Source organism: Triturus cristatus, unplaced genomic scaffold (genome assembly GCF_964204655.1).
Source record: "Triturus cristatus unplaced genomic scaffold, aTriCri1.1 SCAFFOLD_141, whole genome shotgun sequence".
NCBI lineage: Eukaryota > Metazoa > Chordata > Amphibia > Caudata > Salamandridae > Triturus > Triturus cristatus.
In genome coordinates this window covers 766,049-838,137 of record NW_028188323.1, presented here as the reverse complement: position 1 = coordinate 838,137, position 72,089 = coordinate 766,049, and positions in this window count along the sequence as shown.

Below are 72,089 nucleotides of genomic sequence, written 5' to 3'. Positions count from 1 at the left end.
TGACAGACTCACTGACACTCACTGACTGATTGACAGACTCACTGACTGACTGACAGACTCACTCACTGACTGACTGACTGACTGACTCACTCACTGACTGACTCACTCACTGACTGACTCACTGACTGACTCACTGACTGACTCACTGAGAGACTCACTGACTGACTCACTGACTCACTCACTGACTCACTCACTGACTCACTCACTGACTCACTCACTGACTCACTCACTGACTCACTCACTGACTGACAGACTCACTCACTGACTGACAGACTCACTCACTGACTGACAGACTCACTCACTGACTGACTGACAGACTCACTGACTGACTGACAGACTCACTGACTGACTGACAGACTCACTGACAGACTCACTGACTCACTCACTGACTCACTCACTGACTGACTGACTCACTCACTGACTGACTCACTGACTGACAGACTCACTGACTGACAGACTCACTCACTCACTGATTGACTGAAAGACTCACTCACTCACTGACAGACTCACTCACTGAGACTCACTGACTGACTGACAGACTCACTGACTGACTGACAGACTCACTGACTGACTGACAGACTCACTGACTGACTGAGTCACTGACTGACTGACTCACTCACTGACTGACTCAGTCACTGACTGACTCACTGACTCACTGACTGACAGACTCACTGACTGACTGACAGACTCACTGATTGACTGACAGACTCACTGACTGACTGACTCCCTGACTGACAGACAGACTCACTCACTGACTCACTGATTGACAGACTCACTCACTGACTGACTGACTCACAGACTAACTCACTGACTGTCTCACTGACTGACTCACTGACTGACTGACTGACTGACTCACTGACTGACTGACTCACTGACTGACTGACAGACCAACTCACTGACTGTCTCACTGACTGACTCACTGACTGACTCACTGACTGACTCACTGACAGACTGACAGACTCACTGACTGACTGACTGACTCACTCACTGACTGACTCACTCACTGACTGACTGACTCACTGACTGACTCACTCTCACTGACTGACTCACTCTCACTGACTGACTCACTCTCACTGACAGACTCACTCTCACTTACTGACTCACTCTCACTGACTGACTGACTCACTCTCACTGACTGACAGACTCACTCAATGACTGACAGACTCACTCACTGACTTACAGACTCACTGACTGACTCACTGACTCACTGACACACTGACTCACTGACTGAATGACTCACTGACTGAATGACTCACTGACTGACTGACTCACTGACAGACTCACTGACTGACTCACTGACTCACTGACTCACTGACTGACTCACTGACTCACTGACTGACTGACTCACTGACTGACTCACTGAATGACTGACTGACTCACTGACTGACTCACTGACTGACAGACACACTGACTGACTGACTCACTGACTGACTGACTGACTGACTGACTGACAGACTCACTGACTGACTGACAGACTCACTCACTGACTGACTGACTCACTGACTGACTGACAGACTCACTCACTGACTGACTGACCAACTCACTAACTGACTGACAGACGCACTGACTGACTGACAGACTCACTGACAGACTCACTGACTGACTGACTGACAGACTCACTGACTGACTCACTGACTGACTGACTGACTCACTGACTGACTCACTGACTGACAGACTCACTGACTGACTGACTCACTCTCATTGACTGACTCACTCACTGACACTCACTGACTCACTCACTGACTGACTCACTCACTGACTGACTCACTCACTGACTGACTGACTGACTGACTCACTCACTGACTGACTCACTGACTCACTGACTCACTGACTCACTCACTGACTCACTCACTCACTGACTCACTCACTCACTCACTCACTCACTCACTCACTCACTGACTCACTCACTGACACTCACTCACTGACACTCACTCACTGACACTCACTCACTGACACTCACTCACTGACTCACTCACTGACTGACAGACTCACTGACTGACTGACTGACAGACTCACTGACTGACTGACTCACTGACTGACTCACTGACTGACTGACTGACAGACTCACTCACTGACTGACTGACAGACTCACTGACTGACTGACTCACTGACTGACTGACTGACAGACTCACTCACTGACTGACTGACAGACTCACTCACTCACTCACTGACTCATTCACTCACTGACTCACTCACTGACACTCACTCACTGACACTCACTCACTGACACTCACTCACTGACACTCACTGACTGACACTCACTCACTGACTCACTCACTGACTGACAGACTCACTGACTGACTGACTGACAGACTCACTGACTGACTGACTCACTGACTGACTCACTGACTGACTGACTGACTGACAGACTCACTGACTGACTGACTGACAGACTCACTGACTGACTGACTGACAGACTCACTCACTGACTGACTGACAGACTCACTGACTGACTGACTGACTGACAGACTCACTCACTGACTGACTGACAGACTCACTCACTGACTGACTGACAGACTCACTGACTGACTGACAGAATCCCTGACTGACTGACTCACTCACTGATTGACTGACAGACTCACTCACTGACTGACTGACAGACTCACTCACTGACAGACTGACTGACTCACTTACAGACTGACTGACTCACTGACTGACTGACAGACTCACTCACTGACTGACTCACTCACTGACTGTCTGACAGACTCACTCACTGACTGTCTGACAGACTCACTGACTGACTGACAGACTCACTGACTGACTCACTGACTGACTCAGTGACTGACTCAGTGACTGACTGACAGACTCACTCACTGCCTGACAGAATCACTCACTGCCTCACTCACTGACTGACTGACAGACTCACTCACTGACAGACTCACTCACTGACTGACTCACTCACTGACTGTCTGACAGACTCACTGACTGACTCACTCACTCACTGACTGACAGACTCACTGACTGACTGACAGACTCACTCACTGACTGACTGACTGACTCACTGACTGACAGACTCACTCACTGACTGACTGACAGACTCACTCACTGACTGACTCACTCACTGACTGTCTGTCAGACTCACTCACTGACTGTCTGACAGACTCACTGACTGACTGAAAGACTCACTGACTGACTCACTCACTGACTCACTGACTGACTCACTGAATGACTAACAGACAGACTCACTCACTGACTGACTCACTGACTGACTGACTGACTCACTGACTCACTGACTGACTGACAGACTCACTCACTCACTGACTGACAGACTCACTCACTGACTCACTCACTGACTCACTGACTGACTCACTGACTGACTCACTGACTGACTCACTGACTCACTCACTGACTCACTGACTGACTGACTGACTCACTGACTGACTGACTCACTCACTCACTCACTGACTCACTGACTGACTGACTCACTCACTCACTGACAGACTCACTCACTCACTGACTCACTCACTGACTCACTCACTGACACTCACTCACTCACACTCACTCACTGACACTCACTCACTGACACTCACTCACTGACACTCACTCACTGACTCACTCACTGACTGACAGACTCACTGACTGACTGACTGACAGACTCACTGACTGACTGACTCACTGACTGACTCACTGACTGACTAACTGACAGACTCACTCACTGAATGACTGACAGACTGACTGACTGACTGACTGACTGACAGACTCACTGACTGACTGACTGACAGACTCACTGACTGACTGACTGACTGACTCACTGACTGACTGACTGACAGACTCACTGACTGACTGACAGACTCACTTACTGACTGACAGAATCACTGACTGACTGACAGACTCACTCACTGATTGACTGACAGACTCACTCACTGACTGACTGACAGACTCACTCACTGACAGACTTACTGACTCACTGACAGACTGACTGACTCACTGACTGACTCACTGACTGACTCACTGACTCACTGACTCACACACTGACTGACTGACTGACTGACAGACTGACTGACAGACTCACTCACTGACTGACTGACTTACTCACTCACTCACTGACAGACTCACTGACTGACTGACTGACAGACTCACTCACTGACTGACTCACTGACTGACAGACTCACTCACTGACTGACTAACTCACTGACTGACTGACAGACTCACTCACTGACAGACTCACTGACTGACTGACTGACAGACTCACTGACACTCACTGACTGATTGACAGACTCACTGACTGACTGACAGACTCACTCACTGACTGACTGACTGACTCACTCACTCACTCACTGACTCACTCACTGACTGACTCACTGACTGACTCACTGACTGACTCACTGAGAGACTCACTGACTGACTCACTGACTGACTCACTGACTCACTCACTGACTCACTCACTGACTCACTCACTGACTCACTCACTGACTCACTCACTGACTGACAGACTCACTCACTGACTGACAGACTCACTCACTGACTGACAGACTCACTCACTGACTGACTGACAGACTCACTGACTGACTGACAGACTCACTGACTGACTGACAGACTCACTGACAGACTCACTGACTCACTCACTGACTCACTCACTGACTGACTGACTCACTCACTGACTGACTCACTGACTGACAGACTCACTGACTGACAGACTCACTCACTCACTGATTGACTGAAAGACTCACTCACTCACTGACAGACTCACTCACTGAGACTCACTCACTCACTGACAGACTCACTGACTGACTGACAGACTCACTGACTGACTGACAGACTCACTGACTGACTGAGTCACTGACTGACTGACTCACTCACTGACTGACTCAGTCACTGACTGACTCACTGACTCACTGACTGACAGACTCACTGACTGACTGACAGACTCACTGATTGACTGACAGACTCACTGACTGACTGACTCCCTGACTGACAGACAGACTCACTCACTGACTGACAGACTCACTCACTCACTCACTGACTGACAGACTCACTCACTCACTGACTGACAGACTCACTCACTCACTGACTGACAGACTCACTGACTGAGAGACAGACTCACTCACTGACTGACTGACAGACTCACTGACTGACTCACTGACTGACAGACTCACTGACTGACAGACTCACTGACTGACTGACAGACTCACTGACTGACTTCCTGACTGACTCACTGACTGACAGACAGACTCACTCACTGACTGACTGACTCACTCACTGACTGACAGGCTCACTGACTGACTCATTCACTGACTGACAGACTCACTGACTGACAGACTCACTGACTGACTGACTGACTGACTGACTGACAGACTCACTCACTGACTGACTGACTGAATGACTGACTGACTGACAGACTCACTGACTGACTGACTGACTGACAGACTCACTCACTGACTGACTGACAGACTCACTGACTGACTGACAGAATCACTGACTGACTGACAGACTCACTCACTGACAGACTCACTCACTGACTGACTGACAGGCTCACTCACTGACAGACTGACTGACCCACTGACAGACTGACTGACTGACTGACAGACTCACACACTGACTGACTGACAGACTCACTCACTGACTGACTCACTGACTGACAGACTCACTCACTGACTGACTAACTCACTGACTGACTGACAGACTCACTCACTGACAGACTCACTGACTGACTGACTGACAGACTCACTGACACTCACTGACTGATTGACAGACTCACTGACTGACTGACAGACTCACTCACTGACTGACTGACTGACTGACTCACTCACTCACTGACTCACTCACTGACTGACTCACTGACTGACTCACTGACTCACTCACTGAGAGACTCACTGAATGACTCACTGACTGACTCACTGACTCACTCACTGACTCACTCACTGACTCACTCACTGACTCACTCACTGACTGACAGACTCACTCACTGACTGACAGACTCACTCACTGACTGACAGACTCACTCACTGACTGACTGACAGACTCACTGACTGACTGACAGACTCACTGACTGACTGACAGACTCACTGACAGACTGACTGACTCACTCACTGACTCACTCACTGACTGACTGACTCACTCACTGACTGACTCACTGACTGACAGACTCACTGACTGACAGACTCACTCACTCACTGATTGACTGAAAGACTCACTCACTCACTGACAGACTCACTCACTGAGACTCACTCACTGACTGACAGACTCACTGACTGACTGACAGACTCACTGACTGACTGACAGACTCACTGACTGACTGACTGAGTCACTGACTGACTGACTCACTCACTGACTGACTCAGTCACTGACTGACTCACTGACTCACTGACTGACAGACTCACTGACTGACTGACAGACTCACTGATTGACTGACAGACTCACTGACTGACTGACTCCCTGACTGACAGACAGACTCACTCACTGACTGACAGACTCACTCACTCACTCACTGACTGACAGACTCACTCACTCACTGACTGACAGACTCACTCACTCACTGACTGACAGACTCACTGACTGAGAGACAGACTCACTCACTGACTGACTGACAGACTCACTGACTGACTCACTGACTGACAGACTCACTGACTGACAGACTCACTGATTGACTGACAGACTCACTGACTGACTGACTCCCTGACTGACAGACAGACTCACTCACTGACTGACAGACTCACTCACTCACTCACTGACTGACAGACTCACTCACTCACTGACTGACAGACTCACTCACTCACTGACTGACAGACTCACTGACTGAGAGACAGACTCACTCACTGACTGACTGACAGACTCACTGACTGACTCACTGACTGACAGACTCACTGACTGACAGACTCACTGACTGACTGACAGACTCACTGACTGACTTCCTGACTGACTCACTGACTGACAGACAGACTCAATGACTGACTTCCTGACTGACTCACTGACTGACAGACAGACTCACTCACTGACTGACTGACTCACTCACTGACTGACAGGCTCACTGACTGACTCATTCACTGACTGACAGACTCACTGACTGACTGACTGACAGACTCACTGACTGACAGACTCACTGACTGACTGACTGACAGACTCACTCACTGACTGACTGACTGACAGACTGACTGACTGACAGACTCACTCACTGACTGACTGACAGACTCACTCACTGACTGACTGACAGACTCACTGACTGACTGACAGAATCACTGACTGACTGACAGACTCACTCACTGACTGACTGACAGACTCACTCACTGACTGACTGACAGGCTCACTCACTGACAGACTGACTGACCCACTGACAGACTGACTGACTCACTGACTGACTGACAGACTCACACACTGCCTGACAGAATCACTCACTGCCTCACTCACTGACTGACTGACTGACAGACTGACTGACTGACTGACTGACAGACTCACTCACAGACTGACTGACAGACTCACTCACTGACTGACTGACAGACTCACTCACTCACTGACTGACTGACAGACTCACTCACTGACTGACTGACAGACTCACTCACTCACTCACTGACAGACTCACTCACTGACTGACTGACAGACTCTCTCACTGACTGATTGACAGACTCACTCACTCACTGACTGACTGACAGACTCACTCACTGACTGACTGACAGACTTACTCACTGACTGACTGACAGACTCACTCACTGACTGACTGACAGACTTACTCACTGACTGACTGACAGACTCACTCACTCACTCACTGACAGACTCACTGACTGACTGACAGACTCACTCACTGACTCACTGACTCACTGACTGACTGACAGACTCACTCACTGACTGACATTCTCACTGACTGACAGACTCACTGGCTGACAGACTCACTGACTGACTGACTGACTGACTCACTGACTGACTGACTGACAGACTGACTCACTGACTGACTGACTCACTGACTGACTCACTCACTGACTGACTCACTGACTGACTGACTCACTGACCGACTCACTGACTGACTGACAGACTCACTCACTGACTGACTAACTCACTGACTGACTGACTGACTGACTCACTCACTCACTGACTGACTGACTCACTGACTGACTGACTCACTGACTGACTCACTGACTCACTGACTGACTCACTGACTGACAGACTCATTGACTGACTGACTCACTCTCACTGACTGACTCACTCACTGACACTCACTCACTCACTGACTCACTGACTGACTGACTGACTGACGGACTGACTCACTCACTCACTGACTGACTCACTGACTGACTGACTGACTCACTGACTGACTGACAGACCGACTGACAGACTCACTGAGTGACTGACGGACTCACTGACTGACTGACGGACTCACTCACTGACTGACTGACTGACTCACTGACTGACTCACTGACTAACTGATTGACAGACTCACTCACTGACTGACAGACTCACTCACTGACTGACAGATTCACTGACTGACTGACTCACTGACTGACTCACTGACTGACTCACTTACTGACTCACTGACTGACTCACTGACTGACTGACTCACTGACTGACTGACTGACTGACTGACTGACTCACTGACTGACTCACTGACTGACTCACTGACTGACTCACTGACTGACTCCACTGACAGACTCACTGACTGACAGACTCACTGACAGACTCACTGACAGACTCACTGACAGACTCACAGACTCACTGACTGACTGACAGACTCACTGACTGACTGACTCACTGACTGACTCACTGACTGACTGACTCACTCACTGACTGACTGACAGACTCACTGACTGGCTGACAGACTCACTGACTGACTGCCTGACTCACTCACTGCCTGACTCACTCACTGCCTGACTCACTCACTGCCTGTCTCACTGACTGACAGACTCACTGACTGACAGACTCACTGACTCACTCAATGACTGACTGACAGACTGACTCACTGACTGACTCACTGATTGACAGACTCACTCACTGACTGACTCACTCACTGACTGACTCACTGACTGACTGACTGACAGACTAACTCACTGACTGTCTCACTGACTGACTGACTCAGTGACTGACTCACTGACAGATTAATTGACTGACTGACAGACTAACTCACTGACTGTCTCACTGACTGACTCACTGACTGACTCACTGACAGACTCACTGACTGACTGACAAACTCACTGACTGACTGACTGACTCACTCACTGACTGGCTCACTCACTGACTGACTCACTCACTGACTGACTCACTCTCACTGACTGACTCACTCTCACTGACTGACTCACTCTCACTGACTGACTCACTCTCACTGACAGACTCACTCTCACTGACAGACTCACTCTCACTTACTGACTCACTCTCACTGACTGACTCACTCTCACTGACTGACAGACTCACTCACTGACTGACAGACTCACTGACTGACTGACTGACAGACTCACTAACTGACTCACTGACTGACTGACTCACTGACTGACTCACTGACTCACGGACAGACTGACTCACTGACTGAATGACTCAATGACTGAATGACTCACTGACTGACTGACTCACTGACAGACTCACTGACTGACTCACTGACTCACTGACTCACTGACTGACTCACTGACTCACTGACTGACTGACTCACTGACTGACTCACTGAATGACTGACTGACTCACTGACTGACTCACTGACTGACAGACACACTGACTGACGGACTGACAGACTGACTGACTCACTGACTGACTGACAGACTCACACACTGCCTGACAGAATCACTCACTGCCTCACTCACTGACTGACTGACTGACAGACTGACTGACTGACTGACTGACAGACTCACTCACAGACTGACTGACTGACAGACTCACTCACTGACTGACTGACAGACTCACTCACTCACTGACTGACTGACAGACTCACTCACTGACTGACTGACAGACTCACTCACTCACTCACTGACAGACTCACTCACTGACTGACTGACAGACTCTCTCACTGACTGATTGACAGACTCACTCACTCACTGACTGACTGACAGACTCACTCACTGACTGACTGACAGACTTACTCACTGACTGACTGACAGACTCACTCACTGACTGACTGACAGACTTACTCACTGACTGACTGACAGACTCACTCACTCACTCACTGACAGACTCACTGACTGACTGACAGACTCACTCACTGACTCACTGACTGACTGACAGACTCACTCACTGACTGACATTCTCACTGACTGACAGACTCACTGGCTGACAGACTCACTGACTGACTGACTGACTGACTCACTGACTGACTGACTGACAGACTGACTCACTGACTGAGTGACTCACTGACTGACTCACTCACTGACTGACTCACTGACTGACTGACTCACTGACCAACTCACTGACTGACTGACAGACTCACTCACTGACTGACTAACTCACTGACTGACTGACAGACTCACTGACTGACTGACTGACTCACTCACTCACTGACTGACTGACTCACTGACTGACTGACTCACTGACTGACTCACTGACTCACTGACTGACTCACTGACTGACAGACTCATTGACTGACTGACTCACTCTCACTGACTGACTCACTCACTGACACTCACTGACTCACTGACTCACTGACTGACTGACTGACTGACGGACTGACTCACTCACTCACTGACTGACTCACTGACTGACTGACTGACTCACTGACTGACTGACAGACCGACTGACAGACTCACTGAGTGACTGACGGACTCACTGACTGACTGACGGACTGACTGACTGACTGACTGACTGACTCACTGACTGACTGACTCACTGACTGACTCACTGACTAACTGATTGACAGACTCACTCACTGACTGACAGACTCACTCACTGACTGACAGATTCACTGACTGACTGACTCACTGACTGACTCACTGACTGACTCACTTACTGACTCACTGACTGACTCACTGACTGACTGACTCACTGACTGACTGACTGACTGACTGACTGACTCACTGACTGACTCACTGACTGACTCACTGACTGACTCACTGACTGACTCCACTGACAGACTCACTGACTGACAGACTCACTGACAGACTCACTGACAGACTCACTGACAGACTCACAGACTCACTGACTGACTGACAGACTCACTGACTGACTGACTCACTGACTGACTCACTGACTGACTGACTCACTCACTGACTGACTGACAGACTCACTGACTGGCTGACTGACAGACTGACTCACTGACTGACTCACTGATTGACAGACTCACTCACTGACTGACTCACTCACTGACTGACTCACTGACTGACTGACTGACAGACTAACTCACTGACTGTCTCACTGACTGACTGACTCAGTGACTGACTCACTGACAGACTCATTGACTGACTGACTGACTGACAGACCGACTGACAGACTCACTGAGTGACTGACGGACTCACTGACTGACTGACGGACTGACTGACTGACTGACTGACTGACTCACTGACTGACTGACTCACTGACTGACTCACTGACTAACTGATTGACAGACTCACTCACTGACTGACAGACTCACTCACTGACTGACAGATTCACTGACTGACTGACTCACTGACTGACTCACTGACTGACTCACTTACTGACTCACTGACTGACTCACTGACTGACTGACTCACTGACTGACTGACTGACTGACTGACTGACTGACTGACTGACTCACTGACTGACTCACTGACTCACTGACTGACTCACTGACTGACTGACTCACTCACTGACTGACTGACAGACTCACTGACTGGCTGACTGACAGACTGACTCACTGACTGACTCACTGATTGACAGACTCACTCACTGACTGACTCACTCACTGACTGACTCACTGACTGACTGACTGACAGACTAACTCACTGACTGTCTCACTGACTCACTCACTCACTGACTGACTCACTGACTGACTGACTGACTCACTGACTGACTGACAGACCGACTGACAGACTCACTGAGTGACTGACGGACTCACTGACTGACTGACGGACTGACTGACTGACTGACTGACTGACTCACTGACTGACTGACTCACTGACTGACTCACTGACTAACTGATTGACAGACTCACTCACTGACTGACAGACTCACTCACTGACTGACAGATTCACTGACTGACTGACTCACTGACTGACTCACTGACTGACTCACTTACTGACTCACTGACTGACTCACTGACTGACTGACTCACTGACTGACTGACTGACTGACTGACTGACTCACTGACTGACTCACTGACTGACTCACTGACTGACTCACTGACTGACTCCACTGACAGACTCACTGACTGACAGACTCACTGACAGACTCACTGACAGACTCACTGACAGACTCACAGACTCACTGACTGACTGACAGACTCACTGACTGACTGACTCACTGCCTGTCTCACTGACTGACAGACTCACTGACTGACAGACTCACTGACTCACTCAATGACTGACTGACAGACTGACTCACTGACTGACTCACTGATTGACAGACTCACTCACTGACTGACTCACTCACTGACTGACTCACTGACTGACTGACTGACAGACTAACTCACTGACTGTCTCACTGACTGACTGACTCAGTGACTGACTCACTGACAGACTCATTGACTGACTGACAGACTAACTCACTGACTGTCTCACTGACTGACTCACTGACTGACTCACTGACAGACTCACTGACTGACTGACAGACTCACTGACTGACTGACTCACTCACTCACTGACTGACTCACTCACTGACTGACTCACTGACTGACTGACTCACTCTCACTGACTGACTCACTCTCACTGACTGACTCACTCTCACTGACAGACTCACTCTCACTGACAGACTCACTCTCACTTACTGACTCACTCTCACTGACTGACTCACTCTCACTGACTGACAGACTCACTCACTGACTGACAGACTCACTGACTGACTGACTGACAGACTCACTAACTGACTCACTGACTGACTGACTCACTGACTGACTCACTGACTCACGGACAGACTGACTCACTGACTGAATGACTCAATGACTGAATGACTCACTGACTGACTGACTCACTGACAGACTCACTGACTGACTCACTGACTCACTGACTCACTGACTCACTGACTGACTCACTGACTCACTGACTGACTGACTCACTGACTGACTCACTGAATGACTGACTGACTCACTGACTGACTCACTGACTGACAGACACACTGACTGACGGACTGACTGACTGACTGACAGACTCACTGACTGACTGACAGACTCACTCACTGACTGACAGACTCACTCACTGACTGACTGACTCACTGACTGACTGACAGACTCACTGACTGACTGACTGACTGACTGACTGACTGACTGACCGACTCACTAACTGACTGACAGACTCACTGACTGACTGACAGACTCACTGACAGACTCACTCACTGACTGACTGACAGACTCACTGACTGACTCACTGACTGACTGACTCACTGACTGGCTCACTGACAGACTCACTGACTGACTGACTGACTCACACTGACTGACTGACTCACTCTCACTGACTGACTCACTGACTGACACTCACTCACTCACTCACTCACTCACTGACTCACTCACTCACTGACTGACTCACTCACTGACTGACTGACTTACTCACTCACTGACTCACTGACTGACTGACTCACTCACTCACTGACTGACTGACTCACTCACTGACTAACTCACTCACTGACTCACTCACTCACTGACTCACTCACTGACACTCACTCACTAACACTCACTCACTCACTGACACTCACTCACTGACACTCACTCACTGACTCACTCACTGACTCACTCACTGACTGACAGACTCACTGACTGACTGACTGACAGACTCACTGACTGACTGACTCACTGACTGACTCACTGACTGACTGACTGACAGACTCACTCACTGACTGACTGACAGACTCACTGACTGACTGACTGACAGACTCACTCACTGACTGACTGACAGACTCACTGACTGACTGACTGACAGACTCACTCACTGACTGACTGACAGACTCACTGACTGACTGACAGAATCACTGAATGACTGACAGACTCCCTCACTGATTGACTGACAGATTTACTCACTGACAGACTGACTGACTCACTGACAGACTGACTGACTCACTGACTGACTGACAGACTCACTCACTGCCTGACAGAATCACTCACTGCCTCACTCACTGACTGACTGACTGACTGACTGACAGACTCACTCACTGACAGACTCACTCACTGACTGACTCACTCACTGACTGTCTGACAGACTCACTGACTGACTCACTCACGGACTGACAGACTCACTGACTGACTGACAGACTGACTCACTGACTGACTCACTGACTGACTCACCGACTGACTCACTGACTGACAGACTCACTCACTGACTGACAGACTCACTCACTGACTGACAGACTCACTCACTGACTGACTGACAGACTCACTGACTGACTGACTGACAGACTCACTCACTGACTGACTGAGAGACTCACTCACTCACTGACTCACTCACTGACTGTCTGACAGACTCACTCACTGACTTTCTGACAGACTCACTGACTGACTGACAGACTCACTGACTGATTCACTGACTGACTCACTGACTGACTCACTGACTGACTCACTGACTGACTGACAGACTCACTCACTGCCTGACAGAATCACTCACTGCCTCATTCACTGACTGTCTGACAGACTCACTGACTGACTCACTCACTCACTGACTGACAGACTCACTGACTGACTGACAGACTCACTCACTGATTGACTGACAGACTCACTCACTGACTGACTGACAGACTCACTCACTGACAGACTGACTGACTCACTGACAGACTGACTCACTGACTGACTCACTGAATGACTGACTGACTCACTGACTGACTCACTGACTGACAGACACACTGACTGACGGACTGACTGACTGACTGACAGACTCACTGACTGACTGACAGACTCACTCACTGACTGACAGACTCACTCACTGACTGACTGACTCACTGACTGACTGACAGACTCACTCACTGACTGACTGACTGACTGACTGACTGACTGACCGACTCACTAACTGACTGACAGACTCACTGACTGACTGACAGACTCACTGACAGACTCACTCACTGACTGACTGACAGACTCACTGACTGACTCACTGACTGACTGACTCACTGACTGGCTCACTGACAGACTCACTGACTGACTGACTGACTCACACTGACTGACTGACTCACTCTCACTGACTGACTCACTGACTGACACTCACTCACTCACTCACTCACTCACTGACTCACTCACTCACTGACTGACTCACTGACTGACTGACTGACTTACTCACTCACTGACTCACTGACTGACTCACTCACTCACTGACTGACTGACTCACTCACTGACTAACTCACTCACTGACTCACTCACTCACTGACTCACTCACTGACACTCACTCACTAACACTCACTCACTCACTGACACTCACTCACTGACACTCACTCACTGACTCACTCACTGACTCACTCACTGACTGACAGACTCACTGACTGACTGACTGACAGACTCACTGACTGACTGACTCACTGACTGACTCACTGACTGACTGACTGACAGACTCACTCACTGACTGACTGACAGACTCACTGACTGACTGACTGACAGACTCACTCACTGACTGAGTGACAGACTCACTGACTGACTGACTGACAGACTCACTCACTGACTGACTGACAGACTCACTGACTGACTGACAGAATCACTGAATGACTGACAGACTCCCTCACTGATTGACTGACAGATTTACTCACTGACAGACTGACTGACTCACTGACAGACTGACTGACTCACTGACTGACTGACAGACTCACTCACTGCCTGACAGAATCACTCACTGCCTCACTGACTGACTGACTGACTGACTGACTGACAGACTCACTCACTGACAGACTCACTCACTGACTGACTCACTCACTGACTGTCTGACAGACTCACTGACTGACTCACTCACTGACTGACAGACTCACTGAATGACTGACAGACTGACTCACTGACTGACTCACTGACTGACTCACCGACTGACTCACTGACTGACAGACTCACTCACTGACTGACAGACTCACTCACTGACTGACAGACTCACTCACTGACTGACTGACAGACTCACTGACTGACTGACTGACAGACTCACTCACTGACTGACTGAGAGACTCACTCACTCACTGACTCACTCACTGACTGTCTGACAGACTCACTCACTGACTTTCTGACAGACTCACTGACTGACTGACAGACTCTCTGACTGATTCACTGACTGACTCACTGACTGACTCACTGACTGACTCACTGACTGACTGACAGACTCACTCACTGCCTGACAGAATCACTCACTGCCTCACTCACTGACTGTCTGACAGACTCACTGACTGACTCACTCACTCACTGACTGACAGACTCACTGACTGACTGACAGACTCACTCACTGATTGACTGACAGACTCACTCACTGACTGACTGACAGACTCACTCACTGACAGACTGACTGACTCACTGACAGACTGACTGACTCACTGACTGACTGACAGACTGACTCACTGCCTGACAGAATCACTCACTGCCTCACTGACTGACTGACTGACTGACTGACAGACTGACTCACTGACAGACTGACTCACTGACAGACCCACTGACTGACAGACTCACTGACTGACTGACTCACTCACTGCCTCACTCACTGACTGACTCACTGACTGACTCACTGACTGACAGACTCACTCACTGACTGACTAACTCACTGAGTGACTGACAGACTCACTCACTGACTGACTCACTGACTGACTGACTGACAGACTCACTGACACTCACTGACTGATTGACAGACTCACTGACTGACTGACAGACTCACTCACTGACTGACTGACTGACTGACCGACTCACTCACGCACTGACTCACTCACTGACTGACTCACTGACTGACTCACTGACTGACTCACTGACTAACTCACTGACTGACTCACTGACTGACCCACTGACTGACTGACAGACTCACTGACTGACTGACAGACTCACTGACTGACTGACTCACTGACTGACTCACTGACTGACTGACTCACTCACTGACTGACTGACAGACTCACTGACTGGCTGACAGACTCACTGACTGACTGCCTGACTCACTCACTGCCTGACTCACTCACTGCCTGACTCACTCACTGCCTGTCTCACTGACTGACAGACTCACTGACTGACAGACTCACTGACTCACTCAATGACTGACTGACAGACTGACTCACTGACTGACTCACTGATTGACAGACTCACTCACTGACTGACTCACTCACTGACTGACTCACTGACTGACTGACTGATAGACTAACTCACTGACTGTCTCACTGACTGACTGACTCAGTGACTGACTCACTGACAGACTCATTGACTGACTGACAGACTAACTCACTGACTGTCTCACTGACTGACTCACTGACTGACTCACTGACAGACTCACTGACTGACTGACAGACTCACTGACTGACTGACTGACTCACTCACTGACTGACTCACTCACTGACTGACTCACTCACTGACTGACTCACTCTCACTGACTGACTCACTCTCACTGACTGACTCACTCTCACTGACAGACTCACTCTCACTGACAGACTCACTCTCACTGACTGACTCACTCTCACTGACTGACAGACTCACTCACTGACTGACAGACTCACTGACTGACTGACTGACAGACTCACTAACTGACTCACTGACTGACTGACTCACTGACTGACTCACTGACTCACGGACAGACTGACTCACTGACTGAATGACTCAATGACTGAATGACTCACTGACTGACTGACTCACTGACAGACTCACTGACAGACTCACTGACTGACTCACTGACTCACTGACTCACTGACTCACTGACTGACTCACTGACTCACTGACTGACTGACTCACTGACTGACTCACTGAATGACTGACTGACTCACTGACTGACTCACTGACTGACAGACACACTGACTGACGGACTGACTGACTGACTGACTGACAGACTCACTGACTGACTGACAGACTCACTCACTGACTGACTGACTCACTCACTGACTGACAGACTCACTCACTGACTGACTGACTGACTGACTGACTGACCGACTCACTAACTGACTGACAGACTCACTGACTGACTGACTGACTGACTGACCGACTCACTAACTGACTGACAGACTCACTGACTGACTGACAGACTCACTGACAGACTCACTCACTGACTGACTGACAGACTCACTGACTGACTCACTGACTGACTGACTCACTGACTGGCTCACTGACAGACTCACTGACTGACTGACTGACTCACACTGACTGACTGACTCACTCTCACTGACTGACTCACTGACTGACACTCACTCACTCACTCACTCACTGACTCACTCACTCACTGACTGACTCACTGACTGACTGACTGACTTACTCACTCACTGACTCACTGACTGACTGACTCACTCACTCACTGACTGACTCACTCACTCACTGACTAACTCACTCACTGACTCACTCACTCACTGACTCACTCACTGACACTCACTCACTAACACTCACTCACTCACTGACACTCACTCACTGACACTCACTCACTGACTCACTCACTGACTCACTCACTGACTGACAGACTCACTGACTGACTGACTGACAGACTCACTGACTGACTGACTCACTGACTGACTCACTGACTGACTGACTGACAGACTCACTGACTGACTGACTGACAGACTCACTGACTGACTGACTGACAGACTCACTCACTGACTGACTGACAGACTCACTGACTGACTGACTGACAGACTCACTCACTGACTGACTGACAGACTCACTGACTGACTGACAGAATCACTGAATGACTGACAGACTCCCTCACTGATTGACTGACAGACTTACTCACTGACAGACTGACTGACTCACTGACAGACTGACTGACTCACTGACTGACTGACAGACTCACTCACTGCCTGACAGAATCACTCACTGCCTCACTCACTGACTGACTGACTGACTGACTGACAGACTCACTCACTGACAGACTCACTCACTGACTGACTCACTCACTGACTGTCTGACAGACTCACTGACTGACTCACTCACTGACTGACAGACTCACTGACTGACTGACAGACTGACTCACTGACTGACTCACTGACTGACTCACTGACTGACTCACTGACTGACAGACTCACTCACTGACTGACAGACTCACTCACTGACTGACAGACTCACTCACTGACTGACTGACAGACTCACTGACTGACTGACTGACAGCCTCACTCACTGACTGACTGAGAGACTCACTCACTCACTGACTCACTCACTGACTGTCTGACAGACTCACTCACTGACTTTCTGACAGACTCACTGACTGACTGACAGACTCACTGACTGATTCACTGACTGACTCACTGACTGACTCACTGACTGACTCACTGACTGACTGACAGACTCACTCACTGCCTGACAGAATCACTCACTGCCTCACTCACTGACTGTCTGACAGACTCACTGACTGACTCACTCACTCACTGACTGACAGACTCACTGACTGACTGACAGACTCACTCACTGACTGACTCACTGACTGACTCACTGACTGACAGACTCACTCACTGACTGACAGACTCACTCACTGATTGACTGACAGACTCACTCACTGACTGACTGACAGACTCACTCACTGACAGACTGACTGACTCACTGACAGACTGACTGACTCACTGACTGACTGACAGACTGACTCACTGCCTGACAGAATCACTCACTGCCTCACTGACTGACTGACTGACTGACTGACAGACTGACTCACTGACAGACTCACTCACTGACAGACCCACTCACTGACAGACTCACTGACTGACTGACTCACTCACTGCCTCACTCACTGACTGACTCACTGACTGACTGACTAACTCACTGAGTGACTGACAGACTCACTCACTGACTGACTAACTCACTGAGTGACTGACAGACTCACTCACTGACTGACTCACTGACTGACTGACTGACAGACTCACTGACACTCACTGACTGATTGACAGACTCACTGACTGACTGACAGACTCACTCACTGACTGACTGACTGACTGACCGACTCACTCACGCACTGACTCACTCACTGACTGACTCACTGACTGACTCACTGACTGACTCACTGACTGACTCACTGACTGACTCACTGACTGACTCACTGACTGACTCACTGACTGACTCACTGACTCACTCACTGACTCACTCACTGACTGACAGACTCACTCACTGACTGACTGACAGACTCACTCACTGACTCACTCACTGACTGACAGACTCACTGACTGACTCACTCACTGACTGACTGACTCACTGACTGACAGACTCACTCACTGACAGACCCACTGACTGACAGACCCACTGACTGACAGACTCACTGACTGACTGACTCACTCACTGCCTCACTCACTGACTGACTCACTGACTGACTCACTGACTGACTCACTGACTGACTCACTGACTGACTCACTGACTCACTGACTCACACACTGACTGACTGACTGACTGACTGACTCACTGACTGACAGACTCACTGACTGACTGACAGACTCACTGATTGACTGACAGACTCACTGACTGACTGACTCCCTGACTGACAGACAGACTCACTCACTGACTGACAGACTCACTCACTCACTCACTCACTGACAGACTCACTCACTCACTGACTGACAGACTCACTCACTCACTGACTGACAGACTCACTGACTGAGAGACAGACTCACTGACTGACTGACTGACAGACTCACTGACTGACAGACTCACTGACAGACTGACTCACTGACTGACTGACAGACTCACTGACTGACTTCCTGACTGACTCACTGACTGACAGACAGACTCACTCACTGACTGACTGACTCACTCACTGACTGACAGGCTCACTGACTGACTCATTCACTGACTGACAGACTCACTGACTGACTGACTGACAGATTTACTGACTGACTGACTGACAGACTCACTGACTGACTGACTGACTGACAGACTCACTCACTGACTGACTGACTGACAGACTGACTGACTGACAGACTCACTCACTGACTGACTGACAGACTCACTCACTGACTGACTGACAGACTCACTGACTGACTGACAGACTCACTCACTGACTGACTGACAGACTCACTCACTGACTGACTGACAGGCTCACTCACTGACAGACTGACTGACCCACTGACAGACTGACTGACTCACTGACTGACAGACTCACACACTGACTGACTGACAGACTCACTCACTGACTGACTCACTGACTGACAGACTCACTCACTGACTGACTAACTCACTGACTGACTGACAGACTCACTCACTGACAGACTCACTGACTGACTGACTGACAGACTCACTGACACTCACTGACTGATTGACAGACTCACTGACTGACTGACAGACTCACTCACTGACTGACTGACTGACTCACTCACTCACTGACTCACTCACTGACTGACTCACTGACTGACTCACTGACTGACTCACTGAGAGACTCACTGACTGACTCACTGACTGACTCACTGACTCACTCACTGACTCACTCACTGACTCACTCACTGACTCACTCACTGACTCACTCACTGACTGACAGACTCACTCACTGACTGACAGACTCACTCACTGACTGACAGACTCACTCACTGACTGACTGACAGACTCACTGACTGACTGACAGACTCACTGACTGACTGACAGACTCACTGACAGACTGACAGACCGACTGACAGACTCACTGAGTGACTGACGGACTCACTGACTGACTGACTGACTGACAGACTCACTGACTGACTGACTGACTGACTGACTCACTGACTGACTGACTCACTGACTGACTCACTGACTAACTGACTGACAGACTCACTCACTGACTGACAGATTCACTGACTGACTGACTCACTGACTGACTCACTGACTGACTCACTTACTGACTCACTGACTGACTCACTGACTGACTGACTGACTGACTGACTGACTCACTGACTGACTCACTGACTGACTCACTGACTGACTCACTGACTGACTCCACTGACAGACTCACTGACTGACAGACTCACTGACAGACACACTGACAGACTCACTGACAGACTCACTGACTGACTGACTGACAGACTCACTCACTGACTGACCCACTGACTGACTGACAGACTCACTGACTGACTGACAGACTCACTGACTGACTGACTCACTGACTGACTAACTGACTGATTGACTCACTCACTGACTGACTGACAGACTCACTGACTGACTGACTCACTGATTGACAGACTCACTCACTGACTGACTCACTCACTGACTGACTCACTGACTGACTGACTGAGAGACTAACTCACTGACTGTCTCACTGACTGACTCACTGACTGACTGACTCAGTGACTGACTCACTGACAGACTCATTGACTGACTGACAGACTAACTCACTGACTGTCTCACTGACTGACTCACTGACTGACTCACTGACAGACTCACTGACTGACTGACAGACTCACTGACTGACTGACTGACTCACTCACTGACTGACTCACTCACTGACTGACTGACTCACTCACTGACTGACTCACTCTCACTGACTGACTCACTCTCACTGACTGACTCACTCTCACTGACAGACTCACTCTCACTTACTGACTCACTCTCACTGACTGACTCACTCTCATTGACTGACAGACTCACTCACTGACTGACAGACTCACTGACTGACTGACTGACAGACTCACTAACTGACTCACTGACTGACTGACTCACTGACTGACTCACTGACTCACGGACAGACTGACTCACTGACTGAATGACTCAATGACTGAATGACTCACTGACTGACTGACTCACTGACAGACTCACTGACTGACTCACTGACTCACTGACTCACTGACTGACTCACTGACTCACTGACTGACTGACTCACTGACTGACTCACTGAATGACTGACTGACTCACTGACTGACTCACTGACTGACAGACACACTGACTGACGGACTGACTGACTGACTGACTGACAGACTCACTGACTGACTGACAGACTCACTCACTGACTGACAGACTCACTCACTGACTGACTGACTCACTCTCACTGACTGACTCACTGACTGACACTCACTCACTCACTCACTGACTCACTCACTCACTGACTGACTCACTGACTGACTGACTGACTTACTCACTCACTGACTGACTCACTGACTGACTGACTCACTCACTCACTGACTGACTCACTCACTCACTGACTAACTCACTCACTGACTCACTCACTCACTGACTCACTCACTGACACTCACTCACTAACACTCACTCACTCACTGACACTCACTCACTGACACTCACTCACTGACTCACTCACTGACTGACAGACTCACTGACTGACTGACTGACAGACTCACTGACTGACTGACTCACTGACTGACTCACTGACTGACTGACTGACTGACAGACTCACTCACTGACTGACTGACAGACTCACTGACTGACTGACAGACTCACTCACTGACTGACTGACAGACTCACTGACTGACTGACTGACAGACTCACTCACTGACTGACTGACAGACTCACTGACTGACTGACAGAATCACTGAATGACTGACAGACTCCCTCACTGATTGACTGACAGACTCACTCACTGACTGACTGACAGACTCACTCACTGACAGACTGACTGACTCACTGACAGACTGACTGACTCACTGACTGACTGACAGACTCACTCACTGCCTGACAGAATCACTCACTGCCTCACTCACTGACTGAATGACTGACTGACTGACAGACTCACTCACTGACAGACTCACTCACTGACTGACTCACTCACTGACTGTCTGACAGACTCACTGACTGACTCACTCACTGACTGACAGACTCACTGACTGACTGACAGACTGACTCACTGACTGACTCACTGACTCACCGACTGACTCACTGACTGACAGACTCACTCACTGACTGACAGACTCACTGACTGACTGACAGACTCACTGACTGACTGACAGACTCACTCACTGACTGACTGAGAGACTCACTCACTCACTGACTCACTCACTGACTGTCTGACAGACTCACTCACTGACTTTCTGACAGACTCACTGACTGACTGACAGACTCACTGACTGATTCACTGACTGACTCACTGACTGACTCATTGACTGACTGACAGACTCACTCACTGCCTGACAGAATCACTCACTGCCTCACTCACTGACTGTCTGACAGACTCACTGACTGACTCACTCACTCACTGACTGACTCACTGACTGACTCACTGACTGACTCACTGACTGACTCACTGACTGACTCACTGACTGACTCACTGACTGACTGACAGACTCACTCACTGACTGACTCACTGACTGACTCACTGACTGACTCACTGACTGACTCACTGACTGACAGACTCACTCACTGACTGACAGACTCACTCACTGATTGACTGACAGACTCACTCACTGACTGACTGACAGACTCACTCACTGACAGACTGACTGACTCACTGACAGACTGACTGACTCACTGACTGACTGACAGACTGACTCACTGCCTGACAGAATCACTCACTGCCTCACTGACTGACTGACTGACTGACTGACAGACTGACTCACTGACAGACTCACTCACTGACAGACCCACTGACTGACAGACCCACTGACTGACAGACTCACTGACTGACTCACTCACTCACTGCCTCACTCACTGACTGACTCACTGACTGACTCACTGACTGACAGACTCACTCACTGACTGACTAACTCACTGACTGACTGACAGACTGACTCACTGCCTGACAGAATCACTCACTGCCTCACTGACTGACTGACTGACTGACTGACAGACTGACTCACTGACAGACTCACTCACTGACAGACCCACTGACTGACAGACCCACTGACTGACAGACTCACTGACTGACTGACTCACTCACTGCCTCACTCACTGACTGACTCACTGACTGACTCACTGACTGACAGACTCACTCACTGACTGACTGACTGACTGACAGACTCACTCACTGACTGACTCACTGACTGACTGACTGACAGACTCACTGACACTCACTGACTGATTGACAGACTCACTGACTGACTGACAGACTCACTCACTGACTGACCGACTCACTCACGCACTGACTCACTCACTGACTGACTCACTGACTGACTCACTGACTGATTCACTGACTGACTCACTGACTGACTCACTGACTGACTCGCTGACTCACTCACTGACTCACTCACTGACTCACTCACTGACTGACAGACTCACTCACTGACTGACAGACTTACTCACTGACTGACAGACTCACTCACTGACTGACTGACAGACTCACTGACTGACTGACAGACTCACTGACTGACTGACAGACTCACTGACTGACTGACAGACTCACTGACAGACTGACTGACTCACTCACTGACTCACTCACTGACTGACTCACTGACTGGCTGACTCACTGACTGACAGACTCACTGACTGACAGACTCACTCACTCACTGACAGACTCACTGACTGAGACTCACTCACTGACTGACAGACTCACTGACTGACTGACAGACTCACTGACTGACTGACAGGCTCACTGACTGACTGACTGACTCACTGACTGACTGACTCACTCACTGACTGACTCAGTCACTGACTGACTCACTGACTGACTGACTCACTGACTGACAGACTCACTGACTGACAGACTCACTGACTGACTGACAGACTCACTGACTGACTGACAGACTCACTCACTGACTGACTGACAGACTCACTGACTGACTGACTGACAGACTCACTCACTGACTGACTGACAGACTCACTGACTGACTGACTGACTGACAGACTCACTCACTGACTGACTGACAGACTCACTGACTGACTGACAGAATCACTGACTGACTGACAGACTCACTCACTGATTGACTGACAGACTCACTGACTGACTGACTGACAGACTCACTCACTGACAGACTGACTGACTCACTGACAGACTGACTGACTGATAGACTCACTCACTGCCTGACAGAATCACTCACTGCCTCACTAACTGACTGACTGACTGACTGACTGACAGACTCACTCACTGACAGACTCACTCACTGACTGACTCACTCACTGACTGTCTGAAAGACTCAATGACTGACTCACTCACTGACTGACAGACTCACTGACTGACTGACAGACTGACTCACTGACTGACTCACTGACTCACCAACTGACTCACTGACTGACAGACTCACTCACTGACTGACAGACTCACTCACTGACTGACAGACTCACTGACTGACTGACTGACAGACTCACTCACTGACAGACTCACTCACTGACTGACTCACTCACTGACTGTCTGAAAGACTCACTGACTGACTCACTCACTGACTGACAGACTCACTGACTGACTGACAGACTGACTCACTGACTGACTCACTGACTCACCAACTGACTCACTGACTGACAGACTCACTCACTGACTGACAGACTCACTCACTGGTTGACAGACTCACTGACTGACTGACAGACTGACAGACTCACTGACTGACTCACTGACTGACTCACTGACTGACTGACAGACTCACTCACTGCCTGACAGAATCACTCACTGCCTCACTCACTGACTGACTGACAGACTCACTCACTGACAGACTCACTCACTGACTGACTCACTCACTGACTGTCTGACAGACTCACTGACTGACTCACTCACTGACTGACAGACTCACTGACTGACTGACAGACTCACTCACTGACTGACTCACTGACTGACTCACTGACTGACTCACTGACTGACTCACTGACTGACTCACTGACTGACTCACTGACTGACAGACTCACTCACTGACTGACAGACTTAGTCACTGATTGACTGACAGACTCACTCACTGACTGACAGACTCACTCACTGACAGACTGACTGACTCACTGACAGACTGACTGACTCACTGACTGACTGACAGACTCACTCACTGCCTGACAGAATCACTCACTGCCTCACTGACTGACTGACTCACTGACTCACTGACAGACTGACTCACTGACAGACTCACTCACTGACTGACTCACTCACTGACAGACTCACTGACTGACAGACTCACTGACTGACAGACTCACTCACTGACAGACCCACTGACTGACAGACACACTGACTGACAGACTCACTGACTGACTGACTGACTCACTCACTGCCTCACTCACTGACTGACTCACTGACTGACTCACTGACTGACTCACTGACTGACTCACTGACTGACTCACTGACTGACTCACTGACTCACACACTGACTGACTGACTGACAGACTGACTGACAGACTCACTCACTGACTGACTGACTCACTCACTCACTGACTAACTCACTGACTGACAGACTCACTCACTGACTGACTAACTCACTGACTGACTGACAGACTCACTCACTGACTGACTCACTCACTGACTGACTGACAGACTCACTGACACTCACTGACTGATTGATAGACTCACTGACTGACTGACAGACTCACTCACTGACTGACTGACTGACTGACTGACTCACTGACTGACTCACTCACTGACTGACTCACTGACTGACTCACTGACTGACTCACTGACAGACTCACTGACTGACTCACTGACTCACTCACTGACTCACTCACTGACTCACTCACTGACTCACTCACTGACTCACTCACTGACTGACAGACTCACTCACTGACTGACAGACTCACTCACTGACTGACAGACTCACTCACTGAATGACAGACTCACTCACTGACTGACTGACAGACTCACTGACTGACTGACAGACTCACTGACTGACTGACAGACTCACTGACTGACTGACAGACTCACTGACAGACTGACTGACTCACTCACTGACTCACTCACTGACTGACTGACTCACTGACTGACTGACTCACTGACTGACAGACTCACTGACTGGCAGACTCACTCACTCACTGATTGACTGAAAGACTCACTCACTCACTGACAGACTCACTCACTGAGACTCACTCACTGACTGACAGACTCACTGACTGACTGACAGACTCACTGACTGACTCACAGACTCACTGACTGACTGACAGACTCACTGACTGACTGACTCACTCACTGACTGACTCAGTCACTGACTGACTGACTGACTGACTGACTCACTGACTGACAGACTCACTGACTGACTGACAGACTCACTCACTGACTGACTCACTGATTGACTGACTGACTTACTCACTCACTGACTCACTGACTGACTGACTCACTCACTCACTGACTGACTCACTCACTCACTGACTAACTCACTCACTGACTCACTCACTCACTGACTCACTCACTGACACTCACTCACTAACACTCACTCACTCACTGACACTCACTCACTGACACTCACTCACTGACTCACTCACTGACTCACTCACTGACTGACAGACTCACTGACTGACTGACTGACAGGCTCACTGACTGACTGACTCACTGACTGACTCACTGACTGACTGACTGACAGACTCACTCACTGACTGACTGACTAACTCACTGACTGACTGACAGACTCACTCACTGACTGACTCACTCACTGACTGACTGACAGACTCACTGACACTCACTGACTGATTGATAGACTCACTGACTGACTGACAGACTCACTCACTGACTGACTGACAGACTCACTGACTGACTGACTGACAGACTCACTCACTGACTGACTGAGAGACTCACTCACTCACTGACTCACTCACTGACTGTCTGACAGACTCACTCACTGACTTTCTGACAGACTCACTGACTGACTGACAGACTCACTGACTGATTCACTGACTGACTCACTGACTGACTCACTGACTGACTCACTGACTGACTGACAGACTCACTCACTGCCTGACAGAATCACTCACTGCCTCACTCACTGACTGTCTGACAGACTCACTGACTGACTCACTCACTCACTGACTGACAGACTCACTGACTGACTGACAGACTCACTCACTGACTGACTCACTGACTGACTCACTGACTGACAGACTCACTCACTGACTGACAGACTCACTCACTGATTGACTGACAGACTCACTCACTGACTGACTGACAGACTCACTCACTGACAGACTGACTGACTCACTGACAGACTGACTGACTCACTGACTGACTGACAGACTGACTCACTGCCTGACAGAATCACTCACTGCCTCACTGACTGACTGACTGACTGACTGACAGACTGACTCACTGACAGACTCACTCACTGACAGACCCACTGACTGACAGACTCACTGACTGACTGACTCACTCACTGCCTCACTCACTCACTGCCTCACTCACTGACTCACTCACTGCCTCACTCACTGACTGACTCACTGACTGACTCACTGACTGACAGACTCACTCACTGACTGACTAACTCACTGAGTGACTGACAGACTCACTCACTGACTGACTCACTGACTGACTGACTGACAGACTCACTGACACTCACTGACTGATTGACAGACTCACTGACTGACTGACAGACTCACTCACTGACTGACTGACTGACTGACCGACTCACTCACGCACTGACTCACTCACTGACTGACTCACTGACTGACTCACTGACTGACTCACTGACTGACTCACTGACTGACTCACTGACTGACCCACTGACTGACTGACAGACTCACTGACTGACTGACAGACTCACTGACTGACTGACTCACTGACTGACTCACTGACTGACTGACTCACTCACTGACTGACTGACAGACTCACTGACTGGCTGACAGACTCACTGACTGACTGCCTGACTCACTCACTGCCTGACTCACTCACTGCCTGACTCACTCACTGCCTGTCTCACTGACTGACAGACTCACTGACTGACAGACTCACTGACTCACTCAATGACTGACTGACAGACTGACTCACTGACTGACTCACTGATTGACAGACTCACTCACTGACTGACTCACTCACTGACTGACTCACTGACTGACTGACTGACAGACTAACTCACTGACTGTCTCACTGACTGACTGACTCAGTGACTGACTCACTGACAGACTCATTGACTGACTGACAGACTAACTCACTGACTGTCTCACTGACTGACTCACTGACTGACTCACTGACAGACTCACTGACTGACTGACAGACTCACTGACTGACTGACTGACTGACTCACTCACTGACTGACTCACTCACTGACTGACTCACTCACTGACTGACTCACTCTCACTGACTGACTCACTCTCACTGACTGACTCTCTCTCACTGACAGACTCACTCTCACTGACAGACTCACTCTCACTTACTGACTCACTCTCACTGACTGACTCACTCTCACTGACTGACAGACTCACTCACTGACTGACAGACTCACTGACTGACTGACTGACAGACTCACTAACTGACTCACTGACTGACTGACTCACTGACTGACTCACTGACTCACGGACAGACTGACTCACTGACTGAATGACTCAATGACTGAATGACTCACTGACTGACTGACTCACTGACAGACTCACTGACTGACTCACTGACTCACTGACTCACTGACTCACTGACTGACTCACTGACTCACTGACTGACTGACTCACTGACTGACTCACTGAATGACTGACTGACTCACTGACTGACTCACTGACTGACAGACACACTGACTGACGGACTGACTGACTGACTGACTGACAGACTCACTGACTGACTGACAGACTCACTCACTGACTGACAGACTCACTCACTGACTGACTGACTCACTGACTGACTGACAGACTCACTCACTGACTGACTGACTGACTGACCGACTCACTAACTGACTGACAGACTCACTGACTGACTGACAGACTCACTGACAGACTCACTCACTGACTGACTGACAGACTCACTGACTGACTCACTGACTGACTGACTCACTGACTGGCTCACTGACAGACTCACTGACTGACTGACTGACTCACACTGACTGACTGACTCACTCTCACTGACTGACTCACTGACTGACACTCACTCACTCACTCACTGACTCACTCACTCACTGACTGACTCACTGACTGACTGACTGACTTACTCACTCACTGACTCACTGACTGACTGACTCACTCACTCACTGACTGACTCACTCACTCACTGACTAACTCACTCACTGACTCACTCACTCACTGACTCACTCACTGACACTCACTCACTAACACTCACTCACTCACTGACACTCACTCACTGACACTCACTCACTGACTCACTCACTGACTCACTCGCTGACTGACAGACTCACTGACTGACTGACTGACAGACTCACTGACTGACTGACTCACTGACTGACTCACTGACTGACTGACTGACAGACTCACTCACTGACTGACTGACAGACTCACTGACTGACTGACTGACAGACTCACTCACTGACTGACTGACAGACTCACTGACTGACTGACTGACAGACTCACTCACTGACTGACTGACAGACTCACTGACTGACTGACAGAATCACTGAATGACTGACAGACTCCCTCACTGATTGACTGACAGACTTACTCACTGACAGACTGACTGACTCACTGACAGACTGACTGACTCACTGACTGACTGACAGACTCACTCACTGCCTGACAGAATCACTCACTGCCTCACTCACTGACTGACTGACTGACTGACTGACAGACTCACTCACTGACAGACTCACTCACTGACTGACTCACTCACTGACTGTCTGACAGACTCACTGACTGACTGACTCACTGACTGACAGACTCACTGACTGACTGACAGACTGACTCACTGACTGACTCACTGACTGACTCACCGACTGACTCACTGACTGACAGACTCACTCACTGACTGACAGACTCACTCACTGACTGACAGACTCACTCACTGACTGACTGACAGACTCACTGACTGACTGACTGACAGACTCACTCACTGACTGACTGAGAGACTCACTCACTCACTGACTCACTCACTGACTGTCTGACAGACTCACTCACTGACTTTCTGACAGACTCACTGACTGACTGACAGACTCACTGACTGATTCACTGACTGACTCACTGACTGACTCACTGACTGACTCACTGACTGACTGACAGACTCACTCACTGCCTGACAGAATCACTCACTGCCTCACTCACTGACTGTCTGACAGACTCACTGACTGACTCACTCACTCACTGACTGACAGACTCACTGACTGACTGACAGACTCACTCACTGACTGACTCACTGACTGACTCACTGACTGACAGACTCACTCACTGACTGACAGACTCACTCACTGATTGACTGACAGACTCACTGACTGACTGACTGACAGACTCACTCACTGACAGACTGACTGACTCACTGACAGACTGACTGACTCACTGACTGACTGACAGACTGACTCACTGCCTGACAGAATCACTCACTGCCTCACTGACTGACTGACTGACTGACTGACAGACTGACTCACTGACAGACTCACTCACTGACAGACCCACTGACTGACAGACTCACTGACTGACTGACTCACTCACTGCCTCACTCACTGACTGACTCACTGACTGACTCACTGACTGACAGACTCACTCACTGACTGACTAACTCACTGAGTGACTGACAGACTCACTCACTGACTGACTCACTGACTGACTGACTGACTGACAGACTCACTGACACTCACTGACTGATTGACAGACTCACTGACTGACTGACAGACTCACTCACTGACTGACTGACTGACTGACCGACTCACTCACGCACTGACTCACTCACTGACTGACTCACTGACTGACTCACTGACTGACTCACTGACTGACTCACTGACTGACTCACTGACTGACTCACTGACTGACTCACTGACTCACTCACTGACTCACTCACTGACTCACTCACTGACTCACTCACTGACTGACAGACTCACTCACTGACTGACTGACAGACTCACTCACTGACTCACTCACTGACTGACAGACTCACTGACTGACTCACTCACTGACTGACTGACTCACTGACTGACAGACTCACTCACTGACAGACCCACTGACTGACAGACCCACTGACTGACAGACTCACTGACTGACTGACTCACTCACTGCCTCACTCACTGACTGACTCACTGACTGACTCACTGACTGACTCACTGACTGACTCACTGACTGACTCACTGACTCACTGACTCACACACTGACTGACTGACTGACTGACTGACTGACTCACTGACTGACAGACTCACTGACTGACTGACAGACTCACTGATTGACTGACAGACTCACTGACTGACTGACTCCCTGACTGACAGACAGACTCACTCACTGACTGACAGACTCACTCACTCACTCACTCACTCACTGACAGACTCACTCACTCACTGACTGACAGACTCACTCACTCACTGACTGACAGACTCACTGACTGAGAGACAGACTCACTCACTGACTGACTGACAGACTCACTGACTGACTGACAGACTCACTGACTGACAGACTCACTGACTGACTGACAGACTCACTGACTGACTTCCTGACTGACTCACTGACTGACAGACAGACTCACTCACTGACTGACTGACTCACTCACTGACTGACAGGCTCACTGACTGACTCATTCACTGACTGACAGACTCACTGACTGACTGACTGACAGACTCACTGACTGACTGACTGACAGACTCACTCACTGACTGACTGACAGACTCACTGACTGACTGACTGACAGACTCACTCACTCACTGACTGACTAACTCACTGACTGACTGACAGACTCACTCACTGACTGACTCACTCACTGACTGACTGACAGACTCACTGACACTCACTGACTGATTGATAGACTCACTGACTGACTGACAGACTCACTCACTGACTGACTGACAGACTCACTGACTGACTGACTGACAGACTCACTCACTGACTGACTGAGAGACTCACTCACTCACTGACTCACTCACTGACTGTCTGACAGACTCACTCACTGACTTTCTGACAGACTCACTGACTGACTGACAGACTCACTGACTGATTCACTGACTGACTCACTGACTGACTCACTGACTGACTCACTGACTGACTGACAGACTCACTCACTGCCTGACAGAATCACTCACTGCCTCACTCACTGACTGTCTGACAGACTCACTGACTGACTCACTCACTCACTGACTGACAGACTCACTGACTGACTGACAGACTCACTCACTGACTGACTCACTGACTGACTGACTCACTGACTGACAGACTCACTCACTGACTGACAGACTCACTCACTGATTGACTGACAGACTCACTCACTGACTGACTGACAGACTCACTCACTGACAGACTGACTGACTCACTGACAGACTGACTGACTCACTGACTGACTGACAGACTGACTCACTGCCTGACAGAATCACTCACTGCCTCACTGACTGACTGACTGACTGACTGACAGACTGACTCACTGACAGACTCACTCACTGACAGACCCACTGACTGACAGACTCACTGACTGACTGACTCACTCACTGCCTCACTCACTGACTGACTCACTGACTGACTCACTGACTGACAGACTCACTCACTGACTGACTAACTCACTGAGTGACTGACAGACTCACTCACTGACTGACTCACTGACTGACTGACTGACAGACTCACTGACACTCACTGACTGATTGACAGACTCACTGACTGACTGACAGACTCACTCACTGACTGACTGACTGACTGACCGACTCACTCACGCACTGACTCACTCACTGACTGACTCACTGACTGACTCACTGACTGACTCACTGACTGACTCACTGACTGACCCACTGACTGACTGACAGACTCACTGACTGACTGACAGACTCACTGACTGACTGACTCACTGACTGACTCACTGACTGACTGACTCACTCACTGACTGACTGACAGACTCACTGACTGGCTGACAGACTCACTGACTGACTGCCTGACTCACTCACTGCCTGACTCACTCACTGCCTGACTCACTCACTGCCTGTCTCACTGACTGACAGACTCACTGACTGACAGACTCACTGACTCACTCAATGACTGACTGACAGACTCACTCACTGACTGACTCACTGACTGACTGACTGACAGACTCACTCACTGACTGACTCACTGACTGACTGACTGACAGACTAACTCACTGACTGTCTCACTGACTGACTGACTCAGTGACTGACTCACTGACAGACTCATTGACTGACTGACAGACTAACTCACTGACTGTCTCACTGACTGACTCACTGACTGACTCACTGACAGACTCACTGACTGACTGACAGACTCACTGACTGACTGACTGACTGACTCACTCACTGACTGACTCACTCACTGACTGACTCACTCACTGACTGACTCACTCTCACTGACTGACTCACTCTCACTGACTGACTCTCTCTCACTGACAGACTCACTCTCACTGACAGACTCACTCTCACTTACTGACTCACTCTCACTGACTGACTCACTCTCACTGACTGACAGACTCACTCACTGACTGACAGACTCACTGACTGACTGACTGACAGACTCACTAACTGACTCACTGACTGACTGACTCACTGACTGACTCACTGACTCACGGACAGACTGACTCACTGACTGAATGACTCAATGACTGAATGACTCACTGACTGACTGACTCACTGACAGACTCACTGACTGACTCACTGACTCACTGACTCACTGACTCACTGACTGACTCACTGACTCACTGACTGACTGACTCACTGACTGACTCACTGAATGACTGACTGACTCACTGACTGACTCACTGACTGACAGACACACTGACTGACGGACTGACTGACTGACTGACTGACAGACTCACTGACTGACTGACAGACTCACTCACTGACTGACAGACTCACTCACTGACTGACTGACTCACTGACTGACTGACAGACTCACTCACTGACTGACTGACTGACTGACCGACTCACTAACTGACTGACAGACTCACTGACTGACTGACAGACTCACTGACAGACTCACTCACTGACTGACTGACAGACTCACTGACTGACTCACTGACTGACTGACTCACTGACTGGCTCACTGACAGACTCACTGACTGACTGACTGACTCACACTGACTGACTGACTCACTCTCACTGACTGACTCACTGACTGACACTCACTCACTCACTCACTCACTGACTCACTCACTCACTGACTGACTCACTGACTGACTGACTGACTTACTCACTCACTGACTCACTGACTGACTGACTCACTCACTCACTGACTGACTCACTCACTCACTGACTAACTCACTCACTGACTCACTCACTCACTGACTCACTCACTGACACTCACTCACTAACACTCACTCACTCACTGACACTCACTCACTGACACTCACTCACTGACTCACTCACTGACTCACTCACTGACTGACAGACTCACTGACTGACTGACTGACAGACTCACTGACTGACTGACTCACTGACTGACTCACTGACTGACTGACTGACAGACTCACTCACTGACTGACTGACAGACTCACTGACTGACTGACTGACAGACTCACTCACTGACTGACTGACAGACTCACTGACTGACTGACTGACAGACTCACTCACTGACTGACTGACAGACTCACTGACTGACTGACAGAATCACTGAATGACTGACAGACTCCCTCACTGATTGACTGACAGACTTACTCACTGACAGACTGACTGACTCACTGACAGACTGACTGACTCACTGACTGACTGACAGACTCACTCACTGCCTGACAGAATCACTCACTGCCTCACTCACTGACTGACTGACTGACTGACTGACAGACTCACTCACTGACAGACTCACTCACTGACTGACTCACTCACTGACTGTCTGACAGACTCACTGACTGACTCACTCACTGACTGACAGACTCTCTGACTGACTGACAGACTGACTCACTGACTGACTCACTGACTGACTCACCGACTGACTCACTGACTGACAGACTCACTCACTGACTGACAGACTCACTCACTGACTGACAGACTCACTCACTGACTGACTGACAGACTCACTGACTGACTGACTGACAGACTCACTCACTGACTGACTGAGAGACTCACTCACTCACTGACTCACTCACTGACTGTCTGACAGACTCACTCACTGACTTTCTGACAGACTCACTGACTGACTGACAGACTCACTGACTGATTCACTGACTGACTCACTGACTGACTCACTGACTGACTCACTGACTGACTGACAGACTCACTCACTGCCTGACAGAATCACTCACTGCCTCACTCACTGACTGTCTGACAGACTCACTGACTGACTCACTCACTCACTGACTGACAGACTCACTGACTGACTGACAGACTCACTCACTGACTGACTCACTGACTGACTCACTGACTGACAGACTCACTCACTGACTGACAGACTCACTCACTGATTGACTGACAGACTCACTGACTGACTGACTGACAGACTCACTCACTGACAGACTGACTGACTCACTGACAGACTGACTGACAGACTGACTCACTGCCTGACAGAATCACTCACTGCCTCACTGACTGACTGACTGACAGACTGACTCACTGACAGACTCACTCACTGACAGACCCACTGACTGACAGACTCACTGACTGACTGACTCACTCACTGCCTCACTCACTGACTGACTCACTGACTGACTCACTGACTGACAGACTCACTCACTGACTGACTAACTCACTGAGTGACTGACAGACTCACTCACTGACTGACTCACTGACTGACTGACTGACTGACAGACTCACTGACACTCACTGACTGATTGACAGACTCACTGACTGACAGACAGACTCACTCACTGACTGACAGACTCACTCACTCACTCACTCACTGACAGACTCACTCACTCACTGACTGACAGACTCACTCACTCACTGACTGACAGACTCACTGACTGAGAGACAGACTCACTCACTGACTGACTGACAGACTCACTGACTGACTGACAGACTCACTGACTGACAGACTCACTGACTGACTGACAGACTCACTGACTGACTTCCTGACTGACTCACTGACTGACAGACAGACTCACTCACTGACTGACTGACTCACTCACTGACTGACAGGCTCACTGACTGACTCATTCACTGACTGACAGACTCACTGACTGACTGACTGACAGACTCACTGACTGACTGACTGACAGACTCACTCACTGACTGACTGACAGACTCACTGACTGACTGACTGACAGACTCACTCACTCACTGACTGACTAACTCACTGACTGACTGACAGACTCACTCACTGACTGACTCACTCACTGACTGACTGACAGACTCACTGACACTCACTGACTGATTGATAGACTCACTGACTGACTGACAGACTCACTCACTGACTGACTGACAGACTCACTGACTGACTGACTGACAGACTCACTCACTGACTGACTGAGAGACTCACTCACTCACTGACTCACTCACTGACTGTCTGACAGACTCACTCACTGACTTTCTGACAGACTCACTGACTGACTGACAGACTCACTGACTGATTCACTGACTGACTCACTGACTGACTCACTGACTGACTCACTGACTGACTGACAGACTCACTCACTGCCTGACAGAATCACTCACTGCCTCACTCACTGACTGTCTGACAGACTCACTGACTGACTCACTCACTCACTGACTGACAGACTCACTGACTGACTGACAGACTCACTCACTGACTGACTCACTGACTGACAGACTCACTCACTGACTGACAGACTCACTCACTGATTGACTGACAGACTCACTCACTGACTGACTGACAGACTCACTCACTGACAGACTGACTGACTCACTGACAGACTGACTGACTCACTGACTGACTGACAGACTGACTCACTGCCTGACAGAATCACTCACTGCCTCACTGACTGACTGACTGACTGACAGACTGACTCACTGACAGACTCACTCACTGACAGACCCACTGACTGACAGACTCACTGACTGACTGACTCACTCACTGCCTCACTCACTGACTGACTCACTGACTGACTCACTGACTGACAGACTCACTCACTGACTGACTAACTCACTGAGTGACTGACAGACTCACTCACTGACTGACTCACTGACTGACTGACTGACAGACTCACTGACACTCACTGACTGATTGACAGACTCACTGACTGACTGACAGACTCACTCACTGACTGACTGACTGACTGACCGACTCACTCACGCACTGACTCACTCACTGACTGACTCACTGACTGACTCACTGACTGACTCACTGACTGACTCACTGACTGACCCACTGACTGACTGACAGACTCACTGACTGACTGACAGACTCACTGACTGACTGACTCACTGACTGACTCACTGACTGACTGACTCACTCACTGACTGACTGACAGACTCACTGACTGGCTGACAGACTCACTGACTGACTGCCTGACTCACTCACTGCCTGACTCACTCACTGCCTGACTCACTCACTGCCTGTCTCACTGACTGACAGACTCACTGACTGACAGACTCACTGACTCACTCAATGACTGACTGACAGACTGACTCACTGACTGACTCACTGATTGACAGACTCACTCACTGACTGACTCACTCACTGACTGACTCACTGACTGACTGACTGACAGACTAACTCACTGACTGTCTCACTGACTGACTGACTCAGTGACTGACTCACTGACAGACTCATTGACTGACTGACAGACTAACTCACTGACTGTCTCACTGACTGACTCACTGACTGACTCACTGACAGACTCACTGACTGACTGACAGACTCACTGACTGACTGACTGACTGACTCACTCACTGACTGACTCACTCACTGACTGACTCACTCACTGACTGACTCACTCTCACTGACTGACTCACTCTCACTGACTGACTCTCTCTCACTGACAGACTCACTCTCACTGACAGACTCACTCTCACTTACTGACTCACTCTCACTGACTGACTCACTCTCACTGACTGACAGACTCACTCACTGACTGACAGACTCACTGACTGACTGACTGACAGACTCACTAACTGACTCACTGACTGACTGACTCACTGACTGACTCACTGACTCACGGACAGACTGACTCACTGACTGAATGACTCAATGACTGAATGACTCACTGACTGACTGACTCACTGACAGACTCACTGACTGACTCACTGACTCACTGACTCACTGACTCACTGACTGACTCACTGACTCACTGACTGACTGACTCACTGACTGACTCACTGAATGACTGACTGACTCACTGACTGACTCACTGACTGACAGACACACTGACTGACGGACTGACTGACTGACTGACTGACAGACTCACTGACTGACTGACAGACTCACTCACTGACTGACAGACTCACTCACTGACTGACTGACTCACTGACTGACTGACAGACTCACTCACTGACTGACTGACTGACTGACCGACTCACTAACTGACTGACAGACTCACTGACTGACTGACAGACTCACTGACAGACTCACTCACTGACTGACTGACAGACTCACTGACTGACTCACTGACTGACTGACTCACTGACTGGCTCACTGACAGACTCACTGACTGACTGACTGACTCACACTGACTGACTGACTCACTCTCACTGACTGACTCACTGACTGACACTCACTCACTCACTCACTCACTGACTCACTCACTCACTGACTGACTCACTGACTGACTGACTGACTTACTCACTCACTGACTCACTGACTGACTGACTCACTCACTCACTGACTGACTCACTCACTCACTGACTAACTCACTCACTGACTCACTCACTCACTGACTCACTCACTGACACTCACTCACTAACACTCACTCACTCACTGACACTCACTCACTGACACTCACTCACTGACTCACTCACTGACTCACTCACTGACTGACAGACTCACTGACTGACTGACTGACAGACTCACTGACTGACTGACTCACTGACTGACTCACTGACTGACTGACTGACAGACTCACTCACTGACTGACTGACAGACTCACTGACTGACTGACTGACAGACTCACTCACTGACTGACTGACAGACTCACTGACTGACTGACTGACAGACTCACTCACTGACTGACTGACAGACTCACTGACTGACTGACAGAATCACTGAATGACTGACAGACTCCCTCACTGATTGACTGACAGACTTACTCACTGACAGACTGACTGACTCACTGACAGACTGACTGACTCACTGACTGACTGACAGACTCACTCACTGCCTGACAGAATCACTCACTGCCTCACTCACTGACTGACTGACTGACTGACTGACAGACTCACTCACTGACAGACTCACTCACTGACTGACTCACTCACTGACTGTCTGACAGACTCACTGACTGACTCACTCACTGACTGACTCTCTGACTGACTGACAGACTGACTCACTGACTGACTCACTGACTGACTCACCGACTGACTCACTGACTGACAGACTCACTCACTGACTGACAGACTCACTCACTGACTGACAGACTCACTCACTGACTGACTGACAGACTCACTGACTGACTGACTGACAGACTCACTCACTGACTGACTGAGAGACTCACTCACTCACTGACTCACTCACTGACTGTCTGACAGACTCACTCACTGACTTTCTGACAGACTCACTGACTGACTGACAGACTCACTGACTGATTCACTGACTGACTCACTGACTGACTCACTGACTGACTCACTGACTGACTGACAGACTCACTCACTGCCTGACAGAATCACTCACTGCCTCACTCACTGACTGTCTGACAGACTCACTGACTGACTCACTCACTCACTGACTGACAGACTCACTGACTGACTGACAGACTCACTCACTGACTGACTCACTGACTGACTCACTGACTGACAGACTCACTCACTGACTGACAGACTCACTCACTGATTGACTGACAGACTCACTGACTGACTGACTGACAGACTCACTCACTGACAGACTGACTGACTCACTGACAGACTGACTGACAGACTGACTCACTGCCTGACAGAATCACTCACTGCCTCACTGACTGACTGACTGACAGACTGACTCACTGACAGACTCACTCACTGACAGACCCACTGACTGACAGACTCACTGACTGACTGACTCACTCACTGCCTCACTCACTGACTGACTCACTGACTGACTCACTGACTGACAGACTCACTCACTGACTGACTAACTCACTGAGTGACTGACAGACTCACTCACTGACTGACTCACTGACTGACTGACTGACTGACAGACTCACTGACACTCACTGACTGATTGACAGACTCACTGACTGACTGACAGACTCACTCACTGGCTGACAGACTCACTGACTGACTGCCTGACTCACTCACTGCCTGACTCACTCACTGCCTGACTCACTCACTGCCTGTCTCACTGACTGACAGACTCACTGACTGACAGACTCACTGACTCACTCAATGACTGACTGACAGACTGACTCACTGACTGACTCACTGATTGACAGACTCACTCACTGACTGACTCACTCACTGACTGACTCACTGACTGACTGACTGACAGACTAACTCACTGACTGTCTCACTGACTGACTGACTCAGTGACTGACTCACTGACAGACTCATTGACTGACTGACAGACTAACTCACTGACTGTCTCACTGACTGACTCACTGACTGACTCACTGACAGACTCACTGACTGACTGACAGACTCACTGACTGACTCACTGACAGACTCACTGACTGACTGACAGACTCACTGACTGACTGACTGACTGACTCACTCACTGACTGACTCACTCACTGACTGACTCACTCACTGACTGACTCACTCTCACTGACTGACTCACTCTCACTGACTGACTCTCTCTCACTGACAGACTCACTCTCACTGACAGACTCACTCTCACTTACTGACTCACTCTCACTGACTGACTCACTCTCACTGACTGACAGACTCACTCACTGACTGACAGACTCACTGACTGACTGACTGACAGACTCACTAACTGACTCACTGACTGACTGACTCACTGACTGACTCACTGACTCACGGACAGACTGACTCACTGACTGAATGACTCAATGACTGAATGACTCACTGACTGACTGACTCACTGACAGACTCACTGACTGACTCACTGACTCACTGACTCACTGACTCACTGACTGACTCACTGACTCACTGACTGACTGACTCACTGACTGACTCACTGAATGACTGACTGACTCACTGACTGACTCACTGACTGACAGACACACTGACTGACGGACTGACTGACTGACTGACAGACTCACTGACTGACTGACAGACTCACTCACTGACTGACAGACTCACTCACTGACTGACTGACTCACTGACTGACTGACAGACTCACTCACTGACTGACTGACTGACTGACCGACTCACTAACTGACTGACAGACTCACTGACTGACTGACAGACTCACTGACAGACTCACTCACTGACTGACTGACAGACTCACTGACTGACTCACTGACTGACTGACTCACTGACTGGCTCACTGACAGACTCACTGACTGACTGACTGACTCACACTGACTGACTGACTCACTCTCACTGACTGACTCACTGACTGACACTCACTCACTCACTCACTCACTGACTCACTCACTCACTGACTGACTCACTGACTGACTGACTGACTTACTCACTCACTGACTCACTGACTGACTGACTCACTCACTCACTGACTGACTCACTCACTCACTGACTAACTCACTCACTGACTCACTCACTCACTGACTCACTCACTGACACTCACTCACTAACACTCACTCACTCACTGACACTCACTCACTGACACTCACTCACTGACTCACTCACTGACTCACTCACTGACTGACAGACTCACTGACTGACTGACTGACAGACTCACTGACTGACTGACTCACTGACTGACTCACTGACTGACTGACTGACAGACTCACTCACTGACTGACTGACAGACTCACTGACTGACTGACTGACAGACTCACTCACTGACTGACTGACAGACTCACTGACTGACTGACTGACAGACTCACTCACTGACTGACTGACAGACTCACTGACTGACTGACAGAATCACTGAATGACTGACAGACTCCCTCACTGATTGACTGACAGACTTACTCACTGACAGACTGACTGACTCACTGACAGACTGACTGACTCACTGACTGACTGACAGACTCACTCACTGCCTGACAGAATCACTCACTGCCTCACTCACTGACTGACTGACTGACTGACTGACAGACTCACTCACTGACAGACTCACTCACTGACTGACTCACTCACTGACTGTCTGACAGACTCACTGACTGACTCACTCACTGACTGACAGACTCTCTGACTGACTGACAGACTGACTCACTGACTGACTCACTGACTGACTCACCGACTGACTCACTGACTGACAGACTCACTCACTGACTGACAGACTCACTCACTGACTGACAGACTCACTCACTGACTGACTGACAGACTCACTGACTGACTGACTGACAGACTCACTCACTGACTGACTGAGAGACTCACTCACTCACTGACTCACTCACTGACTGTCTGACAGACTCACTCACTGACTTTCTGACAGACTCACTGACTGACTGACAGACTCACTGACTGATTCACTGACTGACTCACTGACTGACTCACTGACTGACTCACTGACTGACTGACAGACTCACTCACTGCCTGACAGAATCACTCACTGCCTCACTCACTGACTGTCTGACAGACTCACTGACTGACTCACTCACTCACTGACTGACAGACTCACTGACTGACTGACAGACTCACTCACTGACTGACTCACTGACTGACTCACTGACTGACAGACTCACTCACTGACTGACAGACTCACTCACTGATTGACTGACAGACTCACTGACTGACTGACTGACAGACTCACTCACTGACAGACTGACTGACTCACTGACAGACTGACTGACAGACTGACTCACTGCCTGACAGAATCACTCACTGCCTCACTGACTGACTGACTGACAGACTGACTCACTGACAGACTCACTCACTGACAGACCCACTGACTGACAGACTCACTGACTGACTGACTCACTCACTGCCTCACTCACTGACTGACTCACTGACTGACTCACTGACTGACAGACTCACTCACTGACTGACTAACTCACTGAGTGACTGACAGACTCACTCACTGACTGACTCACTGACTGACTGACTGACTGACAGACTCACTGACACTCACTGACTGATTGACAGACTCACTGACTGACTGACAGACTCACTCACTGACTGACCGACTCACTCACGCACTGACTCACTCACTGACTGACTCACTGACTGACTCACTGACTGACTCACTGACTGACTCACTGACTGACTCACTGACTGACTCACTGACTGACTCACTGACTCACTCACTGACTCACTCACTGACTCACTCACTGACTCACTCACTGACTGACAGACTCACTCACTGACTGACTGACAGACTCACTCACTGACTCACTCACTGACTGACAGACTCACTGACTGACTCACTCACTGACTGACAGACTCACTGACTGACAGACTCACTCACTGACAGACCCACTGACTGACAGACCCACTGACTGACAGACTCACTGACTGACTGACTCACTCACTGCCTCACTCACTGACTGACTCACTGACTGACTCACTGACTGACTCACTGACTGACTCACTGACTGACTCACTGACTCACTGACTCACACACTGACTGACTGACTGACTGACTCACTGACTGACAGACTCACTGACTGACTGACAGACTCACTGATTGACTGACAGACTCACTGACTGACTGACTCCCTGACTGACAGACAGACTCACTCACTGACTGACAGACTCACTCACTCACTCACTCACTCACTGACAGACTCACTCACTCACTGACTGACAGACTCACTCACTCACTGACTGACAGACTCACTGACTGAGAGACAGACTCACTCACTGACTGACTGACAGACTCACTGACTGACTGACAGACTCACTGACTGACAGACTCACTGACTGACTGACAGACTCACTGACTGACTTCCTGACTGACTCACTGACTGACAGACAGACTCACTCACTGACTGACTGACTCACTCACTGACTGACAGGCTCACTGACTGACTCATTCACTGACTGACAGACTCACTGACTGACTGACTGACAGACTCACTGACTGACTGACTGACAGACTCACTGACTGACTGACTGACTGACAGACTCACTCACTGACTGACTGACTGACAGACTGACTGACTGACAGACTCACTCACTGACTGACTGACAGACTCACTCACTGACTGACTGACAGACTCACTAACTGACTGACAGAATCACTGACTGACTGACAGACTCACTCACTGACTGACTGACAGACTCACTCACTGACTGACTGACAGGCTCACTCACTGACAGACTGACTGACCCACTGACAGACTGACTGACTCACTGACTGACAGACTCACACACTGACTGACTGACAGACTCACTCACTGACTGACTAACTGACTGACAGACTCACTCACTGACTGACTAACTCACTGACTGACTGACAGACTCACTCACTGACAGACTCACTGACTGACTGACTGACAGACTCACTCACTCACTGACTCACTCACTGACTGACTCACTGACTGACTCACTGACTGACTCACTGAGAGACTCACTGACTGACTCACTGACTGACTCACTGACTCACTCACTGACTCACTCACTGACTCACTCACTGACTCACTCACTGACTCACTCACTGACTGACAGACTCACTCACTGACTGACAGACTCACTCACTGACTGACAGACTCACTCACTGACTGACTGACAGACTCACTGACTGACTGACAGACTCACTGACTGACTGACAGACTCACTGACAGACTGACAGACCGACTGACAGACTGACAGACCGACTGACGGACTCACTGACTGACTGACTGACTAACTGACTGACAGACTCACTGACTGACTGACTCACTGACTGACTCACTGACTGACTCACTTACTGACTCACTGACTGACTCACTGACTGACTGACTGACTGACTGACTGACTCACTGACTGACTCACTGACTGACTCACTGACTGACTCACTGACTGACTCACTGACTGACTCACTGACTGACTCCACTGACAGACTCACTGACTGACAGACTCACTGACAGACACACTGACAGACTCACTGACAGACTCACTGACTGACTGACTGACAGACTCACTCACTGACTGACCCACTGACTGACTGACAGACTCACTGACTGACTGACAGACTCACTGACTGACTGACTCACTGACTGACTCACTGACTGATTGACTCACTCACTGACTGACTGACAGACTCACTGACTGACTGACAGACTCACTGACTGACTGCCTGACTCACTCACTGCCTGACTCACTCACTGCCTGACTCACTCACTGCCTGTCTCACTGACTGACAGACTCACTGACTGACAGACTCACTGACTCACTCAATGACTGACTGACAGACTGACTCACTGACTGACTCACTGATTGACAGACTCACTCACTGACTGACTCACTCACTGACTGACTCACTGACTGACTGACTGACAGACTAACTCACTGACTGTCTCACTGACTGACTGACTCAGTGACTGACTCACTGACAGACTCATTGACTGACTGACAGACTAACTCACTGACTGTCTCACTGACTGACTCACTGACTGACTCACTGACAGACTCACTGACTGACTGACAGACTCACTGACTGACTGACTGACTGACTCACTCACTGACTGACTCACTCACTGACTGACTCACTCACTGACTGACTCACTCTCACTGACTGACTCACTCTCACTGACTGACTCTCTCTCACTGACAGACTCACTCTCACTGACAGACTCACTCTCACTTACTGACTCACTCTCACTGACTGACTCACTCTCACTGACTGACAGACTCACTCACTGACTGACAGACTCACTGACTGACTGACTGACAGACTCACTAACTGACTCACTGACTGACTGACTCACTGACTGACTCACTGACTCACGGACAGACTGACTCACTGACTGAATGACTCAATGACTGAATGACTCACTGACTGACTGACTCACTGACAGACTCACTGACTGACTCACTGACTCACTGACTCACTGACTCACTGACTGACTCACTGACTCACTGACTGACTGACTCACTGACTGACTCACTGAATGACTGACTGACTCACTGACTGACTCACTGACTGACAGACACACTGACTGACGGACTGACTGACTGACTGACTGACAGACTCACTGACTGACTGACAGACTCACTCACTGACTGACAGACTCACTCACTGACTGACTGACTCACTGACTGACTGACAGACTCACTCACTGACTGACTGACTGACTGACCGACTCACTAACTGACTGACAGACTCACTGACTGACTGACAGACTCACTGACAGACTCACTCACTGACTGACTGACAGACTCACTGACTGACTCACTGACTGACTGACTCACTGACTGGCTCACTGACAGACTCACTGACTGACTGACTGACTCACACTGACTGACTGACTCACTCTCACTGACTGACTCACTGACTGACACTCACTTACTCACTCACTCACTGACTCACTCACTCACTGACTGACTCACTGACTGACTGACTGACTTACTCACTCACTGACTCACTGACTGACTGACTCACTCACTCACTGACTGACTCACTCACTCACTGACTAACTCACTCACTGACTCACTCACTCACTGACTCACTCACTGACACTCACTCACTAACACTCACTCACTCACTGACACTCACTCACTGACACTCACTCACTGACTCACTCACTGACTCACTCACTGACTGACAGACTCACTGACTGACTGACTGACAGACTCACTGACTGACTGACTCACTGACTGACTCACTGACTGACTGACTGACAGACTCACTCACTGACTGACTGACAGACTCACTGACTGACTGACTGACAGACTCACTCACTGACTGACTGACAGACTCACTGACTGACTGACTGACAGACTCACTCACTGGCTGACTGACAGACTCACTGACTGACTGACAGAATCACTGAATGACTGACAGACTCCCTCACTGATTGACTGACAGACTTACTCACTGACAGACTGACTGACTCACTGACAGACTGACTGACTCACTGACTGACTGACAGACTCACTCACTGCCTGACAGAATCACTCACTGCCTCACTCACTGACTGACTGACTGACTGACTGACAGACTCACTCACTGACAGACTCACTCACTGACTGACTCACTCACTGACTGTCTGACAGACTCACTGACTGACTCACTCACTGACTGACAGACTCTCTGACTGACTGACAGACTGACTCACTGACTGACTCACTGACTGACTCACCGACTGACTCACTGACTGACAGACTCACTCACTGACTGACAGACTCACTCACTGACTGACAGACTCACTCACTGACTGACTGACAGACTCACTGACTGACTGACTGACAGACTCACTCACTGACTGACTGAGAGACTCACTCACTCACTGACTCACTCACTGACTGTCTGACAGACTCACTCACTGACTTTCTGACAGACTCACTGACTGACTGACAGACTCACTGACTGATTCACTGACTGACTCACTGACTGACTCACTGACTGACTCACTGACTGACTGACAGACTCACTCACTGCCTGACAGAATCACTCACTGCCTCACTCACTGACTGTCTGACAGACTCACTGACTGACTCACTCACTCACTGACTGACAGACTCACTGACTGACTGACAGACTCACTCACTGACTGACTCACTGACTGACTCACTGACTGACAGACTCACTCACTGACTGACAGACTCACTCACTGATTGACTGACAGACTCACTGACTGACTGACTGACAGACTCACTCACTGACAGACTGACTGACTCACTGACAGACTGACTGACTCACTGACTGACTGACAGACTGACTCACTGCCTGACAGAATCACTCACTGCCTCACTGACTGACTGACTGACTGACTGACAGACTGACTCACTGACAGACTCACTCACTGACAGACCCACTGACTGACAGACTCACTGACTGACTGACTCACTCACTGCCTCACTCACTGACTGACTCACTGACTGACTCACTGACTGACAGACTCACTCACTGACTGACTAACTCACTGAGTGACTGACAGACTCACTCACTGACTGACTCACTGACTGACTGACTGACAGACTCACTGACACTCACTGACTGATTGACAGACTCACTGACTGACTGACAGACTCACTCACTGACTGACTGACTGACTGACCGACTCACTCACGCACTGACTCACTCACTGACTGACTCACTGACTGACTCACTGACTGACTCACTGACTGACTCACTGACTGACTCACTGACTGACTCACTGACTGACTCACTGACTCACTCACTGACTCACTCACTGACTCACTCACTGACTCACTCACTGACTGACAGACTCACTCACTGACTGACTGACAGACTCACTCACTGACTCACTCACTGACTGACAGACTCACTGACTGACTCACTCACTGACTGACTGACTCACTGACTGACAGACCCACTGACTGACAGACCCACTGACTGACAGACTCACTGACTGACTGACTCACTCACTGCCTCACTCACTGACTGACTCACTGACTGACTCACTGACTGACTCACTGACTGACTCACTGACTGACTCACTGACTCACTGACTCACACACTGACTGACTGACTGACTGACTGACTGACTGACTGACTCACTGACTGACAGACTCACTGACTGACAGACTCACTGACTGACTGACAGACTCACTGATTGACTGACAGACTCACTGACTGACTGACTCCCTGACTGACAGACAGACTCACTCACTGACTGACAGACTCACTCACTCACTCACTCACTCACTGACAGACTCACTCACTCACTGACTGACAGACTCACTCACTCACTGACTGACAGACTCACTGACTGAGAGACAGACTCACTCACTGACTGACTGACAGACTCACTGACTGACTGACAGACTCACTGACTGACAGACTCACTGACTGACTGACAGACTCACTGACTGACTTCCTGACTGACTCACTGACTGACAGACAGACTCACTCACTGACTGACTGACTGACAGACTGACTGACTGACAGACTCACTGACTGACTGACTGACAGACTCACTGACTGACTGACTGACTGACAGACTCACTCACTGACTGACTGACTGACAGACTGACTGACTGACAGACTCACTCACTGACTGACTGACAGACTCACTCACTGACTGACTGACAGACTCACTAACTGACTGACAGAATCACTGACTGACTGACAGACTCACTCACTGACTGACTGACAGACTCACTCACTGACTGACTGACAGGCTCACTCACTGACAGACTGACTGACCCACTGACAGACTGACTGACTCACTGACTGACAGACTCACACACTGACTGACTGACAGACTCACTCACTGACTGACTAACTGACTGACAGACTCACTCACTGACTGACTAACTCACTGACTGACTGACAGACTCACTCACTGACAGACTCACTGACTGACTGACTGACAGACTCACTGACACTCACTGACTGATTGACAGTCTCACTGACTGACTGACAGACTCACTCACTGACTGACTGACTGACTCACTCACTCACTGACTCACTCACTGACTGACTCACTGACTGACTCACTGACTGACTCACTGAGAGACTCACTGACTGACTCACTGACTGACTCACTGACTCACTCACTGACTCACTCACTGACTCACTCACTGACTCACTCACTGACTCACTCACTGACTGACAGACTCACTCACTGACTGACAGACTCACTCACTGACTGACAGACTCACTCACTGACTGACTGACAGACTCACTGACTGACTGACAGACTCACTGACTGACTGACAGACTCACTGACAGACTGACAGACCGACTGACAGACTCACTGAGTGACTGACGGACTCACTGACTGACTGACTGACTGACAGACTCACTGACTGACTGACTGACTGACTGACTCACTGACTGACTGACTCACTGACTGACTCACTGACTAACTGACTGACAGACTCACTCACTGACTGACAGATTCACTGACTGACTGACTCACTGACTGACTCACTGACTGACTCACTTACTGACTCACTGACTGACTCACTGACTGACTGACTGACTCACTGACTGACTCACTGACTGACTCACTGACTGACTCACTGACTGACTCACTGACTGACTCCACTGACAGACTCACTGACAGACTCACTGACAGACAGACTCACTGACAGACACACTGACAGACTCACTGACAGACTCACTGACTGACTGACTGACAGACTCACTCACTGACTGACCCACTGACTGACTGACAGACTCACTGACTGACTGACAGACTCACTGACTGACTGACTCACTGACTGACTCACTGACTGATTGACTCACTCACTGACTGACTGACAGACTCACTGACTGACTGACAGACTCACTGACTGACTGACTGCCTCACTCACTGCCTGACTCACTCACTGCCTGACTCACTCACTGCCTGTCTCACTGACTGACAGACTCACTGACTGACAGACTCACTGACTCACTCAATGACTGACTGACAGACTGACTCACTGACTGACTCACTGATTGACAGACTCACTCACTGACTGACTCACTCACTGACTGACTCACTGACTGACTGACTGACAGACTAACTCACTGACTGTCTCACTGACTGACTCACTGACTGACTGACTCAGTGACTGACTCACTGACAGACTCATTGACTGACTGACAGACTAACTCACTGACTGTCTCACTGACTGACTCACTGACTGACTCACTGACAGACTCACTGACTGACTGACAGACTCACTGACTGACTGACTGACTCACTCACTGACTGACTCACTCACTGACTGACTGACTCACTCACTGACTGACTCACTCTCACTGACTGACTCACTCTCACTGACTGACTCACTCTCACTGACAGACTCACTCTCACTTACTGACTCACTCTCACTGACTGACTCACTCTCACTGACTGACAGACTCACTCACTGACTGACAGACTCACTGACTGACTGACTGACAGACTCACTAACTGACTCACTGACTGACTGACTCACTGACTGACTCACTGACTCACGGACAGACTGACTCACTGACTGAATGACTCAATGACTGAATGACTCACTGACTGACTGACTCACTGACAGACTCACTGACTGACTCACTGACTCACTGACTCACTGACTGACTGACTGACTCACTGACTGACTGACTCACTGACTGACTCACTGAATGACTGACTGACTCACTGACTGACTCACTGACTGACAGACACACTGACTGACGGACTGACTGACTGACTGACTGACAGACTCACTGACTGACTGACAGACTCACTCACTGACTGACAGACTCACTCACTGACTGACTGACTCACTGACTGACTGGCAGACTCACTGACTGACTGACTGACTGACTGACTGACCGACTCACTAACTGACTGACAGACTCACTGACTGACTGACAGACTCACTGACAGACTCACTCACTGACTGACTGACAGACTCACTGACTGACTCACTGACTGACTGACTCACTGACTGGCTCACTGACAGACTCACTGACTGACTGACTCACACTGACTGACTGACTCACTCTCACTGACTGACTCACTGACTGACACTCACTCACTCACTCACTGACTCACTCACTCACTGACTGACTCGCTGACTGACTGACTGACTTACTCACTCACTGACTGACTCACTGACTGACTGACTCACTCACTCACTGACTGACTCACTCACTCACTGACTAACTCACTCACTGACTCACTCACTCACTGACTCACTCACTGACACTCACTCACTAACACTCACTCACTCACTGACACTCACTCACTGACACTCACTCACTGACTCACTCACTGACTGACAGACTCACTGACTGACTGACTGACAGACTCACTGACTGACTGACTCACTGACTGACTCACTGACTGACTGACTGACTGACAGACTTACTCACTGACTGACTGACAGACACACTGACTGACTGACAGACTCACTCACTGACTGACTGACAGACTCACTGACTGACTGACTGACAGACTCACTCACTGACTGACTGACAGACTCACTGTCTGACTGACAGAATCACTGAATGACTGACAGACTCCCTCACTGATTGACTGACAGACTCACTCACTGACTGACTGACAGACTCACTCACTGACAGACTGACTGACTCACTGACAGACTGACTGACTCACTGACTGACTGACAGACTCACTCACTGCCTGACAGAATCACTCACTGCCTCACTCACTGACTGACTGACTGACTGACTGACAGACTCACTCACTGACAGACTCACTCACTGACTGACTCACTCACTGACTGTCTGACAGACTCACTGACTGACTCACTCACTGACTGACAGACCCACTGACTGACTGACAGACTGACTCATTGACTGACTCACTGACTCACCGACTGACTCACTGACTGACAGACTCACTCACTGACTGACAGACTCACTCACTGACTGACAGACTCACTCACTGACTGACTGACAGACTCACTGACTGACTGACTGACAGACTCACTCACTGACTGACTGAGAGACTCACTCACTCACTGACTCACTCACTGACTGTCTGACAGACTCACTCACTAACTTTCTGACAGACTCACTGACTGACTGACAGACTCACTGACTAATTCACTGACTGACTCACTGACTGACTCACTGACTGACTGACAGACTCACTCACTGCCTGACAGAATCACTCACTGCCTCACTCACTGACTGTCTGACAGACTCACTGACTGACTCACTCACTCACTGACTGACTCACTGACTGACTCACTGACTGACTCACTGACTGACTCACTGACTGACTCACTGACTGACTGACAGACTCACTCACTGACTGACTCACTGACTGACTCACTGACTGACTCACTGACTGACTCACTGACTGACAGACTCACTCACTGACTGACAGACTCACTCACTGATTGACTGACAGACTCACTCACTGACTGACTGACAGACTCACTCACTGACAGACAGACTGACTCACTGACAGACTGACTGACTCACTGACTGACTGACAGACTGACTCATTGCCTGACAGAATCACTCACTGCCTCACTGACTGACTGACTGACTGACTGACAGACTGACTCACTGACAGACTCACTCACTGACAGACCCACTGACTGACAGACCCACTGACTGACAGACTCACTGACTGACTCACTCACTCACTGCCTCACTCACTGACTGACTCACTGACTGACTCACTGACTGACAGACTCACTCACTGACTGACTAACTCACTGACTGACTGACAGACTGACTCACTGCCTGACAGAATCACTCACTGCCTCACTGACTGACTGACTGACTGACTGACAGACTGACTCACTGACAGACTCACTCACTGACAGACCCACTGACTGACAGACCCACTGACTGACAGACTCACTGACTGACTGACTCACTCACTGCCTCACTCACTGACTGACTCACTGACTGACTCACTGACTGACAGACTCACTCACTGACTAACTCACTGACTGACTGACTCACTGACTGGCTGACTCACTGACTGACAGACTCACTCACTGACTGACTCACTGACTGACTGACTGACAGACTCACTGACACTCACTGACTGATTGACAGACTCACTGACTGACTGACAGACTCACTCACTGACTGACTGACTGACTGACCGACTCACTCACACACTGACTCACTCACTGACTGACTCACTGACTGACTCACTGACTGACTCACTGACTGACTCACTGACTGACTCACTGACTCACTCACTGACTCACTCACTGACTCACTCACTGACTCACTCACTGACTGACAGACTCACTCACTGACTGACAGACTCACTCACTGACTGACAGACTCACTCACTGACTGACTGACAGGCTCACTCACTGACAGACTGACTGACCCACTGACAGACTGACTGACTCACTGACTGACAGACTCACACACTGACTGACTGACAGACTCACTCACTGACTGACTAACTGACTGACAGACTCACTCACTGACTGACTAACTCACTGACTGACTGACAGACTCACTCACTGACAGACTCACTGACTGACTGACTGACAGACTCACTGACACTCACTGACTGATTGACAGTCTCACTGACTGACTGACAGACTCACTCACTGACTGACTGACTGACTCACTCACTCACTGACTCACTCACTGACTGACTCACTGACTGACTCACTGACTGACTCACTGAGAGACTCACTGACTGACTCACTGACTGACTCACTGACTCACTCACTGACTCACTCACTGACTCACTCACTGACTCACTCACTGACTCACTCACTGACTGACAGACTCACTCACTGACTGACAGACTCACTCACTGACTGACAGACTCACTCACTGACTGACTGACAGACTCACTGACTGACTGACAGACTCACTGACTGACTGACAGACTCACTGACAGACTGACAGACCGACTGACAGACTCACTGAGTGACTGACGGACTCACTGACTGACTGACTGACTGACAGACTCACTGACTGACTGACTGACTGACTGACTCACTGACTGACTGACTCACTGACTGACTCACTGACTAACTGACTGACAGACTCACTCACTGACTGACAGATTCACTGACTGACTGACTCACTGACTGACTCACTGACTGACTCACTTACTGACTCACTGACTGACTCACTGACTGACTGACTGACTCACTGACTGACTCACTGACTGACTCACTGACTGACTCACTGACTGACTCACTGACTGACTCCACTGACAGACTCACTGACTGACAGACTCACTGACAGACACACTGACAGACTCACTGACAGACTCACTGACTGACTGACTGACAGACTCACTCACTGACTGACCCACTGACTGACTGACAGACTCACTGACTGACTGACAGACTCACTGACTGACTGACTCACTGACTGACTCACTGACTGATTGACTCACTCACTGACTGACTGACAGACTCACTGACTGACTGACAGACTCACTGACTGACTGACTGCCTCACTCACTGCCTGACTCACTCACTGCCTGACTCACTCACTGCCTGTCTCACTGACTGACAGACTCACTGACTGACAGACTCACTGACTCACTCAATGACTGACTGACAGACTGACTCACTGACTGACTCACTGATTGACAGACTCACTCACTGACTGACTCACTCACTGACTGACTCACTGACTGACTGACTGACAGACTAACTCACTGACTGTCTCACTGACTGACTCACTGACTGACTGACTCAGTGACTGACTCACTGACAGACTCATTGACTGACTGACAGACTAACTCACTGACTGTCTCACTGACTGACTCACTGACTGACTCACTGACTGACTCACTGACAGACTCACTGACTGACTGACAGACTCACTGACTGACTGACTGACTCACTGACTGACTCACTCACTGACTGACTGACTCACTCACTGACTGACTCACTCTCACTGACTGACTCACTCTCACTGACTGATTCACTCTCACTGACAGACTCACTCTCACTTACTGACTCACTCTCACTGACTGACTCACTCTCACTGACTGACAGACTCACTCACTGACTGACAGACTCACTGACTGACTGACTGACAGACTCACTAACTGACTCACTGACTGACTGACTCACTGACTGACTCACTGACTCACGGACAGACTGACTCACTGACTGAATGACTCAATGACTGAATGACTCACTGACTGACTGACTCACTGACAGACTCACTGACTGACTCACTGACTCACTGACTCACTGACTGACTGACTGACTCACTGACTGACTGACTCACTGACTGACTCACTGAATGACTGACTGACTCACTGACTGACTCACTGACTGACAGACACACTGACTGACGGACTGACTGACTGACTGACTGACAGACTCACTGACTGACTGACAGACTCACTCACTGACTGACAGACTCACTCACTGACTGACTGACTCACTGACTGACTGGCAGACTCACTGACTGACTGACTGACTGACTGACTGACCGACTCACTAACTGACTGACAGACTCACTGACTGACTGACAGACTCACTGACAGACTCACTCACTGACTGACTGACAGACTCACTGACTGACTCACTGACTGACTGACTCACTGACTGGCTCACTGACAGACTCACTGACTGACTGACTCACACTGACTGACTGACTCACTCTCACTGACTGACTCACTGACTGACACTCACTCACTCACTCACTGACTCACTCACTCACTGACTGACTCGCTGACTGACTGACTGACTTACTCACTCACTGACTGACTCACTGACTGACTGACTCACTCACTCACTGACTGACTCACTCACTCACTGACTAACTCACTCACTGACTCACTCACTCACTGACTCACTCACTGACACTCACTCACTAACACTCACTCACTCACTGACACTCACTCACTGACACTCACTCACTGACTCACTCACTGACTGACAGACTCACTGACTGACTGACTGACAGACTCACTGACTGACTGACTCACTGACTGACTCACTGACTGACTGACTGACTGACAGACTTACTCACTGACTGACTGACAGACACACTGACTGACTGACAGACTCACTCACTGACTGACTGACAGACTCACTGACTGACTGACTGACAGACTCACTCACTGACTGACTGACAGACTCACTGTCTGACTGACAGAATCACTGAATGACTGACAGACTCCCTCACTGATTGACTGACAGACTCACTCACTGACTGACTGACAGACTCACTCACTGACAGACTGACTGACTCACTGACAGACTGACTGACTCACTGACTGACTGACAGACTCACTCACTGCCTGACAGAATCACTCACTGCCTCACTCACTGACTGACTGACTGACTGACTGACAGACTCACTCACTGACAGACTCACTCACTGACTGACTCACTCACTGACTGTCTGACAGACTCACTGACTGACTCACTCACTGACTGACAGACCCACTGACTGACTGACAGACTGACTCACTGACTGACTCACTGACTCACCGACTGACTCACTGACTGACAGACTCACTCACTGACTGACAGACTCACTCACTGACTGACAGACTCACTCACTGACTGACTGACAGACTCACTGACTGACTGACTGACAGACTCACTCACTGACTGACTGAGAGACTCACTCACTCACTGACTCACTCACTGACTGTCTGACAGACTCACTCACTAACTTTCTGACAGACTCACTGACTGACTGACAGACTCACTGACTAATTCACTGACTGACTCACTGACTGACTCACTGACTGACTGACAGACTCACTCACTGCCTGACAGAATCACTCACTGCCTCACTCACTGACTGTCTGACAGACTCACTGACTGACTCACTCACTCACTGACTGACTCACTGACTGACTCACTGACTGACTCACTGACTGACTCACTGACTGACTCACTGACTGACTGACAGACTCACTCACTGACTGACTCACTGACTGACTCACTGACTGACTCACTGACTGACTCACTGACTGACAGACTCACTCACTGACTGACAGACTCACTCACTGATTGACTGACAGACTCACTCACTGACTGACTGACAGACTCACTCACTGACAGACAGACTGACTCACTGACAGACTGACTGACTCACTGACTGACTGACAGACTGACTCACTGCCTGACAGAATCACTCACTGCCTCACTGACTGACTGACTGACTGACTGACAGACTGACTCACTGACAGACTCACTCACTGACAGACCCACTGACTGACAGACCCACTGACTGACAGACTCACTGACTGACTCACTCACTCACTGCCTCACTCACTGACTGACTCACTGACTGACTCACTGACTGACAGACTCACTCACTGACTGACTAACTCACTGACTGACTGACAGACTGACTCACTGCCTGACAGAATCACTCACTGCCTCACTGACTGACTGACTGACTGACTGACAGACTGACTCACTGACAGACTCACTCACTGACAGACCCACTGACTGACAGACCCACTGACTGACAGACTCACTGACTGACTGACTCACTCACTGCCTCACTCACTGACTGACTCACTGACTGACTCACTGACTGACAGACTCACTCACTGACTAACTCACTGACTGACTGACTCACTGACTGGCTGACTCACTGACTGACAGACTCACTCACTGACTGACTCACTGACTGACTGACTGACAGACTCACTGACACTCACTGACTGATTGACAGACTCACTGACTGACTGACAGACTCACTCACTGACTGACTGACTGACTGACTGACCGACTCACTCACACACTGACTCACTCACTGACTGACTCACTGACTGACTCACTGACTGACTCACTGACTGACTCACTGACTCACTCACTGACTCACTCACTGACTCACTCACTGACTCACTCACTGACTCACTCACTGACTGACAGACTCACTCACTGACTGACAGACTCACTCACTGACTGACAGACTCACTCACTGACTGACTGACAGACTCACTGACTGACTGACAGACTCACTGACTGACTGACAGACTCACTGACTGACTGACAGACTCACTGACAGACTGACTGACTCACTCACTGACTCACTCACTGACTGACTGACACACTGACTGGCTGACTCACTGACTGACAGACTCACTGACTGACAGACTCACTCACTCACTGACAGACTCACTCACTGAGACTCACTCACTGACTGACAGACTCACTGACTGACTGACAGACTCACTGACTGACTGACAGGCTCACTGACTGACTCACTCACTCACTGACTGACTCAGTCACTGACTGACTCACTGACTGACTGACTCATTGACTGACAGACTCACTGACTGACTGACAGACTCACTGACTGACTGACAGACTCACTCACTGACTGACTGACAGACTCACTGACTGACTGACTGACAGACTCACTCACTGACTGACTGACAGACTCACTGACTGACTGACTGACTGACAGACTCACTCACTGACTGACTGACAGACTCACTGACTGACTGACAGAATCACTGACTGACTGACAGACTCACTCACTGATTGACTGACAGACTCACTCACTGACTGACTGACAGACTCACTCACTGACAGACTGACTGACTCACTGACAGACTGACTGACTGATAGACTCACTCACTGCCTGACAGAATCACTCACTGCCTCACTCACTGACTGACTGACTGACTGACTGACAGACTCACTCACTGACAGACTCACTCACTGACTGACTCACTCACTGACTGTCTGAAAGACTCACTGACTGACTCACTCACTGACTGACAGACTCACTGACTGACTGACAGACTGACTCACTGACTGACTCACTGACTCACCAACTGACTCACTGACTGACAGACTCACTCACTGACTGACAGACTCACTCACTGACTGACAGACTCACTCACTGACTGACAGACTCACTCACTGACTGACTGACAGACTCACTGACTGACTGACTGACAGACTCACTCACTGACAGACTCACTCACTGACTGACTCACTCACTGACTGTCTGAAAGACTCACTGACTGACTCACTCACTGACTGACAGACTCACTGACTGACTGACAGACTGACTCACTGACTGACTCACTGACTCACCAACTGACTCACTGACTGACAGACTCACTCACTGACTGACAGACTCACTCACTGACTGACAGACTCACTGACTGACTGACAGACTCACTGACTGACTCACTGACTGACTCACTGACTGACTGACAGACTCACTCACTGCCTGACAGAATCACTCACTGCCTCACTCACTGACTGACTGACAGACTCACTCACTGACAGACTCACTCACTGACTGACTCACTCACTGACTGTCTGACAGACTCACTGACTGACTCACTCACTGACTGACAGACTCACTGACTGACTGACAGACTCACTCACTGACTGACTCACTGACTGACTCACTGACTGACTCACTGACTGACTCACTGACTGACAGACTCACTCACTGACTGACAGACTCACTCACTGATTGACTGACAGACTCACTCACTGACTGACAGACTCACTCACTGACAGACTGACTGACTCACTGACAGACTGACTGACTCACTGACTGACTGACAGACTCACTCACTGCCTGACAGAATCACTCACTGCCTCACTGACTGACTGACTGACTGACTCACTGACAGACTGACTCACTGACAGACTCACTCACTGACTGACTCACTCACTGACAGACTCACTGACTGACAGACTCACTGACTGACAGACTCACTCACTGACAGACCCACTGACTGACAGACACACTGACTGACAGACTCACTGACTGACTGACTGACTCACTCACTGCCTCACTCACTGACTGACTCACTGACTGACTCACTGACTGACTCACTGACTGACTCACTGACTGACTGACTGACTCACTGACTCACACACTGACTGACTGACTGACAGACTGACTGACAGACTCACTCACTGACTGACTGACTCACTCACTCACTAACTCACTGACTGACAGACTCACTCACTGACTGACTAACTCACTGACTGACTGACAGACTCACTCACTGACTGACTCACTCACTGACTGACTGACAGACTCACTGACACTCACTGACTGATTGATAGACTCACTGACTGACTGACAGACTCACTCACTGACTGACTGACTGACTGACTGACTCACTGACTGACTCACTGACTGACTCACTGACTGACTCACTGACTGACTCACTGACAGACTCACTGACTGACTCACTGACTCACTCACTGACTCACTCACTGACTCACTCACTGACTCACTCACTGACTCACTCACTGACTGACAGACTCACTCACTGACTGACAGACTCACTCACTGAATGACAGACTCACTCACTGACTGACTGACAGACTCACTGACTGACTGACAGACTCACTGACTGACTGACAGACTCACTGACTGACTGACAGACTCACTGACAGACTGACTGACTCACTCACTGACTCACTCACTGACTGACTGACTCACTGACTGACTGACTCACTGACTGACAGACTCACTGACTGACAGACTCACTCACTCACTGATTGACTGAAAGACTCACTCACTCACTGACAGACTCACTCACTGAGACTCACTCACTGACTGACAGACTCACTGACTGACTGACAGACTCACTGACTGACTCACAGACTCACTGACTGACTGACAGACTCACTGACTGACTGACTCACTCACTGACTGACTCAGTCACTGACTGACTCACTGACTGACTGACTCACTGACTGACAGACTCACTGACTGACTGACAGACTCACTGTCTGACTCACTGACTGACTGACTCACTGACTGGCTCACTGACAGACTCACTGACTGACTGACTCACACTGACTGACTGACTCACTCTCACTGACTGACTCACTGACTGACACTCACTCACTCACTCACTGACTCACTCACTCACTGACTGACTCGCTGACTGACTGACTGACTTACTCACTCACTGACTGACTCACTGACTGACTGACTCACTCACTCACTGACTGACTCACTCACTCACTGACTAACTCACTCACTGACTCACTCACTCACTGACTCACTCACTGACACTCACTCACTAACACTCACTCACTCACTGACACTCACTCACTGACACTCACTCACTGACTCACTCACTGACTGACAGACTCACTGACTGACTGACTGACAGACTCACTGACTGACTGACTCACTGACTGACTCACTGACTGACTGACTGACTGACAGACTTACTCACTGACTGACTGACAGACACACTGACTGACTGACAGACTCACTCACTGACTGACTGACAGACTCACTGACTGACTGACTGACAGACTCACTCACTGACTGACTGACAGACTCACTGTCTGACTGACAGAATCACTGAATGACTGACAGACTCCCTCACTGATTGACTGACAGACTCACTCACTGACTGACTGACAGACTCACTCACTGACAGACTGACTGACTCACTGACAGACTGACTGACTCACTGACTGACTGACAGACTCACTCACTGCCTGACAGAATCACTCACTGCCTCACTCACTGACTGACTGACTGACTGACAGACTCACTCACTGACAGACTCACTCACTGACTGACTCACTCACTGACTGTCTGACAGACTCACTGACTGACTCACTCACTGACTGACAGACCCACTGACTGACTGACAGACTGACTCACTGACTGACTCACTGACTCACCGACTGACTCACTGACTGACAGACTCACTCACTGACTGACAGACTCACTCACTGACTGACAGACTCACTCACTGACTGACTGACAGACTCACTGACTGACTGACTGACAGACTCACTCACTGACTGACTGAGAGACTCACTCACTCACTGACTCACTCACTGACTGTCTGACAGACTCACTCACTAACTTTCTGACAGACTCACTGACTGACTGACAGACTCACTGACTAATTCACTGACTGACTCACTGACTGACTCACTGACTGACTGACAGACTCACTCACTGCCTGACAGAATCACTCACTGCCTCACTCACTGACTGTCTGACAGACTCACTGACTGACTCACTCACTCACTGACTGACTCACTGACTGACTCACTGACTGACTCACTGACTGACTCACTGACTGACTCACTGACTGACTCACTGACTGACTGACAGACTCACTCACTGACTGACTCACTGACTGACTCACTGACTGACTCACTGACTGACTCACTGACTGACAGACTCACTCACTGACTGACAGACTCACTCACTGATTGACTGACAGACTCACTCACTGACTGACTGACAGACTCACTCACTGACAGACAGACTGACTCACTGACAGACTGACTGACTCACTGACTGACTGACAGACTGACTCACTGCCTGACAGAATCACTCACTGCCTCACTGACTGACTGACTGACTGACTGACAGACTGACTCACTGACAGACTCACTCACTGACAGACCCACTGACTGACAGACCCACTGACTGACAGACTCACTGACTGACTCACTCACTCACTGCCTCACTCACTGACTGACTCACTGACTGACTCACTGACTGACAGACTCACTCACTGACTGACTAACTCACTGACTGACTGACAGACTGACTCACTGCCTGACAGAATCACTCACTGCCTCACTGACTGACTGACTGACTGACTGACTGACAGACTGACTCACTGACAGACTCACTCACTGACAGACCCACTGACTGACAGACCCACTGACTGACAGACTCACTGACTGACTGACTCACTCACTGCCTCACTCACTGACTGACTCACTGACTGACTCACTGACTGACAGACTCACTCACTGACTAACTCACTGACTGACTGACAGACTCACTCACTGACTGACTCACTGACTGACTGACTGACAGACTCACTGACACTCACTGACTGATTGACAGACTCACTGACTGACTGACAGACTCACTCACTGACTGACTGACTGACCGACTCACTCACGCACTGACTCACTCACTGACTGACTCACTGACTGACTCACTGACTGACTCACTGACTGACTCACTGACTGACTCACTGACTCACTCACTGACTCACTCACTGACTCACTGACTCACTCACTGACTGACAGACTCACTCACTGACTGACAGACTCACTCACTGACTGACAGACTCACTCACTGACTGACTGACAGACTCACTGACTGACTGACAGACTCACTGACTGACTGACAGACTCACTGACTGACTGACAGACTCACTGACAGACTGACTGACTCACTCACTGACTCACTCACTGACTGACTGACTCACTGACTGGCTGACTCACTGACTGACAGACTCACTGACTGACAGACTCACTCACTCACTGACAGACTCACTCACTGAGACTCACTCACTGACTGACAGACTCACTGACTGACTGACAGACTCACTGACTGACTGACAGGCTCACTGACTGACTGACTCACTCACTGACTGACTCAGTCACTGACTGACTCACTGACTGACTGACTGACTGACTCACTGACTGACAGACTCACTGACTGACTGACAGACTCACTGACTGACTGACAGACTCACTCACTGACTGACTGACAGACTCACTGACTGACTGACTGACAGACTCACTCACTGACTGACTGACAGACTCACTGACTGACTGACTGACTGACAGACTCACTCACTGACTGACTGACAGACTCACTGACTGACTGACAGAATCACTGACTGACTGACAGACTCACTCACTGATTGACTGACAGACTCACTCACTGACTGACTGACAGACTCACTCACTGACAGACTGACTGACTCACTGACAGACTGACTGACTGATAGACTCACTCACTGCCTGACAGAATCACTCACTGCCTCACTCACTGACTGACTGACTGACTGACTGACAGACTCACTCACTGACAGACTCACTCACTGACTGACTCACTCACTGACTGACTCACTCACTGACTGTCTGAAAGACTCACTGACTGACTCACTCACTGACTGACAGACTCACTGACTGACTGACAGACTGACTCACTGACTGACTCACTGACTCACCAACTGACTCACTGACTGACAGACTCACTCACTGACTGACAGACTCACTCACTGACTGACAGACTCACTCACTGACTGACAGACTCACTCACTGACTGACAGACTCACTGACTGACTGACTGACAGACTCACTCACTGACAGACTCACTCACTGACTGACTCACTCACTGACTGTCTGAAAGACTCACTGACTGACTCACTCACTGACTGACAGACTCACTGACTGACTGACAGACTGACTCACTGACTGACTCACTGACTCACCAACTGACTCACTGACTGACAGACTCACTCACTGACTGACAGACTCACTCACTGACTGACAGACTCACTGACTGACTGACAGACTCACTGACTGACTCACTGACTGACTCACTGACTGACTGACAGACTCACTCACTGCCTGACAGAATCACTCACTGCCTCACTCACTGACTGACTGACAGACTCACTCACTGACAGACTCACTCACTGACTGACTCACTCACTGACTGTCTGACAGACTCACTGACTGACTCACTCACTGACTGACAGACTCACTGACTGACTGACAGACTCACTGACTGACTGACAGACTCACTCACTGACTGACTCACTGACTGACTCACTGACTGACTCACTGACTGACTCACTGACTGACAGACTCACTCACTGACTGACAGACTCACTCACTGATTGACTGACAGACTCACTCACTGACTGACAGACTCACTCACTGACAGACTGACTGACTCACTGACAGACTGACTGACTCACTGACTGACTGACAGACTCACTCACTGCCTGACAGAATCACTCACTGCCTCACTGACTGACTGACTGACTGACTCACTGACAGACTGACTCACTGACAGACTCACTCACTGACTGACTCACTCACTGACAGACTCACTGACTGACAGACTCACTGACTGACAGACTCACTCACTGACAGACCCACTGACTGACAGACACACTGACTGACAGACTCACTGACTGACTGACTGACTCACTCACTGCCTCACTCACTGACTGACTCACTGACTGACTCACTGACTGACTCACTGACTGACTCACTGACTGACTGACTGACTCACTGACTCACACACTGACTGACTGACTGACAGACTGACTGACAGACTCACTCACTGACTGACTGACTCACTCACTCACTGACTAACTCACTGACTGACAGACTCACTCACTGACTGACTAACTCACTGACTGACTGACAGACTCACTCACTGACTGACTCACTCACTGACTGACTGACAGACTCACTGACACTCACTGACTGATTGATAGACTCACTGACTGACTGACAGACTCACTCACTGACTGACTGACTGACTGACTGACTCACTGACTGACTCACTCACTGACTGACTCACTGACTGACTCACTGACTGACTCACTGACAGACTCACTGACTGACTCACTGACTCACTCACTGACTCACTCACTGACTCACTCACTGACTCACTCACTGACTCACTCACTGACTCACTCACTGACTCACTCACTGACTGACAGACTCACTCACTGACTGACAGACTCACTCACTGACTGACTGACAGACTCACTGACTGACTGACAGACTCACTGACTGACTGACAGACTCACTGACTGACTGACAGACTCACTGACTGACTGACAGACTCACTGACAGACTGACTGACTCACTCACTGACTCACTCACTGACTGACTGACTCACTGACTGACTGACTCACTGACTGACAGACTCACTGACTGACAGACTCACTCACTCACTGATTGACTGAAAGACTCACTCACTCACTGACAGACTCACTCACTGAGACTCACTCACTGACTGACAGACTCACTGACTGACTGACAGACTCACTGACTGACTCACAGACTCACTGACTGACTGACAGACTCACTGACTGACTGACTCACTCACTGACTGACTCAGTCACTGACTGACTCACTGACTGACTGACTCACTGACTGACAGACTCACTGACTGACTGACAGACTCACTGTCTGACTGACTCACTGACTGACTGACTCCCTGACTGACAGACTCACTCACTCACTCACTGACTGACAGACTCACTCATTCACTGACTGACAGACTCACTCACTCACTGACTGACAGACTCACTGACTGAGAGAAAGACTCACACACTGACTGACTGGACAGACTCACTGACTGACTCACTGACTGACAGACTCACTGACTGACAGACTCACTGACTGACTCACTGACTGACTGACTCACTGACTGGCTCACTGACAGACTCACTGACTGACTGACTCACTCTCACCGACTGACTCACTCACTGACACTCACTCACTCACTCACTCACTCACTCACTCACTGACTCACTCACTGACTCACTGACTCACTGACTGACTGATTGACTCACTCACTCACTGACTGACTCACTGACTGACTGACTCACTCACTCACTGACTGACTCACTCACTGACTCACTCACTCACTGACTCACTCACTCACTGACTCACTCACTGACACTTACTCACTGACACTCACTCACTGACACTCACTCACTGACACTCACTCACTGACACTCACTCACTGACTCACTCACTGACTGACAGACTCACTGACTGACTGACTGACAGACTCACTGACTAACTGACTCACTGACTGACTCACTGACTGACTGACTGACTGACAGACTCACTCACTGACTGACTGACAGACTCACTGACTGACTGACAGACTCACTCACTGACTGACTGACAGACTCACTGACTGACTGACTGACAGACTCACTCACTGACTGACTGACAGACTCACTGACTGACTGACAGAATCACTGACTGACTGACAGACTCACTCACTGATTGACTGACAGACTCACTCACTGACTGACTGACAGACTCACTCACTGACAGACTGACTGACTCACTGACAGACTGACTGACTCACTGACTGACTGCCAGACTCACTCACTGCCTGACAGAATCACTCACTGCCTCACTCACTGACTGACTGACTGACAGACTCACTCACTGACAGACTCACTCACTGACTGACTCACTCACTGACTGTCTGACAGACTCACTGACTGACTCACTCACTGACTGACAGACTCACTGACTGACTGACAGACTGACTGACTGACAGACTCACTCACTGACTGACAGACTCACTCACTGACTGACAGACTCACTCACTGACTGACAGACTCACTCACTGACTGACAGACTCACTCACTGACTGACTGACAGACTCACTGACTGACTGACTGACAGACTCACTCACTGACTGACTGAGAGACTCACTCACTCACTGACTCACTCACTGACTGTCTGACAGACTCACTCACTGACTGTCTGACAGACTCACTGACTGACTGACAGACTCACTGACTGACTCACTGACTGACTCACTGACTGACTGACAGACTCACTCACTCACTGCCTGACAGAATCACTCACTGCCTCACTCACTGACTGAATGACAGACTCACTCACTGACAGACTCACTCACTGACTGACTCACTCACTGACTGTCTGACAGACTCACTGACTGACTCACTCACTCACTGACTGACAGACTCACTGACTGACTGACAGACTCACTCACTGACTGACTCACTGACTGACTCACTGACTGACAGACTCACTCACTGACTGACAGACTCACTGACTGACTGACAGACTCACTGACTGACTGACTGACAGACTCACTCACTGACTGACTGACAGACTCACTCACTGACTGACTCACTCACTGTCTGTCAGACTCACTCACTGACTGTCTGACAGACTCACTGACTGACTCACTGACTGACTCACTGACTGACTGACAGACTCACTCACTGCCTGACAGAATCACTCACTGCCTCACTCACTGACTGACTGACAGACTCACTCACTGACTGACTCACTCACTGACTGTCTGACAGACTCACTGACTGACTCACTCACTCACTGACTGACAGACTCACTGACTGACTGACAGACTCACTCACTGACTGACTCACTGACTGACTCACTGACTGACTCACTGACTGACTCACTGACTGACTCACTGACTGACTCACTGACTGACTCACTGACTGACTCACTGACTGACAGACTCACTCACTGACTGACAGACTCACTCACTGATTGACTGACAGACTCACTCACTGACTGACTGACTCACTCACTGACAGACTGACTGACTCACTGACAGACTGACTCACTGACTGACTGACAGACTCACTCACTGCCTGACAGAATCACTCACTGCCTCACTGACTGACTGACTGACTCACTGACAGACTGACTCACTGACAGACTCACTCACTGACTGACTCACTCACTGACAGACTCACTGACTGACAGACTCACTGACTGACAGACTCACTCACTGACAGACCCACTGACTGACAGACACACTGACTGACTGACTCACTCACTGCCTCACTCACTGACTGACTCACTGACTGACTCACTGACTGACTCACTGACTCACTGACTGACTGACTGACTCACTGACTCACACACTGACTGACTGACTGACAGACTGACTGACAGACTCACTCACTGACTGACTCACTCACTCACTGACTGACTCACTGACTGACAGACTCACTCACTGACTGACTAACTCACTGACTGACTGACAGACTCACTCACTGACTGACTCACTCACTGACTGACTGACTCACTCACTGACTGACTGACAGACTCACTCACTGACTGACTGACAGACTCACTCACTCACTCACTCACTCACTGTCTGACAGACTCACTCACTGACTGTCTGACAGACTCACTGACTGACTGACAGACTCACTGACTGACTCACTGACTGACTCACTGACTGACTGACAGACTCACTCACTGCCTGACAGAATCACTCACTGCCTCACTCACTGACTGACTGGCAGACTCACTCACTGACAGACTCACTCACTGACTGACTCACTCACTGACTGTCTGACAGACTCACTGACTGACTCACTCAATGACTGACAGACTCACTGACTGACTGACAGACTCACTCACTGACTGACTCACTGACTGACTCACTGACTGACTCACTGACTGACTCACTGACTGACTCACTGACTGACAGACTCACTCACTGACTGACAGACTCACTCACTGATTGACTGACAGACTCACTCACTGACTGACAGACTCACTCACTCACTGACAGACTGACTGACTCACTGACAGACTGACTGACTCACTGACTGACTGACAGACTCACTCACTGCCTGACAGAATCACTCACTGCCTCACTGACTGACTGACTCACTGACAGACTGACTCACTGACAGACTCACTCACTGACTGACTCACTCACTGACAGACTCACTGACTGACAGACTCACTGACTGACAGACTCACTCACTGACAGACCCACTGACTGACAGACACACTGACTGACAGACTCACTGACTGACTGACTGACTCACTCACTGACTCACTCACTGACTGACTCGCTGACTGACTCACTGACTGACTCACTGACTGACTGACTGACTCACTGACTCACACACTGACTGACTGACTGACAGACTGACTGACAGACTCACTCACTGACTGACTGACTCACTCACTCACTGACTAACTCACTGACTGACAGACTCACTCACTGACTGACTAACTCACTGACTGACTGACAGACTCACTCACTGACTGACTCACTCACTGACTGACTGACAGACTCACTGACACTCACTGACTGATTGATA